This window comes from Anolis carolinensis, chromosome 1 (assembly GCF_035594765.1).
Source record: "Anolis carolinensis isolate JA03-04 chromosome 1, rAnoCar3.1.pri, whole genome shotgun sequence".
In the NCBI taxonomy this organism is placed as follows: Eukaryota; Metazoa; Chordata; class Lepidosauria; order Squamata; family Dactyloidae; genus Anolis; species Anolis carolinensis.
This window is the reverse complement of record NC_085841.1, coordinates 289,501,502-289,573,590: the sequence shown is the minus strand read 5'-3', so window position 1 is coordinate 289,573,590 and position 72,089 is coordinate 289,501,502. Positions and strand designations below refer to the sequence as shown.

Genomic DNA, 72,089 nt, shown 5'->3' with positions numbered 1-72,089 from the left:
TGATTTTAATTGTTGTTTTTAGTAGTTTATGTTTTAATGTTTGATTTTAATTGTAATTATATTTTTGGAATTTGTATGTCGGGCATCAAATTGTTGTCAGTTGTGAGGCCACCCTGAGTCCTCTTCGAGGTGAGAAGGGTGGGACACAAGTATGGGAAATAAATAAATAAATAAAATCAGGACAGTAAATAAAGAACAACACTCAAAAACAGGGGAATTCCAGACAAGAAACAATCAAGGCCAGCTAATCACCTCCCAACAAAGGATTCCCCCAGGCAGGAATCAGCTAGGCTTTGAAGCTGAAAGGCCATTCAATGCTAATCAAGGTGGACAATTGCAATATTCACACTTGCCTCCAACAGACAAGCGTTCTTTCTGCCACGCTGGACATTCCACAGATATATAAACCCCACTTGCCTAGTTTCCAACAGACCTCACAACCTTTAAGGATGCCTGCCACAGATGTGGGTAAAATGTCAGGAGAGACTGCTTCTGGAACATGGCATACAGCCCGGAAAAATCACAGCAACCAAACAATACTTATTCTATGATTCTAACACAATTATAGGTTGAGCATCTCTTATTCAGAATATCAATATACTCCAAAATTCTGCATGGGAGACTGAGAGAGGGACACATTGTTTCCAATGGTTTAATGTACTTTGTTTCATGTGCAAAATTACTGAAAAGGTTGTATGTAACATGATTTTTCTTCCTGGGTCATAAACGTCATTTCCTAATAAAAACATCAACAAAGTTTATTAAATGGCAAAAACTTTGTTTCTGCGGGACATCCTGCAGGCACATTTTGCGATAGTTTTTCAGTAAATATCTCCTAGAGTCTCAACCAAGTCAACATAGTTTGTGGCAGTGACAATAATAATAATAAATTTGATTTCTACCCCACCCTATCATCCCATGGAGACTCAGCGGTTCACAACAAACAACGAGAATCATTCAATGCCAAAAAGTGCAACCAAAAACAGAAAACACCGTATATCAGATAATAATACATTAGACATCAACATCAGGTAACAGTGAAACATTACAATACATTAGATATCAAATAACTAGAAAATTATGTTTTACAAATAACATTTAGAATCAAAAACCTAAAATTGGAATTAATAAAATTTTAATAAAAATTGATAAAAACAAGAACAAAGTTTCTGGAGTATAACTACTTTCAAAGTATGTACTGCACCCAGAATATCAAAGCAGAATAACCCATAATATCTGCTTTGAACTGGGTTATCAGAGTCCACACTGCCCTATATCCCAGTTCAATGTTTGGTGCTAAATTCACAAATATAGTAATTCCTACATAACATTACCATGTATTGAACTGCTTTTTCTGTTGATTTGTTGTAAAACATGATGTTTTGGTGCTTAATTTATAAAATCATAATGTAATTTGATGTTTAATAGGCTTTTCCTTAATTCCTCCTTATTATCCAACATTTTTGCTTATCCAATGTTTTTATTTTTCAGTGATTGGTTTGGGGGGCACCAAAACTGTTCGCTTACACTTGAAAATTACCTAGGGTTGTGAGTGAACTAATGAGGACAAGGGACTGAAAAGGTTCACAGTTAGGGGGAGCTTCTCTCTTTCTGGGGATTTTTGCAAAAGGACCCATATACAAATCAGCCTTGGTGAAGATGGGAGTGGGATTTTCCTCTTTAATTGCTAGATGAATCTAGCTGGTCTTCAATTAAATCCTTCTGGACTTTCAATACCAGCCTAGATTGTGATTTGGCCAGGCAGGACATATTTGTGATTTGCCAGAGGCCTGGGAGCTGAATGTTACGGTTGATTGTTCAATCTGCATGTTACATTGTAATAAGGCAAAAATATTTGCCCAGTGAGAATTCTTTACATAACCATGTGTTTCAATTCATAAACTGAACTGCTAATGGCAACCCTATGAATTTGGACAAAGGCCTCATTCTGGAGGCAAGCAGCTGTATCGCCAGTTGATTGACCACCTCAGATTTTAGGCTGGTTGAGAATAGGTAGGAATATTCTATAATTGAAAAACATTTTTAGTTCCCCTTGAGTTTGTAGGAAAATTCTGATAAAACGAAGTCACTGGAGACTAGAGCATGTTGTATCAGATCATACTTGGTTGATGGAGTACTAAATCACAAATCCTAAACATACTTACCAGCAATAAATACCCAGTGGGCAAACGAGGAATTTGATGTATTGTTGTTTGTTTGTTTATTACATCCTGGCTTTTTCTTTGCATGACCCAAGGCATACAACTGTGCTGTATTGTTACATTTTTCCTCATTATTAGGGTTAAATATTCTTTCTTTCTTTCTTTCTTTCTTTCTTTCCCTCTTTTTCTGCCTTTCTCCAGAGTTCAGTCAAATAAGTTATCATTTTAAAACCAGAAACTGAATTATATCACTTCAAAACAATTGAAAAGGAAAGAAAGAAGCTTATGTCTATGAGTGCATCTACACCAGGCATGGGCCTACTGACTGTTAAGAATGAGAGGAATTGAAGTCCAAAACATCTGGAGAGTTTAAGTTTGCCCATGTCTGATCTACACTGTAGAATTAATGCAGTTTTCCACCACTTAAATGAACATGTCTCAAGACTATGGAATCATAGGAGTGATGTTTGATAAGGTTTTTAGTTTTCTTTACCAAAGAGTGCTGGTACTTTAGCAAATTACAACCCTTATTCTAAAATTTGCCTAAATGATCTTCAGAGGACAGCTAGCGGCATTTTCACCATGGTTTTGCTCCTCTAGGCATTTAAGCTCAGAAGAGGCCTTTTTTCTATAACAGAAATAAACTAGTCAAGATGTTCAATTATTTCCCAGCGCTAGGAAGGACTCACCTGACTTAAAAGGGCCCAGGGACCCACCAAAGGATGGCTAAATGCTCTCCAAACTATCTAGAAAGAATGGGAGAGTGGTCTTTGGGAGAATATGGGTTTTTATGAGGGGTTACAGTGGGGATTACAGTATTCAAGGGGTGAAAACCCCTGTTCTAGCTAATATGATTCCAGTTTATGAGCAATAGACATGAGCCATGTCGTGCCCACTGGCCACAGCGATGACAAGAACAGGAGGTGAGTGCCATCCCATGTCTTGGGCTTTTCAAGTACAGGGAATATGAGGGTGGCTGTGTAAACAGTTATGGTTAGTTGTCTCAGAACCAGCCCAATCGCTTACACAGGCCCAAGTCACAGTTTGGTCCCAAATCTCAGGTAAAATACCCACTACGTTTGAGTGGCTGTAGTCCACATTTACCATCTCCATGCATCATTTAGCTGTCACAGAGTTGATTCACTCCCCTTTTAGGTTAATGGGCAATAGATGTGTCCAAAGTCTTCTGGTGGGTTACTGTAACCTCTAGCCCCCCACAGTTCACATTCCCTAATATAGGTGGGCATGGAGTTCAGGAAAGCCTTGCCATTTCCCTTGCACATGCCAAAGGAGCAATCCAGATCTTTCAGACTAAGTTCCCATGTTGAGGATTCATGGTTTCCCAACCACAAGACCTCCCTGAAATCAGCTAAATGCAGTTACTAAGCTTATACAAACCTTTGAGTCCTACTCAAACCAGATGTGAAGGTCAGGAATGCTGCCCTCATACATGGAACTGAAGGAAGGCAAGGCTTACATGAGTGCCCAAGAAAATTATGCCCTATATAGAAGCAGGCAAGCAGTGTATAGGGCTGTAATGAAATTAAGAAAGATTGAGACCAGGATCTTTCTAGTTCTCTGCATATTCAAGCGTGTATATCTTTGCATTCTTTATAGAAGTGTACATCCATGGTCAAGGAAAGAGAGAGAGTTGAACATTTATTTTCAAGGAAAACATGATCCTTCCACAGAGAATGGGAGAGAATGTAGCAAAATATGAGAGCCTGCCTGTACATTTTATCCTCCATGTTGAAGAGCAACTTTTGGGGGAACTGTTTACATGAGGAGATTCAACTTGGGGAGGGAATCTATATGAGCTAAAACTATAGCCCTGATTCAAAGTGAGAGCTTGTTACAGTTTAAAAAACAACAACAACAGTAACAACAAATACAACAGAAATTTAAATCCTTTCATTTGCATGTCACATGTCACCTTGGCCACCAGACCCTATCCACACTGCAGAATTATAATAGTTTGACGTCACTTTAACTTCCATGGCTCTCTTACGGAGAAGGGTTAATATCTCAAATGACTACAAATCCCAGAATTCTATAGTATTGAGCCATGTGGTGTCAAACTGCAGTAATTCTGCAGTGTGGATGCATTGCACCAGCTCTCTTGAAGGTATTTGCCTATGGCTTCTACATTCAGAAGAACTTGAATGAAGCACTCCCTTGTCCTGCTGTTGCAAATGACATAGTTGGCGGGTGAATTAGTTTTACAGTCTTCCAATATAATAATGAAATCCAATTAAATGTCCACAAGATTATTTGAAAAAGGACATAATTCTATGTATGTACACTGTTTTTTTTTAAAACAAAACTTAGATATGTGAAACAACCACCCAGTTTCCATGTTGTTATGGTTCCTTTATGTGTATGTGTGTTAACATATTTTTTTTTCTCCACCACCAAGGCAAGAAAACTGGATAAATGTTTCCTGTAAGGACAAGGCTATCCACAGTCAAAACTGAGTCTGAAATATCCATCATTTAGAATTAATTCCATTTGCTGAAAATAGGATGTTTCTGTGGACATGATTCAGGGCTTGTGTATAAACTAAGATTGCTAGAGGGAGTCCATTGGGATTAAACTGGTAGTTACCCTTTCTGGAGTTATTCTCCAGAAAGAAGCAATTTGCCACACCCAATTATTCTCTTTTTCATAAATCAAAGCTTACAGTGCAATTATTATTTTTTTTACAAGAAGAACTTCGTGCTCTTTCCTGTTACTTTTGCCATCCAAATGACCTTTAGACATTGTAACTAGAGTTTACTTGTGTGGGTGTACTTTGGTATGAGAACTGGAGGCTCTCATAATTATTAAACACACCTACATTGCTTTAAGTGGAAATAAAAGGATAAGAAAAGTAATTGTAGCATAAAGAGTGCACAAGCTTGCTTAAATACCATGAGGTAGGGCTGAGATTTTCTTTTTCTGTCTGCCTGAAGATGGAAGGCTCACTAGCTATAAGGAACATGTGATTTTAATGTATTGGTCATTTGTAGGGTTTAAGAAAATTACTTTGAGGGCTAGAATTTCTAGAACTCTTCCACACCATTGTAGCAAAGCTATTAACATTAAGTGCCATCATTTTACTTCTTCTCATCTTACTTCTTACTTCTTCTCCTTCAAGTTGACTCTGATTTATGGCAACTCATTTCTAGGTTTTCTTGGCAAGGTTGATTCAGAGGGGTTTGCCAATGCCTTACACTAAGACCGTGAGAGTCTGATTTGCTCATGGTCACCTAGTGGGTTTCCATGACTGAAGGTGGATTAAACTCTGGATGTCAGAGAACTATCCCAATGCTCAAACCACTATGCCATGCTGCCTCTGGATCATATAATTTGAATTCGGGGTCTGCTCTGCTTGCAACATGTGCATAACACCAAATAAAGTTGGCACCTATAAGATATCTTATGTAAACTTGCCTTTGACTCATTCTATCCTGACAGTAATTTATAGTCTTGCCCTTGATACACACAAATGTATCAAGTAAAAATCAGGTAGCACCACAGCTTAGTCACTCATTGATCTATCTCGATTTTTTTTTATTTGAAAGTTTGTGCAAGATATAGTATATTATCTATGATCCAAAATTGAGGGTTAAAAGTTACAAAGTTTTTGGGGGGACGGAGGATCAATTTCCTTGTATAGAAAATCATTATATGGATACAAACAGACAGTGTACACATATCTGGTAGTGCTGTTACAAAATTAACAATTTGGAAAGAGTTGCAGTTATCAATATAAATTGTCAGAGTGGTGCCCTTTCTTGTATACATGTCTGACAATGTGAGCGATGAAGACAGTGAAGGAGAGATGGCTCTCAAGAAGAACAGGAAAGATATCCCCCCAAAAAGCAGCTCTTCAAGTGGAGATGGATAGTTGCTGAGCGTCTAAGGCAGGAATGGGCAGAAATGGTCTGTCTAATTCTGTATTACCACCCAGGCCTAGGGAATCTCTTTATAGTTTCAGGTTGGCTTTTTCCTAGAAATACATGGATATCTCTGGCAGTTTCCTATTATATGAAATTGAATACTATCAAGAAGTTGTAGGCACAACAAATGCTGAACAAACAAAACACCATAGTAATACATGCCTTTCTTATCAGTATGAATGAATGAATTTTATTACTGTCTCAGGCCAGGAGTTTGAAATGTTAAAACATTAAAATCAGAGGTTTTTAAAACAATAAAACTAGAAACTCAAAACATTAAGAGCATAAAGTCCATGATATACAACCATCACAATCTGCTTCATATTTGAAACATATCCACAAGAAGTCTAAAACATGTGGCATCTGAAGCATGGTTTACAAATGATACTTGATCAAAATCTGTGAATGTAGATACTAAAATGCGTAAGTTAAAACATTATCCACTAAAATCATCAGGAATGTGACTCCTTAATTGTATAACAGCAGCTCAAAATGTAGCCACTATTGCTAAGTCATAGCATCAAACATCACCTGGCAAATTTTAATTGTTGCTCCACAGAACTTGCCTACTTTATATGTAATGGTGTTGGTGTCTGGGAGAGCATGGTAGTGTAAACTTGTCCTGTGCGCCCTGGGTGTTTGTAAAGCAATAGTGATAATATGTCACTGTAAAACAGACATTCCAGGAGCACATGTTCTGTTGTTTCTATATGCCCACAGTCACAGGGGCACAGTCTCTCTGGGTAAAGGGTCTTCAGATATCAACCCTCAAATACAGCAGATGGGAGGGCATGACATCGTGCCAGAGTAAAGGCCTTCCAATGGTTGGGTACCTCTAGATTGGCTAAGTATATCTACCAGCTTCATTGCCGATAAAGGATTGGGCGCTGACTACATCTGATTGGTGCTTTGTGTCTATTATGCATTGTTTTATGAGCTCTTTGGCTTGGTCATATCCCATGCTGAGTAGCAGCCCTAGAAAGAAGCCCAGAGATGAGATTTTGGATACTACTGCCTACTTCCATGTGGACTGGAAGTCATCCCACAGCATTGTTGGGGCAGGTCCATGGGGAGAAGTATTAGTTGTGTATTGCCACACACACCATGGCCCCCACCTTCATGAAGCCTGTCTCTAGTCTCAGGATGGCATTGCAGATGCATCTTGGGAGTTTCTTTTCAGTAGTTTAAACTCAATTTTTATTTAATTATTTATACTTTACAGACATAGAGATTGCCCTGTTCATAGAACTTCATGGAAATGACCTGGCAATATGTGCACACTCTCCAACTGTCCCAATTTGGCAGGGACTCTTTTTTCAGCAGTTTTTAGCACATTTCTTTTCTCCACCCACTCCTGGCTTTGTCCTCATTTTACTTCAACTGCTTCCAACTGAATTCAAAGAGCAAAATAAGTTTGTACTCAATTAAATCAGCAGGGAGAGAGAAGAGATGGGATGGAATCTTAGCCTTCCCTGTAGGCTCAGGCAAAAGCAACCTGCAGCAGTCCCATTTAGCTTTCCTCTTCTTCCTCATTAAAACTTTGCCATCTTGATGATGATGATGATGATGATGATGATGATGATGATGATAATAATAATAATAATAATAATAATAATAAAACTTTATTTATACCCCACTACCATCTCCCCACGAGGACTTGGGGTGGCTCACATGGGGCAAGGCCCGACTAGCACAATTTACAAAAACAACAGCATGAATACATTGAACAATATACAAAATAAATAAATAAATGCTCTAACATTGCTGTCCCAGTTTTCAACTGTGAAATGTATTGATTTGTTCTTGACTAATTTGCAATACCTTGCATACTTTTCAAGAGAGTTCTCCATTTCTTCAGCAGGATCACCAAATTTGTAGTCCCTCTGCAATCCTCATATTCCTGACCACTGAAGTTTCCCCCAAATGAGCAATGATGTACTCTGGAAAGAATTATCTTACTTGTGGCGGTGCTGTTTGGTTGTCATATCAAGTGCAGCTAAGGAGGTTACACAAAGTTTGAAACTACTATTTTTACCTTCTTTACTTGGAGAGCTATCAAACATTTTTATATATTTAGCATCAAAGCATTGTTCAAAAGAATGGGCAATCTTTTTGGCTCATGCACTAAAAATTGCAGGGAGGAGACCTCATATCAGAGGATGTTCAGAAGACTGAAGAGGATGTTCTAGGGGAGAAAACACATTCACAAAGAATACCCACAGCTTTTATTCTGATCCAGTTCAATAGACAAATTGTGTCTATTCAATTATGTCTAGCATGTGGTTGAATGGAACTGTGCAGAGCACATGTTTGATTCAAATGGCTCTGCCTTTGAAATGCATTTCAGTTTTGCACAGCTTGGATAGCTTCCTTTTTGACTAAAACTCCCAGAATCCCCCATGCAGCAGGCTGACGGAGGTACAAATACAACAGCTTGAGCAAAAGTCTTGCTGCAAGGGAGAAAAATCCTGTTTCTTAATTGCCACTGTTGCCTTTGTCTCATGCAAGTGAATGCCTGAATGGGAAGAAGAGCTTCTGGTTTTGTAAAGAAAGAACAAAAAGGAGTATGGCCGTGATTAAAAAGATGTCTTCAGCAAGTTCATTCCTTACTGATAAGTCAAGAGAAGTCATGTATCCATACAGGGGGTGAAGCTGATGTGCAGCTCTACAACCCTTTTGCTATCAGTGTTGCCTTTTAATGAAGACAGGGGTTTCCGCTTGACCCTTCACTTGTTGAGGTAGAACTTCTCTACAGATAGGAAGAGCCTTTCATATCCATGTTGCAAAACTGGGAGAGTTGTTTTTGAGAAGAATGAACACAGTGACATGCTTACTCCATTCATAACAGACTCCTATGGAATTATCCTACCACAGCTCAGTTATGGTTGGAATCAGTGCGTTGTCAAAATTCATTCTTTTAAAAAGTCTGTTATACTGTCCTTTGTGCAAGTAATGCATACATGAAGAGAGTTACTGTAACACATCATGAATTTTAGGTTGCAATTCTACACTTATGTGAGACTACTATTTGTTGAACTCAATGGGAAAAAACTTCTAAGTAGCATACATAGCACTGTTAACATGCTAATTGCTAACACACTGAAAAGGCTTCAGATTTCTTGAGTACAATCAATAAGATAAGCACAAAGAAAATGGATTATAAAAAGATAAATATTTTTGAAATTGTAAAGCATAATAATAATGATAATAATAATACTTTTATTTCTTACCCGCCTCTCCTTGTGACTTGAGGTGGGTTACAACATAGCTAAAAACACATAATCATTATATAAAATAATTATATAAAATACACATATTAAAATGTATTTCTACAAATTACATATATTAAAATGCACAGAACAGTGATTCAAATATAGTGGACACAAGACACAAGCTTAAAATTCATGTTTAAAACTGGCAGGGTAGGCCTGCCAGAAGAGAGAGGTCTTTCGATGTGTTTTAAATCATAGTGTTGCTGTTAGTAATCTTCAGTTAGAAAGGAGTTGTGGTGGCGCAATGGGTTAAACCCTTGTGCTGGCTGGACTTCTGATCTGAAGGTTGGGTTGCTGACCTGAAGGTTGCCAGTTCGAATTCACGAGACAGGGTGAGCTCCCTTCTGTTGGCTCTAGCATGCAGAGATATGAGAGAAGCCTCCCAGCATGATAGTAACACATCTGGGGATCCCTGGGCAACGTCTCTGTAGACAGCCAAGTCTCTCACACCAGAAGCGACTTGCAGTATGTTCTCAAGTTGCTTCTGACATGATAAAAAAAGTTAGACATGAGATTTGTACATATCTATGCAAGTTGATACGCTCCACTCTTTTTGGGGGGGTGTCACCAATGACATTAGGGTGATGTATTTTCCTTTTAATGTGCTTTTTCATTCAGTAGCTTCCTCAGTCTTTGAAGTGGGTAACTAGGATGCAGAAATTTGTTCCACTTAACAGCTGCAAGCTTGGAATGGTTGACCTGTATATGAATTGTCACAGAGGTCATAGATAATCATCCATGTTTCCACAGCACACATTATGTTTGAAATCCTGTTGGACAGTCCCAACTAGAGTATATCAATTGAATTCATTGTTGAATGGTAAATCAATATGTAAATGATTCCCTTTAGTTTTGGCCATAAGTAACAATTGGCTTTAGGTCTAGGTATGCTACAAGTCCAATTCTGTCTTTTGGCATCTTTGGCAGCACATCAGAGATTTCATGAAAATCCAAACAAATTGTTAGTGCTGTCCTTTGTTATTGCTTTATTTTTTTTAAAAAAAAATATAGCAATGCTTATGGAATTTATTACTTCATGTATTACAATAATTTGGTTGTTTTTGGGTGCTATATTCCTTGACTCTGTAGGTGTCTCTTTTTGCTGTTCTGTCTCAGGTAGAAAAATATCTTCAGTGCTGATATAGTAAATGGATTTCTCATTAACATTTGGCCAGGAGATATAGAACACTCAATTTTTTTGAGATCTCTGTTTACTTTACAGCTCTTCAATCTACATTATTAGAAAAGATGTAATCCAAATGCATATATATGTATGTATGTATGTATGTATGTATGTATGTATGTATGTATGTATGTATGTATTCACACACTCTCATGGCGTATACTGATTTTAAACAAGTTGGGAGTGATTTTATAGGTGGAATAATGGCTTAAATCTAAGAAAGGAAGGACAGGAACAAACCCACTGAGTAAAATGACAATAAACCCACTCCTTCAATTTTTATAACTTCCTGACTGTTGGGCTGAGGCTTGGCTTAAAAGATTTAGACACATCTGCAAAGCTTAATCCATGCTTCTGTTGAAATGGAATCCAATTACAATCTTGCCTCTATGTCTTCCATTTCATCAGGCTTGTGTATATTAAAATCTAGAGAAAGATTTGGAGTAAACCACATCAAAACCTAAAAAGTGAAATCTTTTAAACACTTTTTCCGGGACAGCCCATGTAGTCTATGGCAAAGTGAAACCATTGTGAATTAAACTCCATTTACTAACATGCAGGGCTAATTTGATTACCCCAGATAAAGCTCTTATTGCAACCCTTTGGCACTTACTGTAGTGTGAAACTAGATAGATAATTTGCTAAGAAGAAAAAAAGTGCAAGCTTGCCTTGGCACCTTCCATTGGTTTTGTGCTTTTGCATTTGAGCGAGACTTGCAGCATAAATTGGACACAATTAGCAGCACATTTTAAAAAATACAGCTCAGTTCTGGTGCTAATTTGTCTTTGCAATAACACCAATTTCCCTTTTATTTACACTCAGTAAGCGTACAGAGGCTAACAGTGAAGAAAGCTTTCGACAATCCTCACTTGTATAGCGTAGAGCAAAGAACTCATTGTGCACTATGTGAAATGAATCGGGTATCTCAGTCCCCTTTCCAATGAACATGTGTCCAAATCACAGAATCTACCACCACAGTTGGCACTAATTGGCGGGCTCATCAGAGTGGCCAAGAAATGAATGGACCATGGATACCAAGCTAACCTTTTACCCTACAGGTGGTCCTTTCAGATCAAGATTGAGGTAGACAGCAGAAATCTGCTAGGGTGGTACCTACTAACACAGTATTATTTCTCCTAAGCTGTGCATGCATATTACTCAAACTTGTATACAACCAAAGGAAACTGTGGAGCCTGAAAATATCCCCTGCTTAATTTCAAAAGTGATAAAACACTTCACTACTCTTCATATTCAAAACCAATATTCCCATATGTGATGAAACAACTATTTGTTTGTTAAAATAGCTTATGCCCTCTGTTATGGTTCAAGTGTGTTTCTGTGAATATGTGACTCATCTTACACAATTTAGTGCCCAGTTGGCCACTTTTATACCAGGTCAGTCACAAATGTTGTGCCAGGATTTTCCAAAATTGTTTTCATGTTTAGGAATGTAGGGGAGTCAGAAAAGTGGGTAGGAAATGAAAATCAACTGGCTCACTCAAGCAAACTGGACAGAATAGAGAAGCTAAAACCTGAGCCCCAGGGCTTGACAACCATGAGGAAAGATGAGATGGTCTCCTCAGGCAGGATTGCAAGGGGTGATACCAGCTTCAGGAAATACATCAAATAAGGGATGATGAGGTGCTGGAAGATGTGCTTTACTTGCTTTTCACTCCCTAAACTACCCCTGCTGCCCTCAAGTATAGTGGAAGATGTTATCACATCATAGGGATAACATTAATCTCGGAAGACCAATAAAATCCCAGATTAAAGGAAGGAAAATAAGTCCTAGCCAGTTGACCCAGCAGCTCCCAGTTTTCTCCTTCAAGTCACAGAGACGCACAAATTCACAGCACACACTTTCTCCAAGATGGCAATGGTCCCTTCAGTTGGGGAGTGGGAGGAAGCTCCAGTCCAGACCAAAGCGAGGCCATTTCAAAAGAAGAGGGGTTGAAACTGCAAGCAGGTTGCCAATGACAAGTGTAAGAAAAAAATTAAAAGAACGGCAGGGATTAAGAAGACAGGCAGGGATTAAGAAGACTGCCAATTAGCTTCTGAGCACAATTCAAAGTGCTGGCTTTAGCCTATAAAGCCCTAAATGGTTCCGACCTAGCTTACCTGTCTGAATGCATCTCCCCCTATGAACCAGGATGGACATTAAGATCTTCTGGAGAGGCTCTGCTCTTGGTTCTACTTCCTTCACAGGTGCGGCTGAGAGACAGAGCCTTCTCAGTGGTGGCCCTTGACTGTTGAACTCCCTTCCTAGTGATGTGAGATCAGTCTCCCCCCTCCTAGCATTCAAAAAACAAGTAAAATCTTGGCTTTGGAACCAGGTGTTCAGTGACTAGCTACAATGCAATGGAGAGCTGAGAATTAGTGTGACTGACCCATTGGAGGGTCTTTTTATTTTGGAACTGGTTGAAGAGTGGCACAAGAAGAGCAACCCTAAAAGCTAGACTTGATCCGACATGATAGTCTAAGTCAGGGGTCTCAAACTTTTAAAGCAGGGAGCCGGTTCACGGTCCCTGCCTGTTGGGGGGCCGTTCTACAGTTTGAAAAAAACATGAACTAATTCCTATGCACACTGCACATATCTTATTTGTAGTGCAAAAACCATGAAAGAACAATGAAGTACAGTATTTAAAATGAAGAACAATTTTGACCAACATAAACTTACCAATGTTTCAATGCATTGTGTGGGCCTGCTTTTGGCTGATGAGATAGTTAATAAGGATTTGTTGCTGTTGTGTATCTTCAAGTCATTTCAGACTTAGGGCAACCCCAAGTCTAAAATTAAGGGCAGGGGCAGAGTAAATGAGTAAATGACCCACAACTGGTCTGCTGGCCTTAGTTTGTGGACCCCTGGTCTATGGTCATATACTAAATTCCATGACCAAACAAGAATTTGAACTTATGTTGTTGTAGCAAGTCCAGCACTATAAATATTCTATTGGTTCCCTCAGAAGAGTAGTTGCTATGAGAAATGATATCAAGGATGAAACACAGTGGTACCAGAAAAGCAATGATCAATGTTTTGAATTTGCAGGATGCATATTGTGAACAATTAAAATAATTTGCATGATATGCAAATTAGTTGCCAAGATTTGAGGGGCTGTGATATAATAACCTTTCCCCATCACCAGTGTGGAAGTGACTTGAATGCTTCAAAATGACCCAACCAATCTCCTCCTAGAACATAATATGAAAAAGAATTTCATTTCTTCACATCTTCCTCTTTTCGCCTCTTAAAAATCTCACTTGCTCATGGATATGACAGCAACAGGATTCCAACATCAAGCTGTTCCCACATGTTGCTCACAGACAATAAGTTGTGGAACCTTGACATTAACTAGTTAATTGAAAGATCTAGCTGCTCTTCTGCTGCTTCAAGGTGTATGTTTCCCAGTCCATTCTCATGATGGGTTGGGCATGCTACTCTTTCCTACCAAATCTCATCCTTTTCATCATCTTATAAGCAGTTTTAAAGGCACATAAGATACACTATCCTGACAATTAGTAAAGAAGAAAGTACCAGCATGTAGAATGTGGAACCCAGACTACATCTACACTGTAGAATTAATGCAGCCTGACACTATTTTAACTGCCATACTCAATACTATGGGAGTTGTACAAGGTCTTCAAAGATCTTTGCCAAAGAATGTGGGTGCCTCACCAAACCACAACTCCCAGAATTCCATAGAATTCAGCAATGGCAGTTGAGATGGTGCCAAATTCATTAATTCTACAATGTAGATGAATCCTCAAAGATTGAAAGTGAGAAATATTTAAAAGCTCCACTGGGGAAAGGAATGAATGTCTTAAGAGAAATCTTCCAAACAATTATCCTCAAAAACATGCATTTACATTTATGGGATTCTCTCTAGTGATATTTTTCTTGTTCCTTCACTAAGGCTTTTGTAAAAATTAAGGAAAAGAAGCAGTTTTCACTGATATGTCATCCATATCCTCTGCACTCCCCACACCATAACCAAATCTGGTCCAGTGTGTTCCAAACTTCCATGAGTAGAAACACAACACTGGGTACAATTCGATTATTTTTCCCCTGCCCGATTTTCATTCTTCATTCAAGTGTGACTTTCCCTTTTGCCAAAGATGTAAAATTAAGGAATAGTGTCATCAGGTACTTTGATGCTTGGGTAGATGAGCCCATAATTACAGCAGTGTCCCAAAAGTCTGGAATTTCTGAGCAATAGACTTTGAACCTGAACCAGATCCAATTGGTCGAGCTTCAAGAGAAAAACAAATTAGGACTTCAGACTCATGCCCACATCCTGGAAGACAGTTTTGAAACTTCACTATTCTTTCTTCCTTTTTAAAGAGGTCAAGCCCAGAAAATAAACAATAAATAGATGAAGGAAAATTGATTATTGGGAAAGTCTACAACACCAAGATGTAGGTGTGATGTGAATAATTATGTATTGTACATAAATGATCTTTAAGTACCATTATTGTCAGTGAAAGCAAAGTGACTTCTTTGCTGCACAGACAGGCACACCATCACTAATCCGGGAAGTTCTAATCACTTCCTGAGAGGGGAGAAGAATTAATGAGAGAAACTCAATGAATAGTAGCAGGATAGCCTAGAACAAAGGCCATTTAGACTGAATAGCAACTACAAGCAAGGCTTATTGGAATATGGCACTGTCTCTCGAGAAAAGTATGAGAAAGTTCATCTGGTTATGCCAAATTAGAGTTATTCTTAAGAACTATTCAGGATTCAACTATTGCTTTGGTTTATCTACTATATCTGAGTCCCTCATATAGAAGAAGGATATAACTTTTTAAATTCATAAAACAAAAATAAAATATATCACCTATATATATTCACATGCATTGAATATTTAAAAACCTACTTTCTTCAAATATAGCCATTTGAACATACAAATCTTTCAAGCACCAGCAAAGTAATTAAGAATGATATAACTATGTGATAATGGAAGGTGGGGTAGGTTGTAACTATCCAGCCAAATTATGAGCCTAAGAATAGCCCTAATGAATGCTTTTGGTCTACGATAGGGTATTTCCTAGTTGCATCTGATGAAGTAGGCTGCACTCCAAAAAAAAAAACAAAAAACCTTATGCCAAATAATAAATGTACCATCATGTCCACCAAAATGGATGCACACATGTGAGTTCATGCATGAATGTTTTCACAGCACTTCTATGGTCTGTGCACACAGAGGGAAAAAAAACTGTATTTCACAATACATATACACACAATGGATGTGTGCTTTCCCTATTTGAAGTGGGTAATCTGAAATAGAACTTCTAATTTGTCACTTTGCACATCACTGTAAAGTAAATCTCTTTCGAATTCAGTAGACTTACTTCGAAGAAATGCTATGTCCCAGCATTTTTAAAGTGGCTTAATGTGCTGTGTATTTTCTTTGGCATGCTATTTATATTGCTACTCGTGATCCAAACCCTGAAAGAGTCCAATGTGGCAATTTACCCAAGAATTGTGCAACCAACCCTTGCTCATCATTAGGCTGCTATGAAACAAGCATGAGAATTTAAGAACCAAGACCAAAACAAATATTGCCTTGGAAAGTAGAGAAAGACTCCAAAGGGAGGACGTGCTTAACTGGCCGACACAGAGGAGGTCCAAGTTTTGTGCTCTTCCAACTGCTACCAAGGACTACCTCATAAATGCGCCAAGTGAATACCTCACTGAATGAAGTTTCAAGCAAAGCAGCCAGTGACAGCCGTCTATGCTCCCTCCCCTCCCTCCAGCCAATCCCTGTTTTCCTTTCACAAAACAGCCTTGTCTTGGCTCTGTGCAGGGAGAGAAGCAACATAGTTTGAGCTTTGCTTGCTAGCAACAATTATGTTGCTATATATGATTTATACATGCAAGAAAAAAATCTGAGAGGCTTTACAATCATAAAAATGCTGACATTGTCCTTGCTAACATGTTGGTTTAAACATAAAGACAAAAAGATCTCTACAACTCTGGCTGACAATTCTAAATGCTTCTCCCTAAACTGCAACTCCCAGAATTCCTTAGGATAGACCTCTAGCATTTAAAGTGAAATCATGGAACTGAAATGTAGGGCCCCTGAACATAGGATCAAGCAAAGCAATAGACCAAATACTCTAACCTATGTATAGCCAATGTAATACAGGGCCCTTCTACACAAGGCTAAAAGCCCAGAAGTAACTGGGATAAGGGGGGGGGGGCTAAACGACACCAGTGCCTCAAGGCAAGCACAATTAGAAAGAAATTAGAACTCTCTGAATCTATTCCTTTCTTTTGATCTTTATAATATTAAACAGGGCTTGAATTTAGAGTTGGGAGAATGAGAAATCTACTTGTGTGTACATTAAGATATTCACATGTGTGCATATGAGGTTCAGCGCATCTCGGAGGATTTCTTTTTTTAAAAAATCATCTGTCGGATGTTCCCTGTCGGCCCTTCATCTTGATCTGCTTCAAAGAAAGATGTGAGGACAGTGGGGGGAGCATTTCCCAAGACTGAAAGGTCTGTGTGTGGACTTGCTGTCAGGTCCTGGGATTTTTTGCCCCAGTTTTAAAACCTGCATTTTGGCACCGTCTGGAAGCACCCACAGTGGGCCGTGGTGTCTACTGGGGTTTTGTTTTTGAAACCCCCACCCTATCACCTGTAGATACCATTATATGCAATGTCATGTAATAAAATTCTGTCTCTTATATAAAATGGTAAAAATTAAAATTTGCTTTATGAGTTTTTCTTTGGAGGGGATATATTTTTGGGCCATGGCTGGTTGAATCCATGGATGCAGAATCTGTGGATTCAGGAGGCTGTCTGTTTCAGCATTCATTTAATCATAAGTAAACAAAGACTGGCACCACATAAATCTATAATGTGCATCATAGACAATACTGTGTTTAAGAACACTGTGACACAGTGGCACTTACTGTTCAAAATTTGCTACTTTATTAGAACATTGGCATCTGGAAGAACCTATTCCTTCACCTGAGCTTTCTTTTTCCCCTTTGAATTATACTCCCACTTATTCCTAAAATGGTATCAATAGACATATACCCTTTTTTCATTTTCTACCACCCTCATATTCCTAGGGGGAATGTAAGAGATGGCTTTATCAGACTGCATTTACACTATGAAATTAATGCAGTTTGCCACTACTTTAACTGCCATGACTTAATGTTATGGAATCCTGGAAGCTATAGTTCTTCAAGGTCTTCTGCCTTCTCTGCCAAAGAGTCTTGGTGCCTCACTAAACTACATCTCCCATAATTCCATAGCATTGAGTCATGACAGTTAAAGTGGTGTCATGCTGCCTTAATTCTATAATGTAGATGCACTCTGACCACCTCATAACGCAGGAGTTTTTGGCCTCTTATTCCTTTTCAGCCACAGATCCTGCTGAACTCCATCATATGACACAGGCTGTGGACTCACCCCATTGATGGCTGAAGTGGCAAAGAAGCATTGCAATAAGCTTCCTTGCCAACCACAGTGAGCCAAATGTCTTTTGAATAGCTCCAATGGAGTTACCCGCAGTTTTTGGCCTTTCCCTTGTCTGATAGGGAAAACAGAGGCACGGCAACACTTTTCCCTGTCTGATGGGGGAACCAACAGGACGGCAACACACCTTGCCCCAATGCCCCCATGTGACGGGGGAAGGGGGGAGAGTGCACAGGGTGCCACGAAGCGCCCTGTGCGCCTTCCATTTCACCAGTGATTGCCAGCAAAACTGTGGGCTGTTGGGGGTGGGCATCAGTATGATGAGGTCCTTAGAGCCTGTTCCCAGGCCCCAAAAGGCTACACTGGGTTTTTCTTTGTTGCCTTTCCATCAGCAGGTGAAGACTTTTTTTTATCCCAAAAGGCTTTTGAGAAATGATTGCTTAACAAGGGAAGGGCTACATTATTGTGCTGTACATTTTTCAATCTTTTGTCTTTTAATGGATATGTTTTAAATGGTTTTTAATTCTATACAGCTTAACTGTATTTTTTAAAAAAGTTTTGGTATGCTTTTATGTAATATGTTTTACTTGTATCTCTTTGTAAACTGCTTAGGAAGAAAAGTGGGTTAGAAATAAACAAATACAACCAAATAGAATACAATACATGTTGAGGAAAACAAATCTGGACATGCAGCTGACTTTCCTTTTTCCTCTAGAAAGCATTAGGCGCAGCTTCAAAGGCATATTTGGCTTGATCCAGTTGGCATTGCTTGCACAAGAATCAGGTATTTATTCATTTGCTGATTTATGATTTCAGGAGCACCTTGGATTGAACTATAGCAGCCACAAAAGGTTATATTAGTCTTTATAGACTGCACAACAAGAAAGGGGAAATGGGTGGGAGGGAAGACATAAGATTTCCTAGATCCCATCTTTGCCTACCTTGCCAGAGCACAGTGAGGGTCAGCCCTGCAGCTGTCAACAAACTTAGTCCAGATTGTTGCAGCAAATGTTTTCTGAGAAGTTTGCGCCATTGCCAAGCAGCCTACTTCACATTTAGTGGTGTGCTGTGTTTTCTTGACTTTGAAATTCTCACTGCATGACTACATAATCTCTGGATGGAGCAAAGGTTAGCCTTAACAGGTCGCTCTATGACTATTGTGCAAAGTGTGAAGGAATAAAACCTTGGAGGGCCCCCCTACTAGGCAGCTGCTGTCTTCAGCATTCCCACAAATTTCCCCAATGCAGATTAAGAGAGAAAAGGATCCAAAAGCACAAGAGCTGAAGTAATAACATTGATATTCCTCGTAGATTTCCTTCCTTTCCTCCCCCTTCTGAACAACTTTTGTATATTCAAATTTCCAGGGCACATTGGGAAGGAGGGGATACCACAATAATGTTTAATCCTATTACTAATGCTTATTTTAGAATCTACTTGTCTATAAAGGTATGATAGGGATCTTAATTACCATCTCCGACATGTATTTGCCTGAAATAATTATTATACTTCATTCCTACAGAGACAATGAGATAAAAATCTAATTTGGTTTTATTGGCCTTCTCTCCTTTAAGAAATGAGCTGCTACAGAGGGCTTTGAAGTAGGTCCCCCCTTCACAGATTAAACCTCCTTGAAAGTACATGAACGGAGGGGAGGGAAAGGGGTGACGGGAACAATTTACATCCCAGCAGCAGACATCGAATGAGAATCAACAATGCTAGGAGACCTACATGATGGCTGAGAAGGAAATGTTGAGACATGTTGCTCAGGATGGGGGGCGGGGAGCCTGCTTAGCTGCAGCATTTTGTTCAGGAAACAGCCAAAGGCTGCACTAAGTCAGAGGAAATAAGTAGCCAAAAACCCTTCCCTAATCATATTTTCCAAGGTTTTTTGAAAGCACACTTCATCGTATAAAAGATCATCTGGTGCTTAACTGTCAGCTGGCTAAGAGCCAAGCTTCCACCAGGACTGGATGTAATGGTAAAGAGTTTGGTTGAAAAGACACTATATAGATTTTTTTCCCTTTCCTCTTGAACCTCTTTCTCTTTCTGCCTTTCTCTTGTACATATACACATGCACACACCACACAATCTCTGATATAACAAAACCAAAGGCTAAACATAAGTTTAGCAAATTATTCATAGACTCTGTATTCACAGATTCAACCATTCACCACTTGAAAATATTTCTTAAAAATACAAGAAGAAAATATTGATTTAGTCATTTCATATAAAAGACACCTTTTTTTTAAAAAAAAGGGGGGGCTTCTACACATGGCTAACAACCTGGAAGTAACCAGGATAAAAGGGCGGGGTGGCTACATGGCATTTCAACAAAGTGTGGGCAAAATTGGGTTAACAGCGGAAAAGCACATGTTTAAAAGGTGTGCTTAAAACCTGATTCCGCCTCAAAAATCAGTACCTTCTCATGACTGTATATCCCTGCAGTTATGCAAAACAAGTGTTTTCCTTCCCTTCCTCCTGTACTGCTCCTCATGTGTGCGTTTCAAAAGCCTGAAACAGTTGAACAACTGATCGTGTTGTCAAAAAATGGAGCCACAGAACCACAGGTGGCTAAAGGGAAGCAGAATGGAAAAGCAATTAGAACTCTCCACAAGCATATTAAACAGAGCTTGAATTAACAATTTGGTGAAGAGAGAGATAACAATCTGCTTGTGTGTACATTAAGATATTCACATGTGTGCATATAAGGTACAGCACATTATGGAGAGAATTTTTAAAAACTTTCTGCCAGATGTCTCCCATTTGTACTCCATCTTGATCCTTTTCAAAGGAAGAAGTGAGGATAGCGGAGGGAACATTTCCCAGGACTGATAGGGCTGCATGTGGACCTACTGTCAGGTCCAAGGACTTTTTGCCTCAGTTTTAAAACTGGCACTGTCTGGAATCACCCTAAGCCATTTCATGTCATGGGACTTAAGCATCCACAGACTGTGGAAACAATTAGGGTGGGAAGGGAGCTCTTTCAGCCAATCCAAGCTCATATATCACTAATTATAATTATAACCAGAAGTTTAAAAAAAAATCAAAATTCTGTCATCATTTATCAAATGTTTGCCCTTTTCTCTTAAAAACATGTGGACACATCTGGCACTTTACATTAGTGTTAAATTCATAAGATATGCCTAATAATTCAGACACCTGATCAGAAAACACTCCATTGTGATTTAAAAGAAAACATAGTAACATAACAACATTTTGAGTTTATGCATCATTCTGGTTGCTGAATGCATGATTTTCATTTGGGCAGGGCTTCTTAAACTTTTCCACTTGGAACCCCTTATGGGCTGACAAATTCTTGACGTGACTGGCTTGACCTTGAAGGAGTTGGGAGTGTTAACTGCCATCAGGAAGCTCTGGCATGCACTGGTCCATGAGGTCACGAAGAGTCAGAAGCAACTGAACAAATAAACAACAAAAATATAAAAAGGTATAAAAATAAAAAATTACTGAAAATAAATAAGCATTTTCAAGGTTTGCTAAACTGGCTGATATTCCTTTCTATGAAGTACAGCTAAAACATTTTCTGTTAAGTCTACTGTAAACACTGTAGATTCATGCAAATGTCTAAAAATACCATTAGGTAACATTCAGAAAACTGTTGCAGAATTTTTCAGGACCCAACCATTGAGCTAGGGGGTTTCAGGACCCAACCATTGAGCAGTTGGGCTTGGGACCCACAGTTTAAGAAGCAGCAATTTAGGCCACAGGTGTCATACTTGAATGTTTTACATTCACACTTTGGAGCAGTGTCAGATTGGATGCTGTTATGAAGACTAATGACATTTCCATCTTTTGGACATCCCATGGGCTAAGTAATCACCACCAGGACAGTTCATTTCTTTGCATGAAACTTGCTCTCTGCTTCTGACCACGGGTTACATCTTCTTCTGGACCTACTTGCAACTACCTCCCAGAGAAATGTAGAACAGGGTGTGTAGGCTGTGCTTTTCTTCTTTGTTTCTCTCACTGGACAAGGAAAAACAAAAGCAAAACTAGGCAGCTCTACAAACTGACTATGGTCCTTATCAGATGATATGGATCCTGCCTGAAAAATTGCTCCATATTCAGTGGAAGCCACATTAGATGAAGGATGCCTGGTTTTAATGCCAGTTGGGGTGCAAAGGGAATAACATTTTCACCCTGCTCCTGCCAGCATATAAGGCCACGACAATCAGAAGCAGAACCACAGTTGCAATTCTTCATCACAGTGTCACTTTTTGGAGGGAGGGTGCTAGAAAGGCCATCCTTCTTACACTTTGAATAAACACCTGAATAGGCCTCCTTCACTTGATGTAATTAACTGGCTGTTAAAGTGGGCTTGCTGGTCAGTCAAGAATAACCAAGTTTTGCACATGTAACTAAGTAGTCAGTGTAGGATATCAGTAATAATATTTTCCAACATTCTTTTCAAGAACATTTTTATTGAATAAAATCTACAAAAATAAATTTGTTTAGGATTTATAACAAAAACAAACTACAGACTACAAAATGCAAAAGGTACACACAACACACACACATTTCAAAATTACCTCAATATATATTTAAATACTATAACTAGCAAAATTGAAAACAGAACAAAATTCTGAGCCACCTGCTTGGTAAAATTCAATAGTTATAGCTATCTGTAACATGGAGAGAGCGATGTTGTTCTTAACTCCTATAATAAAGAAAACAAAAGAGATTGAAATCTCAGTTCAGCAGCATAAATATGATTATGAGATCATATAGAGATTTGAACTCAGAATTTTTAAGATTCAAAGTCTTCGGCCTCGATGGGGCAATCAGCTAGTTTTGCTGTCTTCTCTATTCATTTTTCAATCTCCTGTTCTTTCTGACAAATTTATGAAGAGATATGTGATTTTTATTAGATCAAAAACAAACTAAATGAAATTTTCACCTGCCTCCAAGTCTGCACCCATATGTGTTAAATTTAAGGGTTTAATTCAAATGGTGTGTGAGAAGGAAGTAGGGAAAAAAATCAAATACTAAACATCTAACGTTCTGGAGGAAGCAGTCCAAATGGCCCCAACATGGTAGAAAGTGGCTCCCATTTCATAATGTGATGCTAGTTAATCTTGATGCAGCAATAAAGATGTGTGAACCACAAAGGAACAGTAGTTCATGTCACTTGTTATGACAGGACTAAACTGAATCCATAAAATAGAAATAATTCAAATAAGATATCACTATTCATGTATTTCTATAATATAAAGAATATTTAGTACAATTTCATTTATTTCTAATGTGAGAAAAATAATGTTTCTATTGATTTTGGAAATATTGATAAAAATTCTCTTTGATCCCAATATCCAATTAAGAAATTTTGTTTTGGAAAAATTTTTTAAAGAAAGAATGGAGGAAGGACTGTGCAATGGGAGGAAGACAGGAAACAAGCTTTGATAAAAGAAGAGCAGGAGAATTGATAAGGTACCTACCAAAGTAGTTATCCAAATTATTTGTCAAACATTTACCAGATGACCAGTTTGAGCCCAGCTTAAAAGCACCTTGGGGAGGGAAGTTTTATGGGGCTTTTTAGAATTCTTTATTAAAGTCAAAACTACTAGACCTTCCATGCACTCCAAAGAGTTTTTTGAGTGAGAGGCATGACAATTAAAATAGGCTCAAATGTGCAGCACATGTATCATTGTCATGAAAGAAACCATCAAATGGACAAAGATCAAAATAAGGCATTTGGTGACATTTTAACACTATTGTCTAAAACAATGATTCTCAAATTCTGGTCCTCCAGATGTTTTGGACTTAAACTTACAGACGCCTTAGCTATCTTGGCCAATGATCAGGGAATCTGGGAACTAAAGTACAAAACACTTGGAAGAGTTTAGGAAACACTGAACTGACAGACATAATTAATAAAGCTTGCATAATAACTATAACTAGGCAAAACAACAATAAAATAAGATTTGATAACATTTCTGAATGTTTTAGATTAAGCTGTACAAAAAGAACCTATTATATGTGTATTAGCTGGAAGCTAGTCCACTGCCTCAACTGGAGGCATTTTTTACTTATAGCAATCCTTCTCAGTATTATATTAGCACTTTATTGACTATTTTAGCTGTGAAACTACCTTTCCCCGATTCTGAAATATTCTGCACTTTGGCCCAGATCCATGTATTCATCTCCTGTTTTTAACATTTTATTTTGTATGTTGGTTTTTTATGACTGTTTTATTGATGCTGATGTTTTATTGTTGGGATATTTGTTTTATTGTTTTGCTGTTTTTGTTATATTGTTGTGTTGGGCAAGGCCCCAGGTAAGCCACCCCGAGTCCCTTTGGGGAGATGGGGCGGGGTATAAGAATAAAGTTATTATTATTATTATTATTATTATTATTATTATTATTATTATTATTATTATTATATTGTATGACACAGCAAACAAGATAGACATGCTGGATTTCGTATCACAAAATCACAAGTCGAACACTTCCCAAGTGTCTAGGACTGTGTGATGTACTTTCGGATGATGCGTGCAGATCCCAGCAGGGTGGCCTTTTGCAGTTGGCAGATCGTGATTTTGTCAATGTCTATTGTTTCCAAATGCCGGCTGAGATCTTTTGGCACGGCACCCAGTGTGCCCATCACCACCGGGACCACCTGCACTGGTTTCTGCCAGAGTCTTTGCAGTTCAATCTTGAGGTCCTATTAGCGGCTGAGTTTTTCCTGTTGTTTTTCGTCAATGCGACTGTCACCTGGGATGGCAACATCAATGATCCAAACCTTTTTCTTTTCCACAACTGTGATGTCTGGTGTGTTGTGTTCCAGAACTTTGTCAGTCTGGATTCGGAAGTCCCACAGTATCATCATCATCATCATCATCATCATCATCATCATCATCATCATCATCATCCTAAGGTGTTGTTGTATGTTTTCCAGGCTGTATGGCCATGTTTCAGAAGTATTCTCTCCTGACGTTTTGCCCACATCTATGGCAGGCATCCTCAGAGGTTGTGAGGTTGTGAGTACCTCACAACCTCTGAGGATGCCTGCCATAGATGTGGGCAAAACGTCAGGAGAGAATACTTCTGGAACATGGCCATACAGCCCAGAAAACATACAACAACCCTGTGATCCTGGCCATGAAAGCCTTTGACAACACAATCCTAAGGTTAACATATCATGGGGTTTTCTTGAAAAAATATTTCAGAGAGGGTTGCCTTTCCCTTCTGCTGAGACTGAAATAGTATGACTTATTCACCCGATGAGTTTCAATGGCAGAGTGGGGATTCAAACTTCGGTCTCCTTGAGTCCTATTCCAATACACACATTTTACTCCTCCTGGTTCCTTTCCAGTGGTAAACATATATTTAGCTATATCACTATGCCATGCTACCTAAAAATGTTCATTTACTAAGAAAGAAAAATGTAATGCAGAGCTTGCAAAGTAATAATTTAAATCACTTGAGTACCTTTCCATGGAGAATTCAGTAGTCCAGAAGTCAGGAAGGGGCTAGAGTACAACTCCACTGGCAGAGAGAAGCTGTGCCATGGAAAGAGGGCTTATCATCCAGGACCTCACTAAACATCTGGAAAGCTCAGTGGGCACAAAGCTCTAGGGATAGTTTGGGATCTGCTGAATCTAATGCTGTTTTTGTTCCTAAGATACCTCAGGATCAAGCTCTTTAGTTTTGTCATCTTCGAGTTGATGAAGCTAATTTGGCTCCATCAATTCACTGGTGGTGCTTTGGCAACCCAGGAGAAAGAAATGTAATGGGCTGAAAAGCTTGGTAGATTGGCTCCAAATTCTAACCCAGAATAATGCAAACAAGTTTGAGGTGAGAACTGGGTGAGTAATCACCACTCTATTCCTGTCCCCAAAATTAGGATATATCTTCCTGTCATTATAGTATTGTTGAGCCACACCCCCACAAACAAATAATTATCTGAACCTTCAGAGAGACTCCAAACAAGAGATGCCATTTTTCCTTTATTTTTTTTTAAAAAACCTTTTCCACTCTTTTGAAGTTTTGCAATATTGAAGCTGCTGGAGGCTCCTGAAGGGAACCAGCAGCAACTGTACCCTGAACAATATTAAACAAAACCATTTAATAAATGTATAAAATGATATTGCTTGTGTAACTTGCATTAAATATGTACTTTATCTATTTCTAAATGTATTAAATTGTATCAAATGTATCATGAATGCATCTTCTTCCCCAGTGGCCCCTATTTTACATAAGCTCCTGGGAACAGAGATCGCTGAATTAAGGAAGGTCCCAGCAGTCTCTCAAGCCAGATAATATCAGACCCTTTGTGTATGTGTATAAGACAAATGATCCCTTTATCACCAAGATGGGCTTAGTGTGTTTACCTGTTTAGAAATGACTGGAGGCTTATGATCTCACAGAAATATAAATACATTAGCTTTCTGAAAAGGCAGCCAAGCCTTTGGTCACCCAGGATTATCACCTGAATAGCTGTCAGAACTGTATAAAATATCTTGTATCTTTCTATGGAGTTATGCTTAGACATTTTTGAGCATTGACTTGGTCCTTGCATCCCTTTTGGCCAAACTGTAATAAACCTCTGCAGTTTGCCTTCAACTCATAGTGCTTGTTCTCTGTCCTGGCTGATTTGGGGGCCCTTCCACACCGCCATATAACCCAGAATATCAAAGCAGATAATCCACAATATCTGCTTTGAACTGGGTTATCCGAGTCCACACTGCCATATAACCCAGTTCAAAGCAGGTAATGTGGGATTTTATTCAGCTGTGTGGAAGGAACCTTGATTTAGGGGAAGTTCACTGGGCACGGATCTTCTTATCCATGGTCCTAGCTGAAATCACTTCAATAGTTTGAGACAAATTAACTTACAAAAAGACCAGTCCAAATATAAGACCAGCAGTGAGATTTGAATAGAGGCGTATACAAATACAATATATAATCACACAATTCACCAATGCTTCAGTAAGAGAATACTGAATTTCAAAACAAGGAAATTCTGGAAGAGATGAAGAGCCATTCAAGTGACTAAGCTCAAAATCCGGCATTCCCCAAGCATGAGTTTGCACTACTGCATAATGCAACATGGAAAAACAGTGTGTCTCACTGCTGTAGAATTCAGCCACATCCTTTATGGGTAAACCATTAGTGACCACTAGAACTAAGAAACGAGGAACAGCTTTAGTAAAGCCTAATTCTGCATTTGGTGAGTGACTGGAATCCTGAAGATAGAAAGAAATAGTAGCTATTAAACCATAATTTTATAGCCTTCATTCTTTTGCATAGTACTAGAAACATTATCTGAACAGTATTGTGAATTGGGGGGGGGGGGGGGGTTACTGACAGACAGCTAAATGAGATTTGTTTGCCTGTGCAACTGTAAGGGGAAGTGTCTCACACATATACTTTATTAGTTATAAGAAGGACTGTAACTTTAATGTAGGTATCAAAACTACCACAAAGTTCCACCTATTCTTCAAGGATCTTGTAAATGTCTTGCAGTTCTTTATTCTCCTTTTTAAAAACAAAAACAAAAAACACCAACTCAGGTGCTGTCTTGTACAGTACCCATAGTATTTAGTAGGTAAAATGTTTGAGAACACAAGAACCATGTTAGATCAGACCAAAGGTCTTTGTAATTCAACTTTGGCAGATTGGCCACAAAGAAGCCCACAAACAGGGCAGGGCGATAGCAAGACCTTAATTGCTTTCCTTCTAATCTCAGTGCTACCTGCTAAATACTATGGTTACTATACAAGATAGCACCTGAGTTGGTGTTTGCTTTTTTTTTTCTTTTTTTTTTTAAAGGAGAATAAAGAACTGCAAGACATTTACAAGATCCTTGAAGAATAGGTGGAACTTTGTGGTAGTTTTGATACCTGCATTAAAATGCCACACAGCCATGCAGTGACTTAGGATGAGATCAGATGGGAAACCACATTTGAACAGAAAATCAGCTCATGGAAAGGAAGAAATATAAGTAAAAGGCTGCTGATTAGGGTAAGATCATCATAGCACCTTAGCAAGCAGAGAAAGATTGACAGGGTGCTATGAAAACAAAACGGAAAAAAATACTTCACGGCTCTTTGCTCACCAATCTCCACTAACCTAGTCCAATCCAATGCAGATCAGAAGTTATCAGTACTAAATGTAAGAACAGTAGCTTAAAGGTGCTTGTGACAGAATTTAGAAAAGTTGATTTTGAGACTACAACTACTAGAATGCCTCAATTTATAGAAGACTGAAGGATACGGGGATTTGCCTTGTTTTTAAAAAAGCAACTTTTCTATAATCTGGCATTAGATTGCAGCATTGTTTCTATTTCCATTTGCCCATATTACTAAGGGTGCTTCCAGACAGTGTCAAAATTCAAATTAAATAAGTGGGTTAAAAATCACAGAACCTGACAACAAGTCCAGACACAGACCTGTTAGTCCTGGGAAATGGTCCCCGCCATCCTGACACCTTCTTTCATAGTGGATTTTACTAGTCCGCAAGATGGATGGAGGACATCCAGCAGAAGTTTTTTTTTCAATTCTCTCTGAGATGTATTTGATTGTATGTGCACTCATGAGGATATGTCAATGTACACACAAGCATATTTCTTATCTCTCTCCTCACCCAACTATAAATTCAACCTCTGTTTAATATCAGACAGATCAGAACAATGGGAATGGTTGCAGAGAGTTCTAATTATAATTGCTTCCGAATTGTGCTTCCGTTTAACCACCTGTGTGTCCATGGTTTCAATTTTGACAGCCCTGATAAGTTGTTTTGGGCTTTTAAAACTCGTATATGTGCTAAAGCAAACCACACTGGGTATAGGAAGGAAATTACATGTTTTCCATGAAAGCAGGGATATACAGTCATGCAAATATGCACATTTTGGGGGGGCAGAATCACGTTTTAAGCACACCTTTCAAGCATGTGCTTTTTAGCTGTTAACCTGATTCAGCCCACAGTTTCACAAAACCTAATTTAGCCACCAGTCCCTCTTATCCCAGTTTCTTCTGGGTTTTAGTGCATGTGTAGAAGGGCCCTAAAATGGAAACACCATTCAACAAGATTATATATATATATATATATATATATATATATATGTGTGTGTGTGTGTGTGTGTGTGTGTGTGTGTGTGTGTGTATGTATGTATATATATGTGTATATGTATATATATATATGTATATGTATATGTATATGTATATATATGTTGCCTTTTCTGTTTGGTCAATCAGTAGTTCTCAGTGCTAGCTAGCATATCTCACCTGCAGCACTTTGTTCCTCATAGCAATAGAGTTTAGCAGCACTTTAATAGCAAACTACCCCTCCCATGCATTCAGTTTTTTCCCTTGTGCCCTGCTTTCCATAGTCTCTGTGTAAGGAGCCATAAACTGTATCTTCTGTTCCCTTAAAATGCTGCAGTAGATTCCATTTGCTAATACTAACAGGAAATCCCATGAATCTGCCTCATGGCCTTTTACTGACTTCACAAATCCAATTGATACAGACAGAGCCAATTTCTGAAACTGCAGCTGTCTACACTTACAAAGCTCTCACTGTTAGATAAGGAAGTGCCAGCTGGAACAAGAAGTTTCTCTTACTACTCTCGATGCCATATTCTTTGCCAAGTGGGCAGCTGTCAGCTTGGGTGGTGGCAAAAAGGACATAAATGGGAAACACTGGGATATGATCCTGCACACTCATCCCAAAGCCATGTAACTGTTAAGCTCAAACCAGCAGAGAATGGAAAGTGAGCTAAACCCAGGCTCAGAAAAATCAAGGGACACTTATGTCTTTGCCTCTCATTCCCTGTGTGCCATTGTGTTCCCCTGAAGGCCAAAGTGAGTGGAAAGTAGCAGGCAAGTAACTGAGAATATTCAGCCCACAGGCCAAGGCAACTTGATTTCCCCCTTAGGGAAGCAAGGAGAGGCATTGCCAAAGCGAAGGGTGTTTATGCCTAGTTTCAGATGGCTGTGATGGTTATGGCTTTAATTCTCCATGCATTTTCATTGGGCCATCCCGTTCAACATGTTTCAGAGAAAAGACAATAGACGGAGACAAGAAAAGATAAGTCCACCGCTTGGTGGTAAATCCGCCTGTGTGGTGAGCAATTTGCTTAAGTTTTAGGAAACAAGTCAACAATAAATGTGTTGTACAAGTTAGAAATGTAGCCCACAATACCCATGTCATTTAGCTTTTTCCCACTTGTAATTAAGCACAATCGTGGCTATTCATTGGCAGCATTCAAAATACCAACACCTCCAAATTTCCTACTGTACATGTCATGCAGTAGGCTCAGACTTGGGAGAACCTCCCAAGAAAGGACAGTGTGCAGAATTATCTTTTCTTACGTGCCACACGGGAAATCCATAAAGACACTTTATCAGTGAATTATAGGGATCAGTAATGGACCATAGAAGATGACATGCAAAAGAAGCACATTTCTTAAGTAAGCAGTAATTCAATGTTTCATGCTTGCATGGGGAAAAAGTACAACAGCTATGCCTAGATTTTCTGTTTCTGCAGAAAGAGGAACATATAGAGACATAACTCACATTTTTTTGTTAAATTGCAACAGGTGTAACATCTCATTTCTAGTGCAACCATGACACAAGAAGTGCCTGTGTAAACATAACAGTCTTGGGGCCTCACTGTGAACAAGAATTTCCAAAATAGAAATAGTAGAAATAGAAAGCCCCAAATTATATACAGTAAGACACCCATATCCACAGGAGATATGTTCCCAAATGGGTCATAATTATTTGAAACCATGGATATGACAGAATAAATTATCTCACTTTCAGTCCCAGCATAGAGTTGTACTGGAGAATTTAGAGATTCCTAGAGATGTCTCCACACTATCTATTTGCTAGGTCTTCCAATGTAACTATGTGGTAATGTCCAAAGGAAGTATACCTGGAGAATCTACTAATGTCCTTGAAGTACCATTTTCCCCGGGGTTAGCTAAGCGAAAATGAGACTATGGATTTTGTGTTTACAGGAGTCTTACTGTACTTCTTCCATTCACCTTGATTTGTTATATTTGCCTCCATAGCAATTCTGTGCAGAATTTAACTTGTTGATCCATAAAATGGGTAACTGAGTTCAAATGGCTGGTCTTTATGTCACTCCTTTCACAAGAAAGTGGAATTGGTGGCACACTTTGGCCATTTCTGACAAGTTCCCTGAAAGAAAATCTAAAAAGTTTAAGCCCTCCACCCTTCTTTACCTCTGACAGGAGAAGCAATAGCTGCTTTCATTGTTTCTCTTTCTGACAGCCTCACCTCAGGAGTGCTGGACCTCTTCCAGAAAATCTATTCATGCAGAAAGATCCTGGGGCTGATGCTACGGTGTAAAGTAGCTTTATTTCAAGGCAGTTTCTAAGATTAAAACATGACTGATATCCATAGGAGGCTGCCATTTCCCTCCTAAAAATCCACTTCTGAATGACATAGCATAATGTTACATTATTCTGGGCATGGTCTGGAAAAAAGAGAAATGTGGTTCACCAGAATTCTGTTCTGAGGATGAATTTTATCATGACTACATATTGAACATGGGCCTGAAACATGCAGGGTCTGCCTCTCCAAAAAGTGTAGGATTGTTGTTTTTCTCTCTCTGAAACTTCATCACCACCACCACCACCACCATCAAGAAAGCTGAGGATAAAAGATGTTGCTACTTTTAATACTTCGGTAATTTGGAGGAGAGGGGTGTCATCCCATGGCTCCCAACGTTTCTTCAATGCAAGCCCTTTCAATACACAGAGACAATTTACTAATGTGACATGATGCTAATAGCTTCTGCATGTTGGGGTGCTGTAAGATAACATGGGTAACTGAATAATACATAGGTCCTCTCAGGTCCAGCAACAATCTACAGCACTGAGACAGATGCTACAAAAAAGTTTCATTCACAAGCCAGGCATGAAAATACCTACTACCTTCTTGCACCCATGGTACACTGTTTATTTCCAGCATCTGAGATTCAGAGACATTGCTGCAGAATATGGAAGTCTCATTTTAGGTCTCACAAATGACAGCCAGAAATAGGAAGGATTTCTGTGCTGGTTCTGTTCAGTGATCACATAAACAGATATCCAAGTCACAGGGCCCTTTGCATTTGGCTCTTTTTGTAGTTTCCTTGACTATGCTGATCTTATCCCCATCTGAAACAAGAAAGAAGCTTCTGCTTATGTGCGCTTGAATAAAAATGGCCCAGTTGGCAATCCTGATAAAGCAGAAATTCCTAGTGACTTGTGGAACTATACACACATTCAGATGAATATTAGTAAAACTTCCCTTTACACCCGTTTCTCAACCTGAGAGGTTTGACAGCAATGCCTGGTCTGGAGACATTGAAGACAGGGCCTGCCTCTGACTCATATCCAGGCATAATTTCTCCACAGAGCTAAAGAAGCCCCCAGAACGAGGCCTTGGTAAGTTGCCACTCCATTCCCTCTCAGCGCTTGCCTCTACAGAAATGTGAGTTTGCTGCTAAATTCCATCTGTGGTGGAAATCGGCTGGCAACTTTGTATAAAATTACTCTGATGGCCATAGAGATCTCTTTTCATAATCTGTACATTCACTGTTGTAACTCGCTGCCTGGGAAAAGAGTTCTTGAAGGGAATAGTAGCTCGTGGTTGAAAATAAACAGCCCAATCTCAAGCTGTAAATAAAGCACTACATATGTTTTAGTGGAAACTTTATATAGGGACCTATGCAGGTTGCGTCGATGGAAAGTAACTTGTGGCTTTGTGGGATTCCTAATATAAATATCTTTGACATAAAAATTACTATCTTAGAAGGCAATGTGGATGGATTGGAAAATACTTTCTTGTATGCAGACCAATGTAAACTGTTTAATAGCTAGAGAGAGACTTCTACACGCTTTCTAAGAGAAGCCCTTCACTCCGCACCCCCGCACTCTCCCGCCATTGCCAAGGCTTCTGCCCCAAACAATCTTCCACCTCTTTTTAGAGAAATTATCCTTCCAGCATAGCAATCAGTTCCATGGCTTGTCTTTGGCTCAGCGCAAATTGCCTCTTCTGTCCTCAGATTGCTAGCTCTTTATTCCATGAATTCTTTTCATAATGCCATAATTGCAACATTAGAAGGAGGGCTTAACAGAGCCACTTCTGAGTGCCAGGGCCACATAGTAACTTAATTAAATAAACAGAAATATAATTAGTATGTAAATATTTCCTTTCTTTAATTCCTAGATATCCTGCAAGTGTGTTAAGTGAGATAAAATTATTGAAGGAACAACGTTCAGCTGTTTCCCCTCTCCCTTGTCTATCCAGTCCTGTCTGCCTTCATCAACTGTTGCGAACATTGCCATTTTTCTGTCAAGAGAAATGTGCCCTTGAACATAAAAGGCTCTGATAGCTAAATATGTTTATCACTGGAAAGGAACCAAGAGAAGTTAAATGTTCTGTCATGCATAACTGCTGAGTTCCTTCCTCAAATTATTTGCAACAACTGCTTTCTCCAAGAGCATAATGTGTCAGTTTCATAAAGGAAAAGATGAACAGATTATAGTGTCTTTTGACACGTACATCAGCAGCAGACACCTCTCAGAGCTGTCCTAATGGGGTATATGAAGTGGCATGGCTTTTTCTGTGTCTGTGAGCAAAACAGAGAATCCTCTTTCTTTTCTTTTCTTTTCTTTTCTTTTTTCTTTTCTTTTCTCGCTTCTTTCTAACTTTCTTCCTTTTTTGAACACCTCTAGGTCTGCCACTGAGGAACCTCCAATAGCGTGGCAGGTTAAACTGCTGAGCTGCTGAACTTGCTGACCAAAAGATCCATGGTTTGAATCCAGGAAGTAGAGTGAGCTCCCACTGTTAGCCCCAGCTTCTGCCAACCTAGCAGTTCAAAAACATACAAATGTGAGTAGATCAATAGATACCACTCCAGCAGGAAGGTAATGGCACTCCATGCAGTCATGCCAACCACATGACCTTGGAGGTATCTACGGACAACACTGGCTCTTCAGCTTAGAAATGGAGATGAGCACCAACCCCCAGAGTTGACACGACTAGACTTAATGTCAGGGAAAAAGCTCTGCCTTTACCTTTGCCTAGGTATGCCACCACTGTCCTTGGAGATCTTGTGTTTTACCTGCAGCTTCTGCCAACATCACCCAACTCTTTCATTCTCTTCCTCCTACTTGTGGTGCTACTGTATCTCTTTGCCCATTTGCAGATTCTTTCCCTCATTTTGGTTTGAATCTTGTTCTCTCTTGCAGCCAAGGTAACCTAGCTAAAATTTACTAGTATTTTGTAAGATAGCTGCTGGCTCTCCATATCCATTGATTCTGCATCACTGATTCGACCATCCCAAAAGCAAACCTTGCTTTTGCCATTTTTGTAAGGAACTTCAATTGCTATGCCATTGTACAGAATGGAACTTGAGCACCCATGGATTTTGGTATCAGGGAGGGGGTTGTCCTGGAACCAAATTTCAGCAGATAATAGTGACCTACTATATGGAATTTTGTATAGCATTGTTCTTTAAAATTATCTGATTTTATTTATTGATAGGTATAGGTATAAAAACAATTGACAAATAATGACACTACTGAGAAAAGCAAGAACATCGTCTGATACTGGATTGCTGTGAGTATTTTTGGGCTGTATGGCCATGATCCAGTAGCATTCTCTCCTGATGTTTCACTTGCATCTGTAGCTGGCATCTTCAGAGGTGCTGTTGGCAGTGAAGCAAGTGGAGTGTATATATATATATATCTGTGGAATGTCCATTTAAACACTTGTTTGAAGAAAGTGTGAATGTTACCATTAGCAAGCTTGGATAGTATTGAGTAGCAATGAAGCTGTAAAGTCAATCAGTGAAGGTATCTGCATATCTGCCTCTGTGGCCTGGGGCATCCTCTACTTGGGAGGTGTTAACTGGCACGTGATTGTTAGCTGTTTGGAGTTCTCCTGTTTCTAAGTGGTGTTTTTTATTAACTATCCTAATTCTGGTGTTTTTTTAATACTGGTAGCCAGATTTTGTTCATTTTCATGGTTTCCTCCTTTCTGATGAAAGTGTCCACATTCTAATGGCTTCTCTGTGTAGTCAATGGCTTCTCTGTGTAGTCTGACATAATAATGGTTGTCAGAGTGGTCTAGTGCTACTGGAACATGGCCATACAGCCCAAAGAACTCACAGAAAGCCTTTGACAATACATAATCTGATAATAATTCTCTTTTTGGACTTCTGGAGCCTAGTCACTAGTAGTGACTTCCTTGGGCCCATGTAGAACAACTATTTTCTTATTGTTACTTAATTGCTTGCCCACTTTCTTCCAAGAAATACTTAGTGTTAAAGTGGTTGCAAGTTGTGTCTTCTCAAATATTCTGTATGATACAATCTACACATGCAATGATAAAACCATGGAAAACCTTTTCCTTAAATTAAACTCTCTGATTCAAGCTACAAAAAACTAGGTCCAAGCTGCCATGAAACTGGGAGAAGTAATAGAGAATTACATGTCTGTTTTTCCCTCTACAAAGTTCGCTGAGTTTCTTATCATTAGATCAAGAGGAATAACTTTATGTTGCTATCACTTCATTTCCATGCTAGCAGGGAAAACTGTCTAATATTTATGCACATTAATCAAACATTACAAGAAAAGTGATGAAAACAATTATTAGCAAATTTATGTTTATTTGTTTTAGGAAACCTTTACCTCACCATTTCAATCCATTTGCATCACTCAGGGCAGCTTATAAAAATTAAAGAGTAAATCATACCCTGTAGGCTTAAGGTTTGGATTATGGAACTGGGAGGGGAAGGTCTATGTTCACTATTATTGTGTTGTATAATTACCTTGCAACAAAATCAGTAATAATAAAAAATCAAAATAAAAGGAAAAGCAAAATAATTTTTAAAAGGCAAAGACTGAACTGATTGATTTTTTAAAAAATTCTGAAAAGGAAGGCTCATCACATAAAAATGCATCAGCCATTGATAGCAAATGATTACTGGAACAGGCACATTTTAATTGATTCACAAAATAAGGAAAGAAACCAAAGAAAATGAAAGTAATTTGATATGAAGGCGAGTGACAGGCAGATTGGACAGAATTTAAAATGCAAGCTGCTATTTCCAGAGATAAAATTCTTTCTTTTAGGTTGACCAATTATGAATAAAAGAAATTATTTCCCACAGCAGAAATTAATGGGTAAGCAGGTTGCTTTAGAAGGAACAGATCACAAATTTCTAGAAGAAAGAGAGGATAAAGACGCTAAATTATAATTAATTAGAGATGATAAAATGATCCGTTGTTAATGAAAATAATTATTTTTAACAGAATAGACTTTTTATTCAAAGGTAACAATATGCATATGTGCAATTATACAGCTGGCTGATCCTGCTGTTTACCTTGTCTGTTGTAGCAGGATTGGCTAGCTAGAGCAACATATAGCAATCCCACTCTTGGCCGGCTAAAGCTTTGTTTGTTGAATTGTTTACCGCAGACAGGCTGCGACAACCCAACACCAAAAGTCCATGCACTTTCCTCCCCAGGTTAATGCTGCTAAAATTAGAAGATGAGGAGATTTTTTTTTCCATGTCAGGAGTGATTTGAGACACTTCTGGTGTGAGGGAATTGGCCATCTGCAAGGACGTTGCCCAGAGAATGCACAGATGTTTTTGATGCTTTACCATGAAAGTTGCACCACCTGGAGCTCCTGAGGAGAAAATGGAGCTGGGTTAGCATAACACAACCTTTGAAACGTGATTTTAATAGCAACATCTTTGTTAACCAAGGTATGTCTGTGTTTTGATTCAGCACTGCTGGAAAAAGCTAACTGGATTCTGCTTTAAAGTCCAGATAATGGTACTGTTCTGTTCTACCTAGGTCATCTCTCATGATGAACAATGTGTCTCATTCTGGGCCCAACTATTTAAATAATGATCCAGCTCAGATAACAAACAGATTAAGAAACCTGGAGATCAAGTCCTCTAGTAATAGTTCAAGAAGTTGGGTATATTCAACCTAGTGAAAACAACTATACCCAGTTGTCCCATAAATAGTAAGCAAATCTGCTTTCTGTTAGTCTAAAAAAAGCTGTCCTTGCAATTAAACACAATCAGCATATGGCCTTCCCTTATCTCTGATTTGAATGAATTGACATAATGGTGCAAGATGGATGAGTGCAGGTCATTCCAAGGCCAAATAGTCATTGTATTTATTGTATATATTGAAGTGAAATATCATTGCTCACCATCTTCTAGAATGTCAATTGTATTCTAGTTTTTCTCAAACATATGGGAAATTAGGGGTGAAGACAGATTTTAAACTTTCTTCTATAAGGTTCTGACACAGAAAGCTGCTCTTTTTAAGCAATCAAATTAATGAAAAGAAAGAGACAAATATTAGATAAATCATTTTTCTCTTTTCCTTTTAACTTTCATATAGTTTGTTGGAACTTTGACATTTTTCTATGGTTTATATTGATATGGTGTGTTGATGCATTCAATAATTTTTACTTACTTAGCAGTAATTGCTAAATCTCAGCCCCCAACCAAGATTGGTGATTTTAGTCATTGTCATTTAGCAGCATTTGGAAACTGAAATATAGATAGTCTCTGAGCTAGAAGTTATATATTACAAAAATGAAGGTTATGATTAAACGTTAGAAAGGGCCCTTACAGACAAACGACACCTCCAGTAAAAGACAATTAATTCAGGACAAAGCTGGTAAACCCTGCTTTGTATCGAATTAATTTGATACTCCATTAGACATGAGCCTTCCTGAAAGACCCAGGTCTAATGGGGTATGGGGCCTGTGGGGACTCACCCTAGGGACTTCTTCTGCAATCCCGGGGGTTAGTCCCCATACTCATTTCAGTTCTTCGGGCTCCATGAGCCCAGAGAACTGAGGAGTGCACCCACCCTTTTCCTAACCCCCCAAACCCCTCCCCCTGCCTCCTTATGCATCATGTCTACACTCTAGAAGGCCTACTAGAGGAGCGGCATGGCAGCCTGGTATGTTTTTTTTAATTTTAAGGGCTTTGGGTAGTTTGCCCCATGCCACGCTGGCATGGAGACACCTCCCCCCCCCCCGGGAAAGCCTGGGTTTTTGGGAAGGGTGTGGAGACTTAAACCCACAAGGAAGCGGGTTTCTTAAGCATGGTTTTAAGCCCTGTCTGGAAGTGCCCAAAGTGTTTCCTGATGGTACAAACCCTTTATGTGGAATAGACTGCCATAGAAGGTGGTGAACACTCCTTCATCAGGTGTTGTTAAATGGACATGAGGTCATCTAATAATTTTTTAACACTCACCATACATTTTTCTTTTGGTAGCTTCACTCAATATTATTCAAGATGCAGCATCACCAAATATTAGCCTCTGACCTTTGGATCCATTTAACCTTCATTTCTAAACTAGTCAATTTTTCCAAATCAGGATTTATCAGCTGAAAAGGACCTCCACCCTTCTCATGGGTTACAAAAGCCTGTTACATCTCACTAGAAGTGACATTGCATCACTTCTAGTTGCCTTTCTAAAGCAGTTTTCATCTTTAACAATGTTTTGGGGAGACGCTAGGGCTTGGGAGATGACCTAAACTATTGCATATTGAATTATGGGTCCTGATCCCAAAAGGGTCCGCTTAGCTCAATGTGGTCATGAAAAATCTGGCAACAGTAAAAGTTTTATTAATGTCACCCATTTACACAAATCTGTTAGTAACTATGTGCAGTGTTTACAGTGGGTTTACTCTGCACTCTGAATATGCTTCATCTGTATTTTTCAAAAAGAAGAACTAGCCTGTTTAGCTAGCCCTGAAAGTGCTGATAAAAGACCTCTTCACACAAAGCTAAAATCGGGGGGAAGTGACGATTGAGCCCAGGTCACCCATGGAGCCTGCTGGCTCCCATCAGACAATGCTAGCGCAGCTCTGTGGATGAAGGAGGGCGGAGCCGGTGCATGCCACTGCTAGGGCAACACGAGATGTTTCCCATGTTGCCATTGGAATCCATGGGGTGAAGCCACGTGCTCCATGCGGCTCATGTTTTTCCCCATCTGATCGCCCTCAGCTGGAGTTGGGCGATGCGGGACATGGGACACTGGGTTCCCCATGCCCCTCTACGAAGTGGAGCACCTCCACCGGCCATTTGACAAGGTCATTATTTACAGTAAATGTTTGATTTTATACCTATTTTATGTACCTCTATACCTGTTGTTGCATAAAAAATTCTCAGGTGGAAAGAAGTCATAAGGGGGATTAAGAAGCTCTGACCTAAATCACAGCAATTTAGAGGCTTTTTTACTATTCTGTGGGTGAAAAATATCCCCAAATTGGCACAATTTGGGGAGATTAGGGAGCTTCTTGGTGTCCCTAGAGGGGCTTTGATGGGGTTTGGGGTTCACATGTATCCACTCCTGTCATGGAAGAACAGCATGTACCAAGCACATCTATCATTTCCTGCAAGCTTTCGTGAAATAACAATAGAGGTATCACCATGATTTAGTTTTGTTAGGACAAAGCAAACACAGAGTAGAAATTTGAGCTTCTCCTTGTACTCTTTCTCATTTATTGGTATCTAGGATGTGGAGGGGCTTCTGGGAGAACAGTAGCAACAGGTGCTTACTTGGACACTCAGAATAGCCTTCTTGAGCAACAAAAAACCCAGGACTAGCAAGATACAGAACACTAATTATAACCAAACACTTTCCTTGGAGCTTCTGGCAATAGCTTCCTTCATTTCAGTCTAATCCCATTACTTACAGCTGACAGCAGTCTTTCCCTCTCTCTCTTATATACACTGTCACACACATACACACATGGGGGGAGCAGAAAGAGAATGCCAACAAAACCTTAATGATGCTTCCTCTCAACCTCTTATGTATATCTGCATGTCCAGACATTTTTTTAATAAGAAGACTCAACATTAGCTAGTTTCAAGGCAGAGTAAAGTGCCTTGTGGATTACACACACACATCATAGTTACTCTTAAGACTGGGGCCCCTTCCACTCAGCTGAATAAAATCCCACATTATCTGCTTTGAACTGGGTTTTTTGGCAGTAAGGACTCCGATAATCCAGTTCAAAGCAGATGTTGTGGGATTTTCTGCCTTGATATTCTGAGATATAGCCCTGAGTGATTTTTTTCTCTCTGCATGAATCTGGTGTTTTCAAATTGGGTATGTTGATGAAATATCTCACATCATTGTAAGGGAAGTAGTGATGTAATCGGGCACATAGCTTAAAAATAGATGCAGGAAAGCAACAGCAGAAGCAGCAGCTTTATTCCTCAAAGGGAAGGAAGATCATGTGTTGCTGCTGAAATTCATATGACCTGTTTGATAAAGCCACAGTGTGCCTCCACATTCCTATGGCAGAAACAGCACCAGCACTCTCTCACATGTGGAGGTAGCGCTGGGGGGGAGAAGGAAGGCAGGAGGGGAAAGGCACCAGAGAAAACTGTCAGCTAGCACAGATTCCAGCTGTCATCTGCACTCACTGCTTCCTCAAAAGGCTTTGGTTCTTACCCTCCTAACATAAACCTGTCAGTTTTCCTTCAAACAAGTTACATTTCCTCTAAGATCAACGAAAAATGTCTCTCTCACTTATTATAATTTATACAATGGAGGGACCTGGTGGCTCCAGACAGGATCTGGATGCACTTTGGGCTTTTTGTGCTGCACAAACGCCCACTCGCCAGTAAAATAACACAGCAGTTCTGCAGCTCTGCTGGCCTGAGCTGGTCCCTCACCTCCCACTGAAAAAAAGGGGCCTCTACTCTTAAAACATTATTTCCTCCAAGTTTGCACTCTGGGCAATTTGATTGTTCTGAGACTGTATTTCTTTCAAATCAGAGAATCCAAAAATCTATAAAATTGTCTGGGAGTGCCTGGCCCCAATGGCTGTAGAAAAACTGTGAAAAGAAATACTTTTTTAAAAAACTGAGAGACTACTTCTCTAGGATTCTCTAGGTTCTCCAGTGCAAGTCTGTGGTCAGGTCTGATGCCTTCACTCTGTTGTAGCTGGGTATGAGGACAAAAAATGCTTAGGCCCAGAAGTTTTTCAGATTTCATTCCCCTCCCCCTCCCCAGATTTTGTAATACAGTGTTCCCTCACTTATTGCGGGGGTTAGGTTCCAGGACCACCCGCAAAAAGTGAAAATCCACAAATGTATATATTTATTATACATTATTGTAGTAGTTATACACTATTTTAAGTCTTCATCAACCAATCATGTGTTGATAAATTCTCCTTCTCCTCCCGTTGCCACATGGGTTCCTTTTCTCTCCTTTCGGCTTTTCCTTCCTCCCTTCCTTAGGCTGTAAATTGTAATTTTTTATGATTTATGATATTATTTTAGAGTTTATGGAAAAACCACAAAACAGCGAATCCACAAAAAGCAAACTGCGAAGTAGTGAGGGAACACTGTACCTGCATTTGCATATACATGTGCATATTATGTAGGAGGGAGGAGGGAGATAGTAACATATCCAGTGGCCACCTAGCTATTGAAGGAGCCCTCAATCCACTGTCAGAAACCCGATGGAGGAAAGAGAAGAGTGGCAGGGGGGAGGACTCTGCTTATACAAGGCCCCTTCAAAAGCTGATGTCCCAACTGTCAGCACACTTTCTGTGCTTCTTTTTTGGATTTAACTTTTTATTAAACAGTTTTCACAAGGGGTACATTATTTAAAACAGGAAACATTAAAGGGTTCTGGGTAGGGAAAAGTAGTGAGGGGGGAATCTGGGAGGAGGGGAAGAGGAGGGGGAAAGGAAAGGAGGGAGTGATAGGCTAAAGGATAAAGTGTTTGGATAGATGTCCAGGGGTAGTTAAAGGAAAAAGGGGGGGATGGAAAAAAGGGGGGAAGGGGAATTTGTTGGTCTTCCATCTTCGTTGCAGGTTGCTTCTTGAAAAGTAGCAGAGAAGGGAGGAGGCAATGAGGGTTCACCACGCCTTCCTTTGCAGCCCATTTCGAGGGTGTCTACCCTGCCACAGGCTGCCATTGTGGGCACTCGGTGCGTAACTGGCTCTCTTCCCCCAAAAGTGGAAGTGGGTGGCTGGCAGAAGTTTCAGGTTTTTCAGTATTTCAGAACTCTTCCAGACATTGTCCAAAATGCAGGCCCTGACTGACTTTTACCTGAGGCTTCCAAATTACACCTCAGGTAAAAGAGGATTAATTTGGGACAAAGCAGAAAAATGCTGCTTTGTCCCAAATTAATTAGATACCCCATTTAGACCCAGGCCATCCTGAATGACCCGTGCCTAATGGGGTACGGGCCCTGTTGGGACTGACCCCTGGGTACTGCCAGGAATGAGTCCCCACAGCCATCTCATACCTTTTGGCTTCTGGAGCCTGAAGATGCAAGATTGCACCCACCCCTTTCCCAACACCCCACCCCAAAAGACTTAAAAATTTTTTAAAAAAATTACTGGGTCACCATGAGTCTGCTCCAGCAGCCCTCCTGGCACATAAAGATGATGCGCCAGGAGGTGGGGGGGGGGGGCTGTCTCCAGGTGCATCAGTTTTACATGCCAGGAAGGCTACCAGAGCAGCCTCATGGTGACCAGATAAGGTTTTTTAAAAATTAAAGGCTTTAGGGGAGGATTGGGGTGGTCCCATTCCAGGACTGTAGCTACTGTGCTGGAAAAGGTACCCCCCCCCCCCCCGGGAAAGCCTGGGTTTTTCTTCTGGCCCAGGGACTTAAACCGTGGGTGGTATGGAGGGACCCTCAGTTTTCTGGATACTGAAGACTCAATCTATATTTGTTCTCCATTTTGCAAGGATGTATTATTATTTATTTATTTACAGTATTTATATTCTACCCTTCTCATCCTGAAGGGGATTCAGGCTGGATCACAATGTGCATATACATGGCAAACATTCAATGCCATTAGACATACGGCATACAGACACAGAGACACAGACAGAGAAACAGAAGCAATTTAACATTTTCCAGTTTCCGGCTTCATGAGGATATGCTCGATTCCAGCCACAGTGACACTGAGTCCTTGATGGAGTACTTTCTCATTCTTCCACATGCTGCTGGACATTTTTATGGTGTCATAAATTAGTTAAATTAGCCTCCTCGCATAAAGCGGTACCTAAATGTCCTACTTGACAGTTGACCTAAGCAAATGTCTTTCGAATTGCTTAGGTCAACAACGAGCTAGGCTATTTAATGGTCGGGCGCTCAATCCAACCCGGGCTGGCTTCAAACTCATGACCTCCTGGTCAGTAGTGATTTATTGCAGCTGGCTACTAACCAGCTGTGCCACAGACGGCCCTGATCCATAAAGTTTGTGTTTATTCCAGTCTGCCCATTTAAGTCATGCTGTACTAAGCTAGGAGTAGATGAGTTCCACTAATTCTGCTTTTGACCCCTTCCTCCTCTCTTGCAATGACACTGCAGAAACAAAGTCCTCAACATTTAATGCCTAACTGAACTGAAAAACCATTTCTTTGGTTGGGGAACATCTAGATAAGGGGTCCCCAAACTTTTTAAATACAGGGCCAGTTCACAGTCCCTCAGACTGTTGGAGGGCCGGACTATAGTTTTGTTTTTTGTTTTTTTAAAAACTATGAACAAATTCCTATGCAGTGCACATTGCACATATCTTATTTTGAAGTAAAAAAAACAAAACAAAACAAAACAGGAATAAATACAGCCTCAATGTTAATCATAATCATAATAAAAATAAAGAGGATTGGAAGAGAACCCTTGGGCTATTTAATCCAACCTCCTTCTACCTTTGTGCACCAAAAGCACTAGCAAAGTATCCATTAATAATTAATAATTAATTAAATAATAATTAAAAATCCATTATAAACAAGCAAAGCTTTGGAAGGCACACACCAGGTGTCAAAGACAGAACGCCACAAGATAAAAGATAACAAAGTTTATTGGAGTTACAGAACCAAAAATGCTCGTAAAAGACAAGGGCTAGGCAAACACTGGCCTTAAAAGTAAAAAGAGACAAGAAAAACGTTCAAAAGATAAACCGGATTAAACCGGAGTTTAATCCGGGTTAAATCAAAACAGCTTGCTTCAGCCTGGGAATAAACAAACAGAAGCTGGTGAGCAAAAAGTTCAAAGGAATGCAACTAATTGGCAGCAGATGCTTCTCTGCTGCCAAGAGCTATGTTTGAGTAACTTAGAGGTTACTCCTCCACACAGCAGGCAATTTCCCGATACAAACACAGCAGACGAGGGCAGAAGCAGTCAGCGAAGTCCCAATCCGTTCCGAAGGTCGTAAGGCAGATGCAGACGTTTGTAGTTCACCAGTTCCAACGATAGACACAGGTAGGAGAATCCGAGGCCGTAGTCAGGCAGTCCGTAAGTCCAGAGTAAGCAGATGGCGTCCGTCAAGAAGACGACGGAAGGTCAAAGCTATTAAGATTAAGCAGAGGTTGCACAACAAAACCCCACACAATTCCTCCCGCCGTCTGAGCCCATTGTCCAGGATAACTTACGTAGTCAGCAAACGAATCACACCCGTCTTCAGGAAAACTTCCCACACAGATCCCAAGCGTTCGTCCAGATTACCTTGCCCAACGCAATTTGCTATTGCTCCCAAACCCCATTTTATGCCAGTTACAAGTCCTCATCGCTATCAGCTGTTCTCCTTAGCCCGGGCGTTTCCTCATCACTTTCCTCATCAGAACTGGAACACCTTTGACTACGCCCCACAGCATCCCCAGCTGTGGATCCCGTCCCATCCCTCCAGCTTGTCCACGGGTCTAATCCTGAAGGTCCCCAATCGCCTTCCATACTATCATTGCCAGTGGCACCCAAATCCTCCCTTACACGAGTCCATTCCATGTCATCCTCTTCCGAGCTAACCATCTCTTCCTCCATTCTCTCAGTAAACCCCTCAAAAGAATCCTCGTCAGATGGTTCTGCAAAGATATCTCGCAGCCGCTTCCTTTCTCGCTCCTCGAGAGTATCTGACTCTCGAGGAGTCTTACGCCCACGTCTCCCAGTAGTAGAGCCATGAGGCTCAACCATAACACTATGCCCTCTCACAAAGGCCTCCTCCTCCGAAGGCGGAGAGACGGCAGTGATGTCCTCAGCTACAGCACCACGACGACCGGAGGTATCTAACTTTAACAGAGAACGATGGAAAACTGGATGGATTTTAAAAGTAGAAGGTAAACGCAAACGAAATGCTACGGAAGAAATCTTTTTAACAATAGGAAAGGGTCCCAAATACCGTGGCGCAAACTTTCCCCCAGCCTGTTTAATGTACTTAGAAGATAACCACACTAAATCCCCTTCTTCCAACTCTTCCCCTGCCTGCCTATGACGGTCGGCCTGAGCTTTTTGCATTGCCTTGGCTTCCAATAGTAAACAACGGGCAACATCATGCAACGCAGCCATTTCAGAGGAACGGTACACCGGGTCAGAGGAAACCACATTGGTTGACGGCGCCACACCTCCCCGCGGATGAAAACCATAAGTCAGTTCAAATGGAGTATGCTGACTAGACGTGTGCACAGCATTGTTGTAGGCGAACTCAGCCACCGGTAGCCATTTTACCCAAGCAGTGGGTTGATCTAAACAAAAACAACGTAAATATTGCTCCAACAACCCATTAACCCTTTCCGATTGACCATCCGTTTGTGGATGAAACGCTGAGGAGACGTTCAATTTAGTACCTAAACACTCATGGAAGTGTCTCCAAAAGCGTGACACAAATTGTGGAGCCCTATCAGAAATAATCACCTCAGGAGCTCCGTGCAAACGATAAATGTGTTTGGTAAACAATAAAGCCAATGTAGGGGCCGCCGGAATGGTCGAACAAGGAATAAAATGAGCCAGTTTAGAAAATAAATCCACCACCACCCAAATACATGTGTAACCCCCAGACTTAGGCAAATCAGAAATGAAATCCATGGAAATAATTTGCCATGGTCTCTCAGGAACAGGCAGAGACGACAACAACCCTCTAGGGCGCCCAACAGGCGTCTTACTCTGCTGGCAAACAGCGCAGCTATCACAAAAGCGAAGAATGTCTTGCCGCATCTTTGGCCACCAGTAGTTCCTGGTGATGAGCTGCACGGTCTTAAATCTGCCAAAATGCCCAGCCATGGGTTCGTCATGGTGGGCTCTAATAACCTCCAACCTGAGTGCCCCCACCGGTACATAGACCTGTCCCCTGCGTACCAATACTCCATTCTGATCTTGCAAGTGAGGCAGTATTGTACGATTCCCTGCTGACAACAGCATGAGTTGCTCTTGAGTCCAAACATCTTCTTTCTGAGCCTCTATGATTTGATCATGTAACCCAATCTCATTTTCCACAACACATAAAGAGGCAGTAGGCAAAATGGTCTGGCACACTACCTGCTCATTAGTCTTAAACTCAGGCTTGCGGGACAATGCATCGGCCCGCAAGTTTGCCTTCCCTTCCACAAATTGAACTTTGAAATTAAACCTGGAGAAAAACAAAGCCCATCGGATTTGACGTTGGTTTAATTTCTTGGCCGTTTGCAAATGTTCCAAATTCTTGTGATCAGACCTGACCACGATTTGGTGCCGCGCCCCCTCTAGCCAGTGCCGCCACACCTCAAACGCCACCTTGAGTGCCAATAATTCTTTCTCCCATATGGTATAGTTTTGCTCAAATGGTGTTAGTTGCCGAGAGTAAAATCCACAGGGACGCAAAGTCCCTGATGAATCTCTTTGAGACAATACAGCCCCCAACGCGTAGCTAGAAGCGTCTGCTTCTACTATGAACGGTTTGTCCACATCTGGATGTATTAGTATGTTGTCTGCCTGAAAGCTAGACTTTAATTGTAAAAACGCATCGTGAGCTTCCCGCCCCCACACAAATGGCTGTTTCTTACGCAGGAGCTGCGTTAAAGGTACCGTGAGTTTGGCAAAGTTTGGGATAAACTCCCGGTAGTAATTTGCGAAGCCTAAAAACCTCTGAACATCCTTCTTAGTCTTGAGCTCTTGCCATGAGTTGACTGCGTCAACTTTATGTGGATCCATTTTGAGTTCCCTTCCTGAAACTACATGACCTAGGAACTCAACTTCAGGTACATGAAAAACGCATTTAGAAGCCTTAGCGAAGAGCCCATTAGCCCGCAGACGATGTAGTACCTGCTTAACATGCTGACGATGTTCTCTTTCATCCTTAGAAAAAATTAAGATATCATCCAAATAAATCACCACAAATTGGTCAATTAAGTCTCTAAATACATCGTTTATGAACCTCTGGAAGACCGCAGGCGCATTGCAAAGTCCGAAAGGCATTACACGGAACTCGTGGCATCCGAAACACGTGTTAAATGCCGTCTTCCATTCATCACCTTCCCGTATTCTAATCAAGTTATACGCCCCCCGCAGGTCAAGCTTGGTAAAGACCTTAGCCCCTTGCACCCTCGATAGTAATTCCGAGATTAAAGGTAGCGGGTACCTATCCCGAATGGTGTGTTTGTTAAGGACCCGGTAATCACAAACCAACCTGAGGTCCCCTGTCTTTTTGGCAACAAAGAACACAGGAGCAGCAGTTGGAGAGCTAGATGGGCGAATAAACCCCTTAGCTAAGTTCTCATCGAGGAACTCTCTTAAAGCTTGCCTTTCTGGTACTGTCAAGGCGTACAACCTTCCTGCTGGCAATTTTGCACCTTCCGCTAGTCTAATGGCGCAATCGTATGGTCTATGCGGCGGTAACTTATCCGCTTCCTTCTTACAGAATACGTCTGAAAATTCCCCATACTCAGCAGGCACTCCCTCCATATCAGGCTGAGTAGGGTTTAGAGTAAAACATTTCTGCCTCCTAAAAGTTATCTTACGCGTCACCCAGTCCACTTGTGGATTTACTAAAGCTAGCCAATCCATTCCCAGGATCACATCGTATCTGGGTAAGCTCGTAATATCCCAAACAAACGTTCCCGTTACTCCCTGTACTTCCCACATTATTTCTGAGGTCTCATGGTTAACCACCCCAGTCTCCAATAGTCTCCCATCCGCTCCTTCCACCCATACGTCGCATGCTTTGCGCACTACAGGAATGCCATGCTTCCTAGCAAATTCAATATCCACATATGAGACCGTAGCCCCTGAGTCCAGCAGTGCCAAAGTAGAAACTAGTTCTTTTCCCCCAACAGATAACGAAATGGGTACAAAGACATGTTTCTTCCCCTCAGTTGACTGCTTTAAAAGCCCTAATGCGTTGGACTCACGTCGCACTAGGGCTGGCCTTTTCCCGAAAGCTGGGAAGGTTTTACATTACAATTTCTGGCGAAATGCCCAGCATTTCCACAATACAAACACAACCCCAGTTGTCTCCTACGGTTCTTTTCTGCTATAGACAGTTTTTTAAACACCCCGAGTTCCATAGGCTCGTCCCCCTTTACCACAGGTGCCTTAGATTCAAACATAGGTGGCGCACACATTGCTCTAGATTGTTTATGGGACTCGAACCTGGCGTCCAAACGCAACACTTTAGATATTAAGGCATCCCAATTTTCTGCCGGCTCCAAGCGTGCCAATTCGTCCTGGAGGTAATCATTTAAACCAGCAGTAAACAAAAGCATAAATGCATTTTCCCCCCAGTCTAACTGATGACGGTACGAATTAAACTTATTTAAATAATCCAAAACAGTCCCCTTTCCCTGTTTCAACCGATACAGAGCCCAACTAGCATTCTCCGTACGGAGGGGATCCCCAAAAGTGTCAGTTAGTAGTTTTTTGAAATCACTCAAATTGTCCTTGACTGGGTCATTTCCCAAAATCAAATTAGTGGCCCATTGTCCTGCAGGACCAGTCAACAAACTCAAAATAATTGCCACCTTGCTAGTGTCCGTAGGAAAAGCTTGTGCACTAAGCTGGGAAAAATAAAGTTCAATTTGTGCCAAAAAAGTTGGCAGTTTGCTCCTAGACCCATCAAAGCGTTCGGAAGTCATAACATGTCCTTTAGCTGGCTGTGCTGCTTGCGCAGCGTAAAAAGCAGCCTGTAATTGATCAAAACGAGCCTTTAACTCCTCCATCGTCTTCTTGACGTAATTAACTACTACAGAAAAACTTTTTTATGGGCGTTGGGCAATCTGTCAAAGACAGAACGCCACAAGATAAAAGATAACAAAGTTTATTGGAGTTACAGAACCAAAAATGCCCGTAAAAGACAAGGGCTAGGCAAACACTGGCCTTAAAAGTAAAAAGAGACAAGAAAAACGTTCAAAAGATAAACCGGATTAAACCGGAGTTTAATCCGGGTTAAATCAAAACAGCTTGCTTCAGCCTGGGAATAAACAAACAGAAGCTGGTGAGCAAAAAGTTCAAAGGAATGCAACTAATTGGCAGCAGATGCTTCTCTGCTGCCAAGAGCTATGTTTGAGTAACTTAGAGGTTACTCCTCCACACAGCAGGCAATTTCCCGATACAAACACAGCAGACGAGGGCAGAAGCAGTCAGCGAAGTCCCAATCCGTTCCGAAGGTCGTAAGGCAGATGCAGACGTTTGTAGTTCACCAGTTCCAACGATAGACACAGGTAGGAGAATCCGAGGCCGTAGTCAGGCAGTCCGTAAGTCCAGAGTAAGCAGATGGCGTCCGTCAAGAAGACGACGGAAGGTCAAAGCTATTAAGGTTAAGCAGAGGTTGCACAACAAAACCCCACACAATTCCTCCCGCCATCTGAGCCCAATGTCCAGGATAACTTACGTAGTCAGCAAACGAATCACACCCGTCTTCAGGAAAACTTCCCACACAGATCCCAAGCGTTCGTCCAGATTACCTTGCCCAACGCAATTTGCTATTGCTCCCAAACCCCATTTTATGCCAGTTACAAGTCCTCATCGCTATCAGCTGTTCTCCTTAGCCCGGGCGTTTCCTCATCACTTTCCTCATCAGAACTGGAACACCTTTGACTACGCCCCACAGCATCCCCAGCTGTGGATCCCGTCCCATCCCTCCAGCTTGTCCATGGGTCTAATCCTGAAGGTCCCCAATCGCCTTCCATACTATCATTGCCAGTGGCACCCAAATCCTCCCTTACACGAGTCCATTCCATGTCATCCTCTTCCGAGCTAACCATCTCTTCCTCCATTCTCTCAGTAAACCCCTCAAAAGAATCCTCGTCAGATGGTTCTGCAAAGATATCTCGCAGCCGCTTCCTTTCTCGCTCCTCGAGAGTATCTGACTCTCGAGGAGTCTTACGCCCACGTCTCCCAGTAGTAGAGCCATGAGGCTCAACCATAACACCAGGCGAGGGAGGAGATGGAAAGGCCTTTCCCTCCTACCGTGTGCCGCACACACCTTCCTCGGCGGAGGAGTAATATGCTGCTGCAGGGGCCGGATAAATGGCTTTGATGGGCTGCATGTGGCCCCCGGGCCTTAGTTTGGGGACCTCTGATCTAGATTGACCACTTACATAGAGGGACCAACAAATTAGCTCTGTGGCAGCTAAACAGTGCACAGAGCTGATTTAGTTAACCATGTTCATCAAGGTAACAGGCTTCTTTGAGTTCTGCCCCAGAATCCAGAGCAAACTGCAACTTTGGGCCCATGTAAGCAGTTGGGCCAGTTCTGAGATTAAATTGGCTTCAACTGTTTTCATAGCTATTCCGTGGGTTTGAACAGCCTAGGGACATGGGATGGCATTCCCCATTCCCCTCTTGTTCTCTTGTCACAGCTGCTAGCGAGTGCAAGATGAGTCATGTCAGTTACTCCATTCATCACTGTTGGATGGTTAGGACTCCTTCCCTCCTCTGCAGCAGCCAGGGAGGCAGTGGCAATCTAAACCATCCCAGGGCTGATACGATATTTGTCACTATGAATTGGCCCCAGGATAAATGATCTGAGTAGAGCCATCCTAGGTTAAATAAACTTACATTTCTCTTATCCTAAGTCTGAAACAACTTAAAGGCACACAACAACAGCAACAACAACAACCCTAATTAACTTGACTATCTTATCAGTCAAAAGCACTTCCCATTGAAATACTGGTAAGTTTATGTTGGTTAAAATTGTTCTTCATGTTAAATATTGTATTATTTTTTCATTTTTTGCACCACAAATAAGATATGTGCAGTGTTCATAAGAATTCATTGATTTTTTTTCCCAAACTATAGCCCCTCCCCCAACAGTCTGAGGGATCATAAACTGGCCCTCTATTTAAAAAGTTTGAGGACCCCTGCAACAGCCTTACAAAAAAAAGCTACAAGGTTTATGGTCCTAAGGAGGCATAAAACATGTATGATGTGGAGAAAATCAATAGGGAGATGTTTGGTATTTCTCTTTTTCTTATTATCCTTTGATGTGAATGATGGGAGACTCTGGACAGAGAAAAAGAAGTCACATAGCTCATAGAGCATAGCCAAAGCCTAGTCCTCATAAAAAAAATTCACTACCACAAATTGTAGTGATGACTGCCAACTCAGATGACTTTAAAGGGGATTGGATAATTTCATGGAGAATAAGGCTCCCAGGTCATGAAGAATATATGTTCCATGCAGAGTGCCTCTGCATCTAATTTTCTATGCTTATCCCCTATTTATGGCTTCCCATAAGCAACCAGATGGCCACTGTGCAAACAGAATGCTTTTTTTCTGTGTCTGGAGTGGCTCGAGAAACTGCTAGTTGCTTCTGGTGTGAGAGAATTGGCTGTCTGCAAGGATGTTGCCCAGGGGGACACCCAGATGTTTGATGTTTTACCATCCTGTAGGAGGCCGCTCTCATGTCCCCGCAAGGGAAGCTGGTGCTGACAGACAGGAGCAGAATGCTGAACTGGTACAGTATATAGTCTGGCCCAACATGTTTCTCCTCATCTTCTGCTCTAATATTTGTTTGTCTATCTTTTGCTTGTGGCATATTTGAGATGCACCTCTAGGGAGAATAATATCATTTAAAATTATAACAAAATAATTGTCATTTCAGTCAAGTGATCAAACCCCACAGATAAGCAAAGACAGAACTTTTTGATATGACTTTATGTGGGACTGATAACAATGCAGAATTTAAGAATATTCAGAATGGGAAATGCCATGCATAGACTGAGATGTTTGGGGGGGGGGGAGATCATATTTGAGGTAAGTGGTGGAGGGGCAGCAATGGACGAGGATGTTGCACCAGTTTGGGGGGGGGGGGGGCAGCAATGTGTCTGAAGGCAGGAAATATTAATCAGAAAGACCAATTCAAAGTTCCAGATTCAATCTCACCTCTCACAACTCATGGAGGATATCTAGTACCGTCTAGGTACATCATTGTTTGGCTATCTAAACAGAAGAAAAAATGAACTTTGTGCAGGTATTTTTTCCTATTGTTGTTTCATCCCCTGGTGACAGTTATGCTTACTACTAAGGACATTAGGCCACTATTGCTGCTACTTCTGTTATGGCAGGGAAATACCCTGCAACATTTAAAGGCAAAAGATAGTTTTAAGGAGAAATTTTAGAGAAAGAGGGAGTTACATGAAATCAGTGTTGATTCACATTATAATAAACTGTAACATGAAAAACACAATCAAATGCAACCCTAATTTATCTGGATGAGCTGAACACAACCAAAAGAGATGGGTAATCATGTTCTTAACTGTACATGAGAGTCATGTTTCATGGGTTTTCTGAATGTCTACGGTCATCAATAAAATTTAGGACAGTCATCCCTCCACATTTTCAATTTTGACTTTTGAAGATTTGATTATTCACAGAATTGATTAAAAACTGTTCTCTCTAGGAAACTCTGGGTCCTCCAGTGTGACTCTATAGTCTACTTCTTCCAGTCATGCTGGAGGATCTACAGATTCATATAGAAAAAACCTCTCTAGAATCGCTAGATTCTCCATTGTGGTCTCCAGAGGAAGTTGACCCTAGACTTGTGCTAGATGAGATAGAAATTCCAAGATAGGTGTTTTCTCAGGTTAAAAATAGCAATTTCTTGTCTATTCCAACATCCCCACCTGCCTCCAACAGACAAGAGTTCTTTCTCCCACCCTGGACCTTCCACACAGGGCCGGCCCCACTCATGCGGCAGCTGACGCCGCCGCCTCGGGCGCAGGCCCGGGGGGGCGCCGTCAGGCTGGGCGGGAGGCGGGGCACCGCCCTGACGGTGCCCCGCCTCCCGCCCAGTGCGCCCTGGCCCGTCTGGCCTGCTTGAAAAGGCCAGACGGGCGAGCGGGAGTAGCGTGGGAGGCGGGGCCAGCTCTGACGCCGCTCCCCCCCCCGCCCAGCGTGCCTTGGCCCCGCCTCCCACGCTGCGTGGGAGGCAGGGCCAAGGCACGCTGGGCGGGGGGGGGAGCGGCGTCAGAGCTGGCTCCGCCTCCCACGCTACTCCCGCTCGCCCGTCTGGCCTTCCTAGAAGGCCAGAAAGCAGCGGAGGTCCCTCCAGGCCGCGATTGCGGCCTGGAGGGACCTCCGCTGCTTTCTGGCCTTCTAGGAAGGCCAGACGGGCGAGCGGGAGTAGCGTGGGAGGCGGAGCCAGCTCTGACGCCGCTCCCCCCCCGCCCAGCGTGCCTTGGCCCTGCCTCCCACGCAGCGTGGGAGGCGGGGCCAAGGCACGCTGGGCGGGGGGGGGAGCGGCGTCAGAGCTGGCTCCGCCTCCGCTACTCCCGCTCGCCCGTCTGGCCTTTCCTACCAGGCCAGAAAGCAGCGGAGGTCCCTCCAGGCCGCAATCGCGGCCTGGAGGGACCTCCGCTGCTTTCTGGCCTGCTAGGAAGGCCAGACGGGCGAGTGGGAGTAGCGTGGGAGGCGGGGCCAACTCTGGCCCCGCCCCCCCCGCCCAGCGTGCCCTGGCCCCGCCTCCCACGCAGCGTGGGAGGCGGGGCCAGGGCACGCTGGGCGGGGGCGGGGCCAACTGTGGCCCCGCCCCCTCACTAATCGCCATGGCCCCGCCTCCCACGCAGCGTGGGAGGCGGGGCCAGGGCGCGGGAGGCGGGGCCGGTGGCGGGGGCGCTTTTCAGCACCCCCGCTTCCCATTAAAAATTATCTCCGGCCGGCCCTGCTTCCACAGATATATAAACCTCTCTTGCCTAGTTTCCAACATACCTCACAACCTCTGAGGATGCCTGCCACAGATGTGGGTGAAACATCAGGAGAGAAAACTTCTGGAACATGGCCATACAACCCAAAAGACTCACAGCAACCCAGTAATTCCGGCCATGAAAGCCTTCAACAATACATTGTATTGGAAATATTTGGAAACTAGATACAGATTGAATTGAAGAGGTGAGTTGTACCTGGGCTTCTAAATTGGGAGTGCTTACACTAGATCTCTTTAATGTAGTTCCATACTTTTCAGGAAATCAGATTGGATTGATAAGCAGTGCCTACCAATGTTTCAACAAGATGGAGGAGCAAGATGGTGGACTTTCCAGATGGACTCCCAAGTATTAGTGTTAGGTAACTTTCCACAGATGGATGTAATGGTTTGTGTGGATGTAAATGAGACCATGAAAATAAAGAACCAGTACTGTAATTTCTTTCAGACTATAATTAGCTGCATTTCCTTTTGTAATCTCCAAAACCTAAGAAGTGTGCAACCCTGTCATTGGAGCAATAGGATAATTATTGTAGTACAAACTGTTAAAAGTAAAAATATCCCTCATTTTTCTTTGATGTTTAAGGAAGAATAATTAATTCAAAGACATGCAAAAATTAGGGGAATTTAAAATACAAAACAAATGGAGTCTAGTCTTGTTGAGATACTGTGTGTCTTTCATAGACATTTCCTAGCTTGCCCAACCACAATGGAGCCCCTGCCACTTTTCAGATTTACACTAGAGGGGAGTTGGTTTATCCTAGAGTACAGCAACATCATTAAACCATTCCAGTTAAAATGGGTATGACTTGAAAGGGCTCTTGCCACAGCTCTGTGCTCTCTCTGTGAACTGTGTCATTTCCGGAATATGGAAAATTAAAACAACATTAACATACTTCTTCATAAAATAGACTCTACAAGGCATATGAAAGCTTTTGCTTTGTATAAGGGGTGGGCAAGTATCAATCTTGCTGGCACTTTTTTCTCCTTAAATCACCAATATCCAGGTACCTTCCCTTAGAATCAAAGAACAGGTTACCTTTGAAAGCATTCTGGATCTGAGTTTGTTTTCACCACTAGAGTTGAACTGAACCCACAATCTTTTCTCAGAATAATCTGGAGTCCATTCACACAACACTGTTATTGTGTTTTGATACCACTTTGTCATAGTACAGTCCTACAGAATCCTGGGATTTCTAGTTCAAAAAAAGAATATTTAGAATTCTCAGTCAAAGAGGTCTCATGGCACACCAAACTACAAACTCCAGGACTCTATATGATGTAACCTTGGTAATTAAAGTAGAATGACAATACTAACCCAATGGATAGCTCAACTGGCCTGTGGATTTGATCTTCTCTTGATCTTTCTAACTAATTTCTTAGTTTGATAGGTCAACCACTTCTTTCTTTGAAATCATTTTATTCAAGGAAAATAGACTCCTGAATTTGAAAAGTAGGTACCTCATGTTGACTGATCCTCATTGATGTCTGAAACCTTCATACTTTAGGCACTTTCTGCAACCAAGTCAAGGTTCTCTTGTTAATTTCTTGTTTTGCCTTTGATGGATTTTCTGAAACAGTCCCGACTCTTTTGTGTACCAATCCTATAGCAGGGAACTAAAACAATCATGGTTCTTGCACAACTGTCAAAACATCTTATGGGTAATAGTAAAAACATACTTATAAAGTGAATATGTGGTGTTAAACTGGGGGGAGAGAGCCATAAGAACCCAAAAGGTGGGGATCAGTACCACGTTATTATTATGAGAAAACCCAATACACCACTCAGGTCCCCACCACTCAGACTGGTTTGTGTGTTAGGTGGATCTGCAACTTATGATTAACTGTAATTGATGCAATATGTTAAGAAACAATTACTTAACTCAGTTCCTTCACTTCTATTGAAATAAGAAAATAGTATGCTGAGGTGGTCATCCTCAAAAGTTGTACTTGTAAATAAAGTTTTCCCACTTATTGCAAGAAGGCAGCCCAGTACAAGTAATCTGAGGTTTGCAGTCAGAGTATTGTTTGAGTTCAACTAAATTTATTGCCCGTCTAAGGAAAGTGGAATGCACTCCCCTTGGTTTTGTGGCAGCATTGATTTGCAATTAAATTCTGTTGGCCTTCATAAATGAAACAGCATGTCTATAATGGAGGTACATATGATGTGTATTATGACTATATAGAGCACAGCAAATCTTGCTTCATCTGACAGCAACTAGCAGAGTGCTTTAGTCATTTCAAACAAGAATTTGTACAATTCTGTTTGCAGGGTTTTGTGATTTAAATTAAACATCAAATGGCAAAATTGTTTTTGTGATCTTTGTTGTTCTAAGGAATTGTTTATTCTCTTAACAGTTATTGACAGAGAATTGCTTAAAAACATATTCAAGTTAGTATTGCTTTGTCATTCTTGTTAACTTGCAGTTCTATATAACTGCTAGTCCAATTTTCTACTGGAAAAGCTTTCATGAATTTACATAGATTGCTTATATTTTTTAATTTTAATTAATTAACATTTCCATCCTGCCTTTCTTTCATTGGGTCCAAGAATACCCAATTCTCCCACTCTTCACTTTATCTTCACAACAACTTTGTGGTGGGACAGTCTGAGAAGGGACTGACCTAAGGCCATCAAATTAAACTCATGGTTCATTATGGACTTTTACCTGGATTACTACACCACATTGTCTACAACACTCAGATTACTACACTCCATTATCTGGTTGCATGAGGAAGTCAGACAGAAGCTTTTTGAAGTATTGTGCAAAAAGACAAGACTTGTTTTTTTAAAAAAATATTAAGACAAATATTGTAGTATCATTTGCATCCTTGCATAGAAGAAAAGAAGAAAATGCATCATGCGCAGCCTTAAAATTAATAATTTTGAGACTATAACAACTGACATGGGAGTTGTCAACTACCATTGTTTGCACACCACAAAATACTAATTTGCAGTGGAAATGAAATAATGAGGTGGCCATCAATAGCTGGGACTGAACAGAATACAATGGTGGAACATGGCATAGGAGGTGAATTAATAAAACCAGTGTTGGTTTCTGTTATAATACCCAGAAAATATAAAGTGGAAACTATGCCAGATGCCACCGTAACATAACTTCCTCATTCCTCTTGTGGGGAAAAATAAGTGTGTGAGATGTTCCTCCTCTGGAAACATCTCCCATCATGCATCTTGCACATGCTAGAAGTTTACCGCTATGAACAGAAACCTTACCTCTGGACAAAAGGAAGGGACATTTAAACACATGCACACACAAATTCCCTGCTTTAAAGCATGGATAACAACTGCTGAAACAGCCCTACAGCTGAAAACAGAACCTCTTCTATTAGCCAACTTCTTTCTCCCCCTCTTTCTTCACAGTCACAATTACTTATATATTTTTACTCACCTGAAGTAGAATGACATCTCATGGCCTTGGGCTGCTTTTGCCACTCTTTTCATGTTGGGACCACCTTGTGCCCTACAAAGAATATGTCAGAGATTCCATTCAAGGAATCTGTGTTCTGTTGTGCGCTTACACAGAACATCTGGTTCTGATATAGCCATTTTCATTGAGAAAAATGTAGTCTGAAAGCAGGGCTGAGCAAGAAACTTGGAGGCCCCCTGCAAAAGAATTTATGGGTCCCTTTTGAAGACATCAATTGAGCAGTTTATTTGTAATGATGTCTATATTTACAATTTATTAATTTTATATATTATATAATAAACATGCACACTGTCTCTCAGCCATATTATGTTATTGTAGTTGTACATATGTGCTTTATCAATAACAAACCAGTTTTTAGAAGGGGAATCAGCTATCCTCAAAAAAAAAATCATTCTTACTACATTGGGAGGGGGAATGCTCTGGGGTTATTTAGTGAAGTAATCTCTTAAAGTCCACTTGGGAGTAGACCCAATAAACCAAGCTAGTCTGGTTTGCTGGAAGATCAGAAAACGACTTCACTTTTTCAAAACCCAGTTACAAACTTACAAATATTTTGTACACTGTTGACATCATCAACAATAGGTAATAATTTTATTTTAATTCATATTTTGTAAGAAAATAAGTAACATTGGGGAAAATCATTTTCCTGAGATAAAAGATTTGAGAGTTTTTAAAAAAAAAAAAAAAGATTGGAGAATTTGAAATTGGCAGACTCATTCATTGTGACTCAAGGCTTTGAGTGTTTAGCTCTTAAAGATCTGGCTTTGAATTGTTGTGGTTATTCTGTCAGGTTTGTGCTGAATTAAGGTTTATGTATGAATTAGGGGTGACATAGTTTCAACTTGATGCTCTCTAGTTTTTCATTTATTTCTTCTTTCTATTCAGCTAAATGAGGACTGTTGCCACATCTTTTTATGATTAGTTTCACAGGTCCCATCCAAACAAGCTGTAGATAATATACTCTTGAAGGGATGAGAATTTCATGTTGTTTTTCTGGTTTGGTAGAGAATTAGAAATGCCCCCCCCCCCCAAGTAACCACAGGATGGAATCACAAAACTATAACTGTATAGTGTGAGAGGTCCACTGGTTTTACTACCTTAGGAAGATTTTTAGCCAACATTAAATATTGAAATGATGCATTCTACTACCACACCCATAAGGTTCAGCATTCTAAGAAAAAAAATCATTTAGGCCACTTTTTCTATATCCAGTGTAACTAAAATATGAAAGACATGAGTTTTATTTGGAAATTATCCCCCATACATTCTTTGAAGAGATGGCGGTACATCTGTTTTGTAAAACTCTAAATTATGCAATTATCCAAAGATTGATCTCATGGTAGATACATAAAAAGTTCAGTTGTCAAGATAATATTACATCAGCAAGAAAAAACCAAAATACCATAATAAAGAATTGATGGGCCATAGACAAAACTATTCCACAAGTGAAAAACAATACAATCAAATTAAAATGTTTTAGGGAAATGAAGCATTTTGAAGGGGTACCATAAGAGCACAAGGCTAAACTCTATTATGCTATTTTTTGGAATGATATTTTATCGCTGGGGAAGAAAAGATATCAGAAAAAGGCAACTTTTTTACAGATGGAATTGATGACCTCATCAGATGCAGTCTTCTCCGTGTTTCTCTATGCTGCCGAAATGGAGGCAAGACAAATTCTGGAAGGACTCCGTGGAGCTCCATTTCATCAGTGTAGAGAAACTGAGCCCAGAGTGCCTTTTGAGGAATCAGTTATTACCCGACTCCAAATGACACAAAGCAGGGGAATGATGGACTTCTACAGGGAAAGGATATGGGATGGCAGAAGATGGACTTTGACGGGAAGGAACAGAGTAAGACTGCTCCCTCCATTGTCTCCCGCTGTCCCGTCTTTCCCCCTCTTTCCCTCCACTCATGTGATGAGTTTCTTAGTAAGGAAAGTCATCTTGCAAATGTATGTGCACGTTTCACTGAATGGGAATGATACTGAGAAAGATCCAGCACATGTACCCACCACTCTAGTCTCACAGGGTGTCGAGGTACACAACATGCCTTCCGCTGGTGATATTAAAATTAGGGCAGGTTCACATGGGAGGATATCCTGGCCCCAGACCCTTCACTACTTAAAATGGTCTGCTGGATGGCTAACTAAAGATGCATGAGAAACAGAGAAGTAAGATTGCTTCACTCCACCCAACCACAAAATAGGCATTAGTCACTGTCATGTGTTACCCTTGGTTGCTACGAGACTTAAATGATCTGTGTTCCAGCCTTTGCTTTTCTTGTTTCACTACCCCTGGCTTTCTGGTAGGCCAGAGGTGGAGAAAGCTGAACTCTACAATGCAAGAAAGGAAGGTGGGGAATAATTTTGTCAACATCCTTGGAGTCCTCATGGACAACAAGTTAAACATGAGCCAACAATGTGATGTGGCTGCTAAAAAAAACCAACGGGATTTTGGTCTGCATCAATAGGAGTATAGCGTCTAAATCCAGGGAAGTGATGCTACTCTGCACTTTGCCTGGGATCTACGACTTAGTCTCCTGTTTTTAATACTGTATCCTGCTTGTTGATTTTAATGATTGTTTTTATTGATGTTGATGTTTTTTACTGGAATAATTGTTTTATTGCTTGTTACTGTTATTTGTTTGTTTTATCGGGCCAGGCCCCATGTAAGCCGCCCCGAGTCCCTTCGGGGAGATGGGGCGGGGTATAAAAATAAAGTTATTATTATTATTATTATTATTATTATTATTATTATTATTATTATTATTATTATTATCACCCCTCTATTCTGCCTTGGTCAGACCACACCTGGAATACTGTGTCCAATTCTGCGGTCTCTATGAATTGAATCAACTTTACTGGGGTTTTTATCTAGATATCACCAATTCAGTGTAGTTTTTTGAAAAGCCCTTTTATCAGGGCTAGCAAATGCTTGAGAAAGCAAAATTCCAAATGTAGCATTGATTTGATATAGTTTTTTTAAAAATCAGTGGTTGCACAAGCAGTCGATCTAAGATTTGGGCTGAATTAAGCATGCTTGAATCTTTTTGCTATGTTCAGTCCTTCACAGAAAGGCAGTTCATACAATGCACAGGGCAAAAAAAAGAGGGCTTGAGGCTCCAAATGGGGAAAGTTAGAGCAGGGAGGGGGAGACACAAAACCCCCAAATAAAAAATAAACCATATGGAATCCACACTCAGATGCCTTTAAAACAACCACAAACATTCTTGCTGCCTCAAGCTGCAAATGTCGTGAAACAATTACTGGGCTGGAGGACTTCAAAGGTTCACTGAGAGCAGCAGATTTATTTTTCAATCAAACCCAGGAATGGCCTTTTTTCTCAATGAAACTTCAGCCAGGCTTCCTGATTCAAAAAAAGGAAGAAAAAAAACCTGTTCCGCTTGGCTTGACCACTCCATAACCTTAAGAGAAGCTCTGCAACTTCAAAACAAAACAAAACAAAACAAAACCTGTGAGTCATTTGAAGTGAAAAGGGCATTCGCAACTTTCATAAAAATTTGAAAACTTCTGCATTGCCTGTTTAGAGGAAATTGATAAGAATTTATGAAATAAATAAGAAATGTGAAGGAAAGATACGTAAGGCCTACAACTGTTTAATTAAATTTCTGGAGTAAGTCTAAGTTTGTATTTAATTGATTGCTTTAATTAATGTTGAGGATAACAGTATAACTAGAGTACAGAATGAAGCTCCACTGAGCACCATTCATGACCGTACTGTGATCTAGTTTTAGGAAAATTGATCTTCATTTTTTAAGTGAGAGAAGTGCAGTCCCTGGAATGTATATCTTGGCTTATTTCATTCTTACACATGAGCATGAACATTTTCCCAGTGCTTCTTCCTGTCAAGTGAGATCATGAGAATTTTTGAATTGTTCAACTTTTTTTTCATATTCTAGGATTTTTGGATGAAAATTTTCATTTCCACCAAAAAAAAAAAAAGGGGGGGGAGGGTTGGACAAAAAGCCACCTTTTGGGCCAAAAACAATGTTTGGGTAAAGTGCTATTCTATGCAAAACTGTTTCGGTGCAAAAAAAAAAAAAACCAAAAAAAAAAAACAATAGCTTTTGTGCAAAATCCACCAATAATTTTAAAAGGATAAAAAGGTTCATGATGGTTTCTAACTTGAAACAAGAAATTTTGCAAGTATTATTTAGATCCCTATATTATTCTAGACATTGTCAATTTTAAAAAGTTATTGAGGACTAGTGGGCTAATCTTGTCCCCTAGAAAACCACACTCATAGAATTCTGGAGTTAGAAGAGACCTCATGGGCCATCCAGTCCAACCCCCTACCAAGAAACAGGAAAATCACATTCAAAGCACCCCTGGCAGATGGCCATCCAACCTCTATTTAAAAGCCTCCAAAGAAGAAGCCTCAACCACAGCCTTGGGGAAAGAGTTCCACTGCCGAACAGCCCTCACAGTGAGGAAGTTCTTCCTGATGTTCAGGTGGAATCTCCTTTCCTGTAGTTTAAAGCCATTGTTCCACGTCCTAGTCTCCAGGGCAGCAGAAAACAAGCTTTCTCCCTCCTCCCTATGACTTCCCCCCACATATTTGTACATGGCTATCATGTCTCCTCTCAGCCTTCTCTTCTGCAGACTAAACATGCCAAGCTCTTTCAGCTGCTCCTCATAGGGCTTGTTCTCCAGACCCTTGATCATTTTAGTCGCCCTCCTCTGGACACATTCCAGCTTGTCAACATCTTCCTTCAATTGTGGTTCCCAGAATTGGACACAGTATTCCAGGTGTGGTCTGACCAAGGTAGAGTAGAGGGGGAGCATGATTTTGCTGGATCTAGACGCTATACTACTATTGATGCAGGCCAAAATCCCATTGCCCCTTTTAGTAGCTGCATCACATTGGTGGCTGATGTTTAATTTGTTGTCCATGAGGACTCCAAGATCATTTTCACACATACTGCTGTCGAGCCAGGCATACCCCATTCTGTATCTTTGCATTTCATTTTTTCTACCTAAGTAGAGTATTTTGCATTTGTCCCTGTTGAACTTCATTTTGTTAGTTTCAGCCCATCTCTCTAGTCTATTAAGATCGTTTTGAATTCTGCTCCTGTCTTCTGGAGTGTTGGCTATCCCTCCCAGTTTGGTGTCATCTGCAAACTTGATGATAATGCCTTCTAGCCCTTCATCTAAGCCTTTAATAAAGATGTTGAACAGAACCAGGCCCAAGACGGAACCCTGCAGCACTCCACTCATGACTTTTTTACAGGATGAAGAAGATGAGCACCCTTTGAGTTTGTTCACTTAGCCAATTACAGATCCACTTAAATGTAGTTTTGCCTAGCCCACATTTGACTAGCTTTTGCCAAAATGCCGACCTCCAAGGGAATTCAGATCTGTCAAACTTGATCTGTCAATATTGATCACAGCAGCTTTGGCTTGAATATGGCTGATGTGCATGGCAACATCTAGGAGGTCGGACTGCCCCATTCATTCCCAACAGCTTCTTCCTGTGTTCACACTTATGGTGCTTCTATGCTGATGCTATAATCCAGTTTGGAACTGGTTCAAAAGGAACTGGTTTCACTGCAGGTTGTTCGGCTTGCTATGCCTAGAACCAGATTGAAGACAAAAAGGTGATTACGTTGAACCTGAAACCTGGTGTCAAACTACTTTGCAGACTCCCCCCCCCCCATTTCCAGAGATACGCATTAGTGCACCAGAGGCATATGAGGCTAAAGGGGGGTGATAGTTAGCCGGAAGTAATCAATTACTCCTCCCAGGAAGTTGATTAGCCTCTTTATGCCCAACCATGCCCTTTAGGAATTTTTGAATGCACCCTTCTGGATTCTTTACTGTGCTTCAGCAGGAGCAGGTGTCTACGCACTCCACATTTTGTGGAGCCGATTTTGCCCAGAATCTGGGATATACTGGCATCTGCTGTGGCACATTTTTTATCTAAACTCATACTTATCTGGGGCTTTTTTTAATGCATTGAATACCCTTATGCAGTAAGCAGCTTTGAACTACATTATATGGTCAGTGTAGAAGTGCCCTTAATGTCTGACAAGAGCTCTTGCATTAACTCTTACTGAAGTTGGTGATTCTTATTCATAGAATCCTGTTGTTGGAAGGAATCACAAAGGCCATCTAGTCCACCCCAGCTTTGCAAGAATATATAATTAAAGTATTCCTTAAATATGCTTATCCAAGTTCTGCAGAAAGACTTCCAAAGAATGAGAATCCACTATCCTAAAAGGCAGAATATTGGACCTATTCTGATTGTGAAGAATTTCTTTCTAATGTTTAGGTTGAATCTCTTTTCTTGTAGTCTGAATTTGCGGGTTCTTGCTCTAGTCTCTGAAGCAACAGAAAACCAACTCGGCATCTCTTCAGATATTTAAATATAGCTTTCATAACATTTCTCAAACTTCTCTTCTCCAAGCTAATCATGCCCAGGTCCCTCAGCTGTTAGTCACAGGGATTGGTTTCCAAACCACTTACCATGTTGGTTGCCTTCCTCTGAACACATTCCAGCTATGCTTGTGGCCACTAATTTGTGTGCAATCGCTGGAAGTACTAGATTTCAGTACCCATCGAAAAGCACCATGAATCAATTCAAATATATTTCAAATAGAGATATTTGCACAGAGAATCCATCTGTGGATTCTCTGTGTGCATAGATACAGACCTCTCTAGAGCCCTCTCAAGCATAATGAAAGCAAGTAGATTAAACAGGTGAGAAGGGGTCGAGCACTAGCCTTGTCTTATTTCATCCCTCCGTCTCCACTTCTGTTATCTTCTCTACAATTTGACAGAATGCTCTCCATGGAGGCTCTCCACATGAGTTGAAATCTTGAATTTTCCAGGATTTTCACTCACATAGATATATACAGATAATGGAATCTCTTCTCTTCTACATCCACTACTTTGCTGATGTAGAGGCTGATAAAGGGAATATGTTGGAAGGAAAGGGTTAGTATGCATTGAATGCTTCACTTTTAATCTGAGAAGAGTTTCAATGTAGTGGGATAGCTATGTTTGTGAATTATTAAAGAGTTCTCTTTATGTCTTTGCAGAGTGTTTCAATGCAATCCCATACAACTAATCTATCTCTCTCTCTCTCTCTCTCTCTCTCTCTCTCTCTCTCTATATATATATATATATATATATATATATATATATATTCCATAATAAAAGTGAAAACCCGTATGTGTGTATGTGGCACGGGTGTCCATTCACACAGACAGCCTCCAGCCTCCACAAACAGGCTACAGTTCCCACTGCTAAGGAGTCACCAAGTCACTTCCATCCACTGACATTACGGTTACAGTGAGCTCCCTGAACATGTATCCCAACCCTTGCCAATGTCCTCCCCAAATGCTATGGCCCACCACCCAAGAAATGCTTTCATTTGGGGATCATTTCATCCTAGATTTTGCATTTTCCTCCACCACAGGCAGGCATCCCAGGGTTCTCCATTGGCGTGGAATTTGCATGACCTCGCCTACTGCCCTTCCCTTTCAAATTTGTCTGCAGAACAAACACAGTAAAACTGAGCAGCAACTACATTTCCTGGAGGAGTTTGGAGATTGACTCCACATGGTGGAAGTTGTAGTTCACCCTGCATCAAGTCAGAGCCATGTGACTTGTACTGGGGAATGTAGAGGAGTTTTAGTTCACCTACACCCAGAATGCTATGAACCCAAACAATTATGGGTCAAACTTGCCATGCAGACCCGATATACCCACATTTGAATACTGGTGGGTTTGGAGGGGAATTGGCCTGGACATTTGGGAGTAGTAGGTACTGGGATGTATAGTTCACCTGCAATTGAACCCCACCCATGATGGACCAGGACTAAACTTGGCACACAGAGTTCCCATAACCAATAGAACATGTTGGACAAGTTTGGGGGGAAGGGAGTTATAGTTCACCTGCATCTAGAGAAACAGGGGCCCCCACCGACAATGGACCGGGACCAAACTTTGCAAAGAGAAGCCTCATGACCAACTGAACATACTGCAGGGGTTTGTGGGAATGGGCCTTGATTTTGGGCGTTGTAGTTCACATGCATCCAAAGAGCACTGACCCTAGCCAATGACGGATCTGGACCACACTTGACACACAGACTCAACATTGCCAGCTGTGGATACTGACAGATGTTTTGGGACACTTCCCCCGGGAATCTGGGAGTTGTAGTAGTTCACCCCCATCCAGAGAGCACTGCAGCCAGGCGATGACCAGCCAGCAATAGATCTGGACCACACTTGGTACACAGACCCAAAATGGCCAGCTTTGAATACTGGCAGGGTTTGGGGAGGATTGACATACGATTCTGGGAATTGTAGTTCACCCACTCCAAACAGAATACATAACATTCAAACACAAATAATGCCTTTTTCAAATAACCCAGGCACCGCCAGGTCCCCAGGCTAGTTCTTCTATATATCTAAAAAATGATATGAATATTTTTCTGTAAGCATTTCCTGCAGATTTGTTGTCAATGTTAGATAACTGTGCATTTTCTCTTTTTCTGAGGGAGCAGTGCATGCAATCTTTCAGTCTCATTTTGTCTTCACAACAAAAGTGTGAGATAGGCTAGAATAGAGGAAGTAAAAGCAGAAGAGATGGAGATACAGGCAGGGAGGGAAACAGGCTGAGGCCGAACTGCTGAGCTTCAATGAGAAATAGATTTGCACCTGGAATATGGATATGTGCAGTCCTGCTCCAAGATATTTTTATTTTTACAATTATGGAGCAGCAGAAGTGTGAAAGTGTGGGGTTACGAGGCTATACAAAAATAAGAATGCAGTTGCATGAATAGAAAGACTTGTGATAATGAGGGTACTCATGCCATCGTGTAGCCGCTATCAGTGATTGAGCAACTGCCATGGAATAGCAATCCTATGTGATTAAGTCATCTGTATGGAAAGAGAGTTGGTGCATAAACATTACACCAGGAACCAATTTTTTTTAACAGATACAAAAATTACTGGTGGAAAATGTGGCAGGATACATTATTCCAAGCAAACGCAAATCCAAAGTCAAAGAATAAATACCTGAGGATGGTTTGATTCTGTCTTCAGGTGATGAGATTTACCTGGACTTCTGGTTTTAAATTTTGAGATGTTCCAAAGACAAAACAGTATATCCAACCCCACAAATGCTAAACGGATGAACAAAAGAACAAACATTTTCAAAATTGGATATTTGCATGCATCCTCACCCCTCCTTTCCCCCAAACCTACATTGTTAAATAACCAAGCCCATATCCCACCCAGCCTTTGCAGATGCAGTCTTTTCTAAAGGCTGCCATTTACAGCAGACAGGAACTCCACAGCTGGCCGAAGCCTTTTCCCTGGCTGGGTCCCAAGGGGTTAACATTTGCTTTGACCCCGTTGTATAAAGTCAGGCATACAAGAATCATGCTGAAATAACATGCTTGCCCCTCTTTCCTTCCCCTCCCTTCCCCCTTCCACCTTTGAAGAGAACTGAGTCAGATTGTTAAAAATGAAACTGACTCATTGTAGAAGAAGTGGTCACTGGAATGGCATCCCCACAACTGCTGTGGTAAGAGAGGAAGCAGGCTGACCGCAACTGCCTTTGTGCTTGTTCTAGCTGTTTAGGTTCTAAAAGCCACAAAACCCCATTTGAAATTCCACCATTTAGCTGGGTTTGTGTAATGAGGTTACAATTCATAATAGGATCATTGAGGACTGAAAACAGGCAGCATAAAGTCTATCTGGACCTCTCTGCACAGTGCAGGCGCGAGTGCAATGATGTCATTTTTAATTAAAAGCCAACTCCCGCTGCCCCCATTGCACTAATAAATAGGATACAAATTCAGGATCCCTTCTCTTGGCTTTAGGGGAAAGGCCAGGCAACGACCCCAGCAGTGCATCCTCTTCTAGAAGGCATATGGCACAGCTTTAATGGAACTAATGCAGAAGTATTCGGCTTGGGTCATGCATGTCAGGATTTTGTTCCCATGCTGAAAAACAAGAGACATAAGTCAGGAAAGGGTAATCCAGGGAGAGCTCCTTGGTCATGTTTAGAGCAGCAATCATGCAGACCATGAGAAAGGTTTGGAAAGTTGTGCAGTGCTGTGCAGTTCTCAGTGGGATGCAACTTGGCATCATTCCAATTGCTTGAGAGTGATGACATCCATTTATCCCTCACAGTAAACTCACAAGCTTACTTTATCTGCCCAATTAGTCTGCATTTCCTTTGATCGCTTTACACTTATAGCCTGCTTTACACAAAATGCTGGGGAAGGGGGAAGAAATGAATCAAACCCTTCATTCAGGCAAGGGTAAGATTCATGCAGTTTTCCAGACGTTCTCAAACTACAACTCCCATCATCCCTCACCATAGCCGATGCTGCTGGGAGTTGTAGTCCAGCAATATTTTGGGGGCTGTGCAGTTCCCAGCCTCTAGTTCTGTGGTTCTCAGCCTCAGGTCCCCTGATGTTTTTGACCTACAACTTCCAGAAATCCCAGCCAGTTTACCAGCTGTTAGGATTTCTGGGATTTGAAAGTCAAAACATCTGAGGACCCACAGGTTGAGAACCACTGCTCTAGTTAATGCAAAAAAGGCAATCCCCAAAATGAGGAGGGGGTTATTTTCTAACAGCCCTGATCATGTCTTTGTTTGAATATATGGTTTTTACTTATTTATATATGAAAATATTTACATCCCACTCTTTATCCAAAGATATCAGTTTTTTTGCAATAAAATCAATTAAAAACAATACTTAATAAGAGTAATTTCAATAGATTAAAATATATCAAGTAGTTTATTAATTAAAATCCAGACAATTAAAATAGGCTAAAATAATTTAAAATATTGTGACCATAGTACAGTTACATTTTTGGTAATATCAAAAAGTGAACAGAGGATTGAAGCCACGCACCATTCTGTTTCCATGGGTTTTCTGTTGTTCATGTCTTTGTGTTGATCAGGTAGATTTGAAAGGACACTTTACTTTGCACCATCAAAGATCTTATTATTCAAGCAGGCTCATACTGAAGGATATGACCTTCCAGACACTGGGGATCCAAGCTATAATAAGGTTTTATATCATGATGAAAATGGAAAATGGCACTTCATAAACAAAACAAAAAACTTCTAAGGGACATGATTTCAGTCTAAAGCAAAACACAGCTTCTTCTGCACCATATTTTAGCCTTCAAACCACTTTTCCTGAAGCCAGAAGTAGCCTTTCCGCTTTGCTAGAAACAGGAAGCAAAACAAGAGGAGCATCTTTCAGCCATGGATTACATAAGTATTTGAACTGACTGATTCAAAATTTGAACATAATTTTGAGTAAATAAGGAAAATTGGTTGACAAATAAGGACAATTGGTTGAATACATAGTATATTACTTAGGCTACCTGTACATTTCTCGATGTGTGCGAGTAATTGCTCTATTGTTCTGTGCAATTGTAGTTTCATCCAAAGAAATTTTATTCCATTTATCCCTCTAAAGCTCTCAATGGAAGTAGGAGTCATAGGACCCACAAGGGTTCAGTTTAAATGGGACTGCTCTGGAGAAAAAGAATAAAAGACAACAATTTTCAGGTGTTTGTTGTGGAAACCCAAGACAAAGCAAGAAGGACTTAAAAGTCTTCAGTGGCACTGGAAAAGAAAAACAAGACAGCAGAATTGTGCGCTAAGACAAAAAGAATGTTATCTCAAAAATAGGAGGGGGAGCATTTTCAAATGTATAATTGCAAACACATACCTTCAGCAGTGACTCCAAAGCCCTTTCAGATTGCAGTGTTAAGAGCCTGGAAGGCATTCAAACTATCAGTTTTATATGACAGATCAAAGTATTAAAGAAAAGAGCTCAAAATCAAATATGATTGATAAATATGACTTCTCTGCTCAATTGGTTTCAATTCTCTCCCTTCCACGCACGCACGCACACACACACACACGCACGCACATACACACACCCCATTCCCCCATAAGTCACTAGAAGGAATGTCAGATCTGTGTTGTATCTACGGACACATACTTGAATCATGAGATGTGCCTATAGAACACCTGCCTCCTCCTGCACATACCTGCTAAAAAGCATGATAGCTATTCAGCCTACATTTTCTTCAGCTTTGAAAGTAACTTCTCAAGGCAATAATTACCATTGTTTCTCTAAATTTAAAACCATGTCCCTTAAAGTTACTCATTTTCCTTCTAAAAAAATCTTATTTTAAGACCATAAAAGTGACTAAAAATAAGGATGAAGACGGAAAAAGAGCTCAAAATGCCCCCCAAAGTTACGAGAAAATCACTGCCCATAAGCTTGCTTTGGACAATATTCTAGTTAAAATGTTTAGTATGGATTGCAAGAGTTGTTGGCCTTTAGGGATCATCATTCTTCCTAAATATGAATTATATTTCTGAGGATGCAATTTGTATCAAACACACTTGTATGTAAATTTCCATGTATGTATATTAAGGCAAGTAGATTCTGCCCATTACATGTAAATTTATACAACTACCAGTATTCCTTCTGCTATTTTTTTTTTACTACCAACTATCCACATTTCAAGCAGCTTTTCATTATCAAAATGGGTATCTCGAATTCATTTACAACCATATAGATTATTAAGTATGATTGGGCCTTAACAGATTATCTACAAATAGCATATAAATTGCAGCAGGGAAGCCAAATCCTACTAGGAAATGAAGAAACAGGCCATAAGATTCAGTGAAGTAAGGAAGCAATTATCCAATGAACTGGTACAAAGGATATTCTGTGATGAAAACCCAACCTAAAGGCAAAATGGATCAGGAAAAACCTGTCAAAAGCTTAAGCACAAGGGAGAACACACAGGGCAAAAGTCAGATGTAGGGTAGTTTTCTACCTTGTTGGGAAAAAAATTCTTGTAGTTGTTAACTGGCTTCCAGGGATGGTGCAGAGTGGTAGCTGTTTTCAGAACTACATCACTGCAAAATATATATATATAGTAGCACCTACAAAGAAATTCAATATCATTTAGAACATAGTTTCTTAAAAAAGAAATGGTGCATTATTTCAAATAAGTGAGATTAGAAATGTAAGTGCATTCACTGCAAAGGTCTGAACTTGATAGAAGAGCCATATGATTGCCACCCTGCTATGAACTTTTAGTGTAGTATAAATGTATCTGTGCATAATTGTCCTAGATTCCACATTTCTGCAACCAATACTGTACTGGGTAGTATGGCCACAAGCTCACCTGTTGTGCAACCGTTTCATCTTTGACAGGCAAAAAGTATATACAGCAGAGTCTCACTTATTCAAGCCTCGCTTATCCAAGCTTCTGAATTATCCAAGCAATTTTTGTAGTCAATGTTTTCAATGTATCGTGATATTTTGGTGTTAAATTTGTAAATACAGTAATTACAACATAACATTGCTGCATATTGAACTACTTTTTCTGTCAAATTTGTTGTATAACATGATGTTTTGGTGCTTCATTTGTAAAATCATAACCTAATTTGATGTTTAATAGGCTTTTCCTTAATCCCTCCTTATTATTCAAGATATTCGCTTATCCAAGCTTCTGCCGGCCCGTTTAGCTTGGATAAGTGAGACTCTACTGTATATGTGTGTGTGTGTGTGTGTGTGTGTGTATGTATACACACACACACACACACACAAAATTTTCTCCTTAGTTCAAGAAAGTGTTTGAAAACTGGAAAAATTTGAAAATATTCAGTTTGGCATTTACTCTATGATGATGGTGGTGTTGAAATTTCCTTATAGGCAATGGCATTTTCTCTGCAGAAAACAATGTTTCTGCCCCTTCCCCCCCCCCAAAAAACCCCCCCACAAATTTACTACACCAGATAGCAGTTTTATATGTTTTTTATATTTTAATTCATTGTAATTGAATGTATGTTACGTTGTTGTATTTTATTGTTGCATTACAGGGCTTGGTTCTCATGTAAGCTTCCCCAAGTCCCTTTGGGGAGATGGGGTGGGATATAAGAATAATGTTGTTGTTGTTGTTGTTGTTGTTGTTGTTAATGTTAATGTTAATTTCTTCACAGAAAATTCTGTTTTCTGTACAAGAAACTCAATTTCTACACAGAAAATGCTATTTTATGCCTGCCCCTCCCCCAAAAAACCTACAAAAGTTTTTCATACAATATAATTCCTGAGCTGCAATGATTCTTGCCCATCTAGGATTCCTCTCATTAGGTTTTCCCAGCACAAGAAACTTTTTTTCAAACACTTTTCCAAATATTTTGAATATTCTTTCTATCTTTATGCTATACTATTTATTAAGTCAAAAGTGAGACAGAGGACTTTGTGTGTGATTTAAATAACTGGCTGTAAAAGAGCTACACAATCTCTGAGGAAGCATAACCAATGGCTCAACCATTTCACATGAATATAGTGGTCCCCAAAGGAATCTAACCATAAAATCATATTATCAGATGTGCTACCTTCTTCCATGTCATAAGGAAAAGCATGGGATATGTAAAGAAATACATTTTAATAAATATTAAAACAATATTGTCAACATCATCATCACCATTAACAATTTGACCCACAGTATGTCCTGCATTATAAGGGTTGCCATGTGGGTCAGTATATCATTAGCAAGCCAAAGTTGTTGAACTGACAGATTGGACAAAGACAATATAATGGAATGGTATTGCACCCTCTTACCTTTTTATCTGCACTTAACATAACTACAGTTACTAGAATTCATTTGTCATTTAACTGAATGA

General features: G+C 40.5%; 1 long non-coding RNA gene across 1 annotated transcript; it reads right to left on the bottom strand.

Annotated features, from left to right (window-relative positions):
* Window positions 1–34,261: 34,261 nt before the first annotated feature.
* Window positions 34,262–67,849, bottom strand: LOC107982688 (uncharacterized). The gene is made up of 4 exons (XR_001730141.2): window positions 66,422–67,849; window positions 57,337–57,408; window positions 55,388–55,543; window positions 34,262–36,663 (listed from the first exon to the last, which is right to left on the bottom strand). It is a non-coding gene; the product is annotated as an uncharacterized LOC107982688 (long non-coding RNA).
* Window positions 67,850–72,089: the final 4,240 nt, after the last annotated feature.